Genomic DNA, 63,503 nt, shown 5'->3' on the forward strand with positions numbered 1-63,503 from the left:
ATATAGCTAATTAAGCAGCTATTTAAGTAGTTAAGTTGTAAAAACATATATTAGTATACGGTTTAATAAATCGGACAGGGTGGGGCAGCCTAGCCAATTCCTAGAAATAGAAATTTAATCTTAGAATAGGTCCTGGTAACGGCTTATAAACTAGGACGGATAACGTAAATAAAAAGGATAAATTAAGGCGTTATAAATTAGATAGAGTGGAACAGCCTAGCTAGTTTTAGTATAGAATTTAGGTTTTTAGAATAGAACTAATTCTATACTAAGTTTATAAAACTAGCAGGCTATATAAGTTAGATAGGCTATATAAATTAGTACTGCGTTAGTTTAAATTAATATAAGGGATAAGCTAAGCCTTATAAGGTAGTTAATAAAAAGAAGTCTAGGGCGTAGCCTATAATAATACCCCTTTTCTCCTAGTAAAAATTTTTAGATAATATAGTAGAATCGGACAGCTATTCCTTAACCCGTTAATTAAGGCGTAACGCTCGGGCCACTTTTTATAACTAATTAGATGCACCGCATCGGCCCCTAAGTATAAAAGCTATAGAAAGATAAAAAGACTTAAATTCGTGATTTCTATATATATATCTGCTTATAGAGCTAGGTAATAGTATTAAGCCGGGCTATATACTTACTCCAGCACGTGCCCTTTCTATAGAACGGAATATTGCATATAGAATAGCCCTAATTCGTTTTTAGCGGCCTTTTACGGCGTTTCTACCCCCTACTATCCTTTTACTTCTTCTATATTATATTAATAGATAGCTTAGTAAGAGCTTTTTAAGCGCTAAAATAAGGCTTTAAAGTTGCGCGGTGCTTAGCTAAGCAGCCGGCGTAGGTGGGTTGTTTTATAAATATTTTAATATACTAATACTTATTAACCGGTCTCTAAATAAAATCTATAGGCCCCTTCGCTTTCTATATAGAATTTTGCTAGCGATAGCGAATAGATATATATAGGAGCTTATTTTATAGGTCTTAATAGAATTATAGATAAGTATTTTAGCGTAATACGCGCTTGCCTAAGCCCGGCTCGGGCCTGTATAATAAGAGTATATAGCTATTACCTATAACTATATCTAATAGGAAACTTTATAGTAGCTTCTATATCTTTCTATAAATATAATTTATATTATAATAGCTGCGTATCTAGTCTACCACGTCTATGCCGTATATCTAGAGGTTATACTTATTAATTATTACTAGAATATTAAGCTACGCCTGCGCCTTTTTACTAAATATTTTTACCGTTTAATAATATCCTATAGCTGTTTTTATAGGTTATTTCCGTAGCTTAGTAATATAATCCTTCCTATTATATATAGTAAACAGGAACAAGACTATTATTATATCTTTCTAGGCGAATTCTATTACCTTATAACTCTTTAACAATTCGCTATATAGCGTGCCCTACGGAATTTGCCTATTATAGCTTAACTTAAGGTCTATAAGCGATAGAGAAAAGCTCTCCACAGGCTTAATCTTCTTCCTCTTTATCTAGCGTTGTAAAGCGCTAGATTATTCCTTAATAGTAATAATATTTATTTTAATTCCTTCTATTTCTTCTCTCTTTATTTTAGTTATACGCACAGTACTAGCTACTCCTATTCTAAGCTTACGGAGCCTCTTAAATAGCTTTATATTAGAAAAAAAATTATCTAGCTAAACTATATACTTATAAGGTGGATAAAGGGGTTAATTTATAATAAAATTACGTTGTATTAAAAGATTAAGCATAACGGCTTATATTTTAGTAAAGCCTTCTATAAGAAATAATTTATTAAGGTTAATAGGGCCTTTTTTATCTCCCTTAGCATGCTATAGCTAATCGAGAACATAGCCTTAATTCGCAAGAACCTATATTTTAAACCCCTCCGGCGTTAGTTTAGATAAAATATTAATAATTTCGCTAGCCCGTCCTATAAACCTTTATATTGTTTTATTAATAGTAAAGTAAGGGCCTAGGGTCTAGTATATACGGCTGCGTACTTATAGATATTTAAAGAGCTTATCTATACGCTTAAATATTAAATAGAATTTATTCTAGGGTATAGAAGAGCACTAAAAGTACTAATTAATCTGCTTAAACCGGGTCTTTAAAATATAGTCTTTTACTATATAGCTAGCACTATATAATCTAGAGCCCTAATAGTTCTTAACGCACTTTTCTATAGTAACTCCTATATAAATAAGTATTCTAAAATAGGTATAGAGCTTATGCCTTATAGTTGGCTTTTATAGCCGTAGCAGGTGCATATTAGTGGGCCGGTGCTGTTCTGTATACTTATTTATCTACTATACTATCTTTTCTATTATTTTATTAGTAAAAAATAGCTTAAAAATAGCTATAGAATTATACCGATTAAGACTAGAGGGTATAGAGGCTCTCTCTAGAGCATACTAACTATTAATACGGAGCGGAGAGAACTTAGGCAGCAGCGCCGGCTTTAGGGGGGGTGTTTTCGCTTATTTTATACGAGAATCCTTCTATTTAACATAGTTAATATTATTTAATATTCTAGGCATAATTGGGTATTAATTGCTGTCTTTTTAGGTAGGTTCTAGTTAATTATTATACCTAATAATGTTTATTTATATATCTAAGAATAATATTCGCTTAGTATTAGCCCGAGTGTTGCGCCTCGACGGGTTAAGGGATAGGCTAATATTTATGCTTATATTTCTTAATAGAAGTTTTCGGGTAGTATTCTATCTAGTAATTAAGCGTTTTTTATAAACTTTTCCTAATAATTAAAAGCCTCTGTATTCTCTATATTAACTGCATCTATATTATAAGGTAAGGCGAACCCTTTTTACTTAACTTTATATATTTTAGACTTACCCCGTCCTATTTTCTAATAGTATTCTTAGATAATATCCTTAATTTTATACTCTATTTTACCTTTAATTTTAATAGAAGAAGGTTGTAAATTATTTATTTCTTAGCTAGAAAGGGGGTTTTAAGCCGCAAGGCGGAGTTGGTTAATATAAAATATAGGTTCTATTCCGGGAGGTATATTAAGGTATATAGTATATAAGCCTACAACCTTTATAATAGTATACTTAATATTTATCTAGTTAAACTTTTTAGATAGTCTACTAAGTAATTAATACTTGCTAAGCTTAAGCTATACCTTATTACCGACCTGTAGTTATAGAGCGGGTATATAAGTTTTATTAGCTTACTTTTTTTATTTTTACTAGGCTGCAGCTATTACTGCTTAAGTAAGCTTAATTCCTTTTTTTAGTATATAAGCCAGGTTTTATCCTAATTACGCAGGTAGTAAGGGGACTTTAGGTAGTTCTAAATTAAGTTCCAGAACTTTAAGGTTGTATCTATAGCTTAGGAAAAGGGGGCTTATTCTAGTTAATAATATATTGCGCCTGTTAATAGCTAGTTCGGTAATAAGGTAAATATTAGCCTAGTTATCTTAGTTCTAATTGCAAAATATTCGGATAACTTATTTAATAGTGCTATTTATTCTCTCTATTACTCTATTTATTTAAGAATAGTAGCTAGTTAAAAGTTTTTTTATTATATTTAGGGTCTTATAGAAGGCTTTCTAAAGGCGGCTAATAAATTAAAGTTTTTAGTTAGAAGTAATAAATCTAGTAAACCTATATTAAGAGAAGAAGAAATAAATAAAGGCCTATACTATAGTTTTTATTTCTATATTAGGGAGAGGAACTAGGATAACTTCTTTTATTAGTTAATAAGTAATAACTATAAAAAATATATAACTAAGGCTTTTAGGTAATTTTATAATAAAATTAACTAAAATTTCTTTCTAGAGGCAATCTGGTATAGGTAGGGGCTTTAGAAGTCCTTATTTCCTATTTCTTTAGGGTTTAGTACGTTTGCAGAAGTTGCAATTCCTTCTATAAGTTTAAATTAATACTAATATTCCTAGCTAAAAGAAGTTTCTACTAAGTATTCTATAGAGAAAGTTTTTACCTAGATAGGCTATAAGTATAGAGGTATACGCTTCTGCTATTAGTTCTATATAGAGAGGTTTATAGTCTAGTACCTATTTCCTTTCTTTAAAGGTAATAATATTATTCTTATAGTTTTTTTATTTGCCGGGTAGTAGGCTATATTTAGATATAGACACTTTCTACTTACTTATAAAAGGGAACTTCCTTTTTCCTAGGTATATAGCTGTTATATTCTAATAATATTTCTTATTATTAAGCAAGGCTTCTTTCTATAGGGCTATAAGGTCGGGCGTGTATTATTCTTAGTTTATATAGCTATTATATAATTCTAAAGTAGAATCTAGAGTAGGATTAACCTCTAAGGTAGGCTGCTTTATAGATTTACTAGTAAGTATCTTAAGCTTACCCCCCTTTTCTATTACTATTTCTTTTTAAGTTTATTTATAATATAAAAACTAGGTTATAGTAGTAATATATATAGGTAGAGGTATTACAGGAAGTAATTAAAATATTTTTAATTTTAGCCGGTTATCTATATTATCTACAAGTATATCTTATTTTTATTAAAAAAGTGCGTCGGTACGTAGGTTGTTCTTACTAGCCCTAAATTAGAATATAAAGTTGTACTAGCTAAGGATAATAGACTATTTAATATACTGTTTAGAAAGCTTTTTCTATATTATAAAGTACTTAAGGTTCTTATAGTCTATAATAATAGTAAAGTTTTTAATAAACTAAAGCACTGCGTTTTATTATTTAAGGGCTTATATAACTGTAAGTAGTTCCTTATTATAAATATTATAATTAGACTTTGCTGGAGAGTTTTTATATAAAAAGTAAGTATAAGGGCGTAGTATACCGTTATTATTAAATTAAGAGAAAACGGCACCTGTGCTGTACCTAGATAAGTTGGCCTTAATAAGTGTTTTACAGTTTAGGTTAAAGTTAGCTAATATAGGTTTTTATATAAATAAGTTTTTTAATATATTAAAAGCTTACTATTTTTTATAGTTCTAATAGAAGCTAGTATCTTTCCTTATAAGATATATAAGGGGTGCAATAATATTAGAGTACTTATTAATAAATTATTAGTAGAAGTTAGAAAATTCTAAAAAGCTTTTTATACCTTTAACAGTCTTTAGAGCTTTCTATTCCTTAATAGCTTGTACTTTCTTAGGGTCTATACTAATGCCCTTTCTAGCCTTAATAATATAACTAAGGTACTTTATTTATTTAACTTTAAATTTGTATTTATTAATATCTAGTTAAAGGCCTCTAGCCTTTAGCTTATTAAGAACCTTCTATATATAGGCTTAATACTTAGCTTAAAAGCTATCTATATATATAAAAATATTATTAATATATATAGATATAAAGTTATCTAGATATTTATAGATCTGCTAGTTAATATACTATTAGAATATATTTAGTGCGTTTGCTAGTCTAAACAGTATTACTAGTTATTTATATAACCCGTACCGTGTTTAAAATACTATCTTCTTTTTATCCCCTTCTTTTACTTAGACCTTATAAAAGGCAGCAGAAACGTTAAGCTTTATAAACTATTTTACTTTACTAATATAAGCTAACGTTTTTTATATTAGGGGTAATAAATACCTATTTTTTAAAGTAATATAGTTAAGGGCTTAGTAATTAATATAGAACTGTAGTCCTCTACCGGGCTTTTTTATAAACAGCACTAGTGCACCTACTATAGAGTAACTAACTTAAATAAATCCTTTATTAAGGAGTTTAGTAAGTGTCTTCTAAAAAACTAAGAGTTTACTATAGAATATACTGTAGAGCGGGCCTAATAGTAATAGTTTTTCTTTACCCTTAGCTATAAGGTTAAGGTTAATTATATAGTTAATTCCCAGGCTATAGAAAGGGGGTAGTTATTTAGCTTTAGTAGGGCTAAATAGCTTTACTTTATAGCTTAACTATTGCGGAAGAACTATTTAGACCTTGCTATTATCTATTTTTTTCTTAGGCTGTAAGGCCTTTTTAATATCTGCTATTATAGCGGTAAATACTTATATAGCTTTACTTCTCTTTTAGTAATAGTATATAAATAAGGTGGCTCTAATTTATATATAATTATATTTCTTTATATTTCTTCCTTCTATACTTCTTACTCTTATTCCTAATAAGTATATAAATAAGGTCTTCTTCGCGGGTGCTATATATATATTATATTGGTTTATCTATAGTCTTCTAAAAATATAATTATAGCCTAATATATTTTTAGTAAGATAGAATACGGCTTATTATTAGTGTCTGTTAATATTAATATTAGTGCGTATAAACTGCGTTACTAATATTAGCTTACTTTTTATTCCTATAAGGGAATAGGGCTTAATTTTAATGCGTGTAAGGTTAAAAGAGTTAGCTATATTATAGCTTATTAACCTATAGGTAAGACAACCGGAATTAATTATAGATAATATAAAAGACGTTTTATTAATAAGTATATCTATAGTTATAGGTCTTATAATAGGTGCTACTTTTTTAAAGCTTAGTAATAGTTTATTCTCTTCCTTAGTATACTACTAATCACAACTTTATTTAGTAGTTACTTTTTTCCCTAGTTATCTAGGCTAATAAAGTCCTCTGGAGCTAATAGTATAGCTGCCGTTGTAGTAGGATAAATAGAATATTCCTAATTGCAATTATATTATATATAACCTGTAGCTCCGTAATAAATATAGAAATAATTAGTATAATATTATTAAAGTTCGGCAGGTGTTACCTAATAGGTATAAAGGGTATTATTACTAGGCTTAGCTACTTTAGCTGCTATTAGAGTCCAGTTTATAGTATTAGTGTTAAATACTAGCTAAAAAGAAGTTATTTACGGTGTAATATATAAGTAGTTAGTTTAGCTTTTTTTTATCTTCCGGACCCGATAGATATTATTTTCTACCTAGATTAGTTATTACTTATATACTTTCTACTTAGTATAGCGTTTAATTTCTATAAAGCCTTTTTAAAGGTCCGGGTTAATAGCTAGGTTAAAAAAGGCTATTTTTAAACTTTATATCTATATATTTCCTTTAGCTTCTAATAAAAGCTTTTTAAACTTACTTAGAAAGCTTCTAAAAGGCTTTTTATACTGCTTTATTTAACTAAAAAACTATAATACTTTCTTTTTTACTGCAGGATTTTAGAAGGCGTTCTTTATCTTAATAAAAAATATATTCTTACTAATAGGTTAGTTTTTAGCCCTTATAGCAGTTAGCTAAAAAAGTATATACTAGGCAGCTATACTTTCTAGTTAGCTAAATATATAGCTAATATAGTTAGTATTGCTTTCTAAAGCTATTATATTAACTTATAGCTTATTCTAGAGCTTAGTTTTAAATATATTATATTTAGTAGGTTTAAAGTAGTTATATAACTATATATTAGCACCGTAAGCCCGATAAGCAGCCTATATAAGGCGGTGCTATAAACCTGCTCCTATATTATAGTAAGCAGAGCAGATACTTAAGGCATAATAGAGCTAGTAATAGCGTTATAGCCGTTCGAAGGCCTTTAACTGGACGATAATAATAATAAACCGTATTACTAGAATAGAGGAACAACTATTAAAATAGGTATAAAAACTATCCGATATATATCTACTTATATAGGAAGCAAGCCGAATATAAAGCTAATACCTAGGCGTATAATAGGACACTTCTAGAGTAGTAATATAGAGTTTTTACCCTCCTTTCTATTAAAGCTCTTATTAACTAATAGTATCTATAGTGCCTATAGTATTACTAGAGTTATTAGCGGTTAATTAGAGGACCTTAAACAGCGTAGTACTTATAGCCTTTGCCTAGAGGACAGTATTTTTATAGCGGTTAAGTAAAGGACCTTAAATAGCGTAGTACTTACAGCTATTAACAACGTAATACCTATAGGCGCCTATTAGTATGCAAGGAAGCCTAAAGCTCTTAAAGGGAGATAGTTACAGCTAGTATAGTAGAGGTAATAGAGCCGTCCGCCGGACAGGCAAAGGGAGGAAGAATAACAGACCGGATAATTTCTAAGCAGATGCAATCCTAATAACGCGCTGTAAGGCAACAATGCCTAACCGACCTAGCTATAACACGCAGGGTAGATATAAGTACTAGGGCAGCAGCTGGATATACTTAAAAACGGGTATAGCAGGCAGATAGAAGAAGGAAAATAGATGCTCTATTTTAGTTAGTAGAAGGGAAATATTAAAGTATACTGCCTAGCTAGAGGTATATAAATAACAACTTCTATAAAACACGGTCGGCCTTATAAAAGGGAGACTCTATAAGGTATTATAAAGCAGCGTTAGCTATAAGGCGAGGTATATAATAGCAGCAACTATTAAAGGAAGGCGGCGTTCTATAGCCTCTATTTTAATACTATTTATATAGCCTAAGAAAACAGATACGTATATTAGTCTATAAATAGGCAAGAAGAAAAAAATAATATAGGCTTAAGAAGTAAACTAGTACAGGGGCGTAGAAAGAAAGCTTTGTCCACCTAAGTTCTTAAGGCCAGGTTAAAAGGTAAGCTTAGGCAAAAGTTTTCTAGCTAGGCTAGAAAGCGTATAAAAGGGGTTATACCCTTTTATTATAGTATAAACAGTATATAATATAATTTATACCCGTATAATTAAAGATATCCTTTTAGCGCTAATAGGAACAGCTCTAGATAAAGCCCCGGGTATTATAGGGATTACTAATAGGTTTCTTAAGAAGTGCGAAATATAGCTGGCGCCTATACTGGCTCGGTTTTTTATAAGGTGCCTATATAAAGGATACTATCCTTAGCCGTTTAAAAATTCTATTATAGTAGTGCTATATAAGCCCTAGAAAGCGTTCTATATAATAGCAAAGGCCTATAGGCCGATCGCTCTGCTAGAAATAATAGGTAAGCTATTTAAACGAATTATAGCTATACGGCTATCGAAAATTGCGGAAGAAAAGGATATACTTCTACCTAGTTAGATAGGGGTATAACTAGGATATTTAATATAGATAGCACTTAAGCTTCTTACTAAATAAATCCACGCTGTATAAAGAGGAAACCTATAGCTTATAGTATTACTTTTTAGCCTAGATATATTAGGGGCGTTTAACCGTATATTATATAAATATATAATATATAACCTATAAATTTAATAAGTACTAGAGTAGATAGTTAGGTTTATAAAGTCCTTTCTATAGAACTATACTATAAGGCTTACTATCGGAAACTTTATAGCGGAACCTATTATAGTTACTACAGGAATACTGCAGGGCTTCTCCCTATTACTAATACTTTTCCTTTTTTTTGCTAGTATACTTCTACTAATACTATAGCACAGTAATACAACGGCCTATAGGTTTATTAATAATATAAATATCCTTATATATAGCAACAGTATAGAAGAAAACTATAGCGCTATTAAACGGGCGCATAACTAGTATATAGAGTAGGTAAGAAAGTATAGAGCAGTTTTTGCGCTAGATAAATACCACCTAATATACTTTATAAAAGCCCGTAAGTCTATTAATATAAAAGCTATAGTTAATATATAGGGCTTTACTAAAGGCCCTATAATAGACCTAAAAATACTAGAAGTCTAGGTAGATTCTAAACTTAAATAGGGCCCGTATATTAATACTATAAAAAATAAAGCCACGGCCTAGATAGGGGCCTTTATAAGGCTTATAGCGTTAACCTAGGGTATAAGCTTCCGGAAGGCATGTATAATATACTTAGCAGTTATTAGGCCTGCTATTATATATAGATACATCTTCTAGTATACTATACTAGGTATAAAAAAGCAGATTAGTAAAATAAAAATTAAGCAGCTTAAAATAGCATAGAACTAGTGCCTTTATACTATTTTAGGGGCATATAAAATAATAAATATTAGGGTAATAAAGTATAAAATATTATGCCCTCTACTTTAGCTAAAGCTAGAAAAACTTATAGTAGCCTACGCCGACTGTATATATAAGAGGCCAGCCTATAAGTATATTAAAACCTAATATAGCTGTATAAAAAAAACGGTCTGTGCTAAATATAGGCCGAAAGGAACACTATAGTACAGCCTAAGCAGGCGCAATAAACTTTATAAGCTTACGGCAAAGGTATTATAGCTAGCCGTATAATATAAAGGCGAATCGGAAAAATCCTATAGGCGTATAAGGCGTAGTATAATCTAGGATAAATATAAAAAGAAGTAGAAGAAGGAATAGAAAGCCTACTATAAAGAACTACGCTAAAAACCTTTAATACTAGCACTTAATACTAAATAGAGTAAATAATAAAAGGCGCTATATAAAGAACTTATAAAAGTGGAAAGTATAATTATTATAAACCTATAAATAGAGTATATAGGGCTTAATAGTTACCTCTACTATATAAAAGTGCCCGGCCACCTAACACCGGTATACCCTTACAGGTATAGCCTCTAATCCCTAAAATATATTATAATAAGTTGCGGAAAATATATTAAAGGTAAGGGCGAGCTGTTCTAAAAGGCTAAGATAAGGACGTATAAATAGCTCTATAGAAGCTAGAAAGAAAAAAAGGCTGTAGCCTAATAGCTTTTCTAAAGAATAGACCTCCTACTATACTTTTTAGTAGCTAGAAAAATAGTAAAGGCGGAGATATAGGTATTTTACCTTCTATAACTTTATATAACTATATATACTACGTATACTATATATACTATATATACTATATATACTATATATACTATATATACTATATATACTATATATACTACGTATACTATATATACTATATATACTATATATACTATATATACTATATATATAACGCATACTACGCCGCCTATATTACGCATCTACCTAATAGCTATATCTACCTATATACTATAGCCCTTATATATATTATAGCCTATATAGTACTACTCTTATATATATTATTTAATTTAAGGACTAACGCCTTAATAAAGAGCACGCGTGCGAAATAACAGCACGCGTGCCCTTATACTAATCCTAAACCAGCTTACTACTCCGGAATTAACTTAACCTACGCCTAGGAGAATAACTGCAAAACCCGGATAGATTTAGGAAAACGTATTATAATAGCTTATTCTATAGTAGACTTAATAAATCTACTATATATCCCTAATAGCTATATAATAATAAAAAAAGCGCTTAGCGCTATATACTGCAGAGGACGGGGTTTTTATCCGAACGCTGTATAGCAGTAAACGGTTTTTTTTTATAAACTAGCCTAGATAGAACAGCTATATAAACCCTAATAGGAGCTACACCAGCGTAATAGAATTTAATAATAATAATATACTATTAAGCTACTTATCTAATTCCTATAGGCCATATATAGCAACCTAAATAAAAAACTTACGGCTCTAAGCAGGATATATTTATTAAAATAAGGAAAGCGGAGTTTTATATTATACTTCGCTAAATTTTAACACCTTGCGGCTAATATAGGTTTAAATAAAATTAGCCTAATAACTTAACTCCGGCATTCGCTCTCTAATAAACTCTATTAAGCTATAGTTAGCGTTGCTATCCCGGACAACTTAAATAGCTACGCTAACCTTATCTTAGCATATAATAATAATCTTTAATTCCTTCTAACTAACCGCTTTTCCTAATATTAAGCCCTAACTTAAAAGAACCTAGATATAATAGAAATTAACGCATATAATTATGCCCCGGTTAAATCTACTAAATAAAAAAAATGCCGCCGAAAGGGGCTCTGCTATAAGTACTATAAGTATAGCTATATCTCCTGTAACTGCTCTATACTACTGCTATAAGTCCGATTTTTTAGCCTAAATAGGCCTATAAGCCCTTATATATATATATAAGCTATAAGTTCTTCTTAATTTTTACCTGTCCGCTATTTATTTATATTTATAAACTTATCCTCTAGCTCTAATTATTTTAGAGGAAAATACTAGTCCCGCATAAAAAAGCTATTAAAAGCCTAGTCCTAGGCTTAAGTCGCCCTCTAGGACTATTTTAACCCCGGATTTCTATAAACCTATTTAAAGAACCTATAGCTAACTTCTAGAAATAATAGATTTTTACTCTATTCTTTCTATAGTAAAGTTCTATATAACTAAATACCCGAGCCCTAATTAATAGCGGAGCTATAGGTATTATTATTATTATTAGGTTCTATTAGGCCGATTTAGCTCCTATTAGGGTTTATACGGCAGTGCTATCTAGGTTTTATTTATAAGGGGAAACCGTTCGCTCTATAGTAGTTAGGTGAAAACTTTATTTTCTATAGTATATAACGCCTTACGTTTCTTTTATTTCTGCGTGGCTATAGGGAACGCGTAGCAGCTCTATAAGTATTACTATAGAGTAAGCTATTTTAATATATTTTCTAGAATCGATTTAGTGTCCGTAGGCCCTAGGTTCCAGGGTTATACAGTGTTAAGAAGGTTAGTAAGGTCCGGGGTCTGCGTTAGGGCGCGCGTGCCCTTACTATACGCGCGTGCCCTTTTTTCTTAAAAGCCGAGGTATTAAATTAAAGGATAATAGGAAATTAGAGGGGTTGCCCTGTTGCGGGCGTGCCTGTAGTTATATAATATACGTGCATATATATAGTTCTGTTCTTAGGGTATAGCTATATAAGTCGGCTGGCTGTATAGCCAGCTTTTCCGTTGCTATCTCTCTAGCTATAGAGAGGTAGGGTAGAAGGTCTGTCTAGTGTAGAAACTATTACGAAACGGCTTTATTTCCCTTATAGTCTTTATACAGCTGTATATATATTCTTATTCTAGCCTTAAAAAATATATTACCTCTACTATTACAGTATTATTTATAGTGTATTACTATATACTTTAGAGACTATAGTATATACCCGCAGGGGCACGCAGGTAAAGGGTAATTAGGCACCCTTATACGGTGCAGGTATATATTAAGCCCTATATATTCCGTTTATAAAAGCGTAATAATTAAGCTTTCTACTTTTATAAGCTTATAGTATTTAGTTACCTAATTCTTATTCTATTTTATATTAAGGGCCGGCGTAGAAGGGCCCTTTTATTTCTTTCTATAGGCCTTCTATTTATCCCTCCACCTTTCCTTATATACTTCCTATATTGCTCCTTATTTTAAAAGCTTATATAAGTTGTCTAACTACCCTTTATACCTTAGGGCTAGTGCTATAGCCTTAACCGTAAGCCTTTTTAGTATATTACGCCGGCTTAGCTTATATTTAGGCGTTTTTCTAGGCTTATAGTATCTTCTAATAGTATCTCTAATAGTGCGGTATATAGTTTTAATATACTCTCTAGCCTGGCCTGCGCGTGTATAGTCCGAGTATACTACTGTAAGTTCCTCTAGCTTAAGCCTTAGAAAAGGGTAAAAGGTTTTATATTTAAGCGTTTTAATATCTATTATCTTATACGCCCCTGCAATAGTATAGAAGAAGTAATTCTAGGCTATTTTAAGTTGTTTAATTTTCGCTTTACTAATTTATTCCTTTATACCTAGTATTAGAAACTAGGTAGTACACCTATATATAAGAACCGGCCTAATAACTGCTAAGTATATATACCGTGTTTTTTAGAAGCTTGCGCTCTATATTAATACTATTAGCTGTATAAGGGCTTCTATTTATACTATAGCCTTTTCCTTTATAATATATATATACGGGCCCTATTTAAGTTTAGAATCCACCTAAACTCTAAGTATATAAAGCTCTATAATTAGGCCCTCTATAAAGCCCTAGATATTTACTATAGCCTTTATATTTACTATATTTAAACGGCGCCTTATAAAGTATATAAGGTAATACTTATCCGGGGCAAATACTATACTATACTTCTTCGCCCACTCCATGCACTATATATGCGTACTTTTAATTACCCTGCAGTTTTCTTCCGTACTTCTACTAAATATAAGGATATTAGTATTATTTATAAACCTGTAGGCTATTATATTACCTTTTTATAGTACTAACAGGAGCGTGCTTATAAAAAATAAAAAGAAAATTAGTAAAAGTAAGAATTCTTATAGTATACCTATATTAACTAGAATAGTTTTAGCAATATATCTTCTAATAGAGAGTTTTATAGTTCGGTCCTATAGGAATAATACTATAAATTAGACTATCTATTCTAGTATATATTAGACCTGTAGGTTATATATTATTTTTTTATAAAATACTTTATTAAAGGCCCCTAAAATATCTAGGCTAAAAAAAAAGGTAATAAGGTAAAAGTTGCCCTTTTATATAGTTTATATTTATTCTATAAAAAGTTCTAGTGCTGTCTATATAGATTGTTTAGGCCTTGCGCCTATTTAGCTTAGTAGGAGCATGCCTTTCTCCTCTGCTATTTTAGATAGTTTTCGTGCTATAATACGTTTAAGCAGCTTACCTACTATTTCCAGCAGTATAATTAGCCTATACCACTTCGCTATATTATAAAATACTTTTTAAGGCTTATATAGTACTACGGTAATTAATTTTTTATACGGCTGTAGGTGGTGCCCTATATATATACACCTAGTAAAAAACCTAGCTAGCGTTAGTACTAGCTATATTTTATATTTTTTAAGAATTCTGTTAGTTATCTTTATAATACCCGGGGCCTTATCCGGGGCTATTTTTATTAGCGCGGAAAGGATATTTTCTACTATAATATTTTATAAGAACTTATATAGCTCTAGGTATTAGTATTCTTTAATATTAGAAAGGTCTACCTCTATAAAAGGTAGGAAAAACTATTCTATAAGTATTTAGGCCTTAGTTTTATTATCTATATAGAGCGTTGCGTTGTTAGGCCGTAAAAAAAAGGGGAATTAAGGCGGTGGCCGTAGTTTTTTTCTAATAGTTCTGCCCTATTTAGCTAGCTTCTATACGCTTTTCGGATCCGATATAATCTTATCTACTGCGTGGCGCTATACTTTTATACTTTTTTTGCGTATAGCCCTCTTCTTTCTATTATACTATACTCTGTACGAAATCTAGTCCTCTACTATTTTTAATAAGCGCTAGGTTCTATAGGTCCGCCTTATCTCCTATACTTTTTTAGTGCACTCTATTAACTATACAGGTAATACTTATTTTAACAGCTTTATAAGTAGTATAGTTTCGTCTATTATAGCTTATATATACTTATATAGGCGGTATATAAATATATTAAGATCTTTCTCCGTCTCCTGTAGGTTATTCTAAGTTTCTAGCTTATTTAGCCGTATTACTAGGTTCTTTTATACTTTTTTCTATACTATATCCTTCTACAGCCTACGCTGCAGGGGTTCGGCTGCCTTTAGTAGTAAGATATTAAACTCCGTATATATAGGCCGGTAATTAGAGTTGCAGTTCTATTCCTTTTATACTCTAGAGGAAATTATTCGTTCTATTAGCTACCCTATTATAAATATAAGGTTAATTATAGACTATAATATTCCTTTTACCTATATTTCTAGCCCTTTTTCTATAGCTAGGTCTATGCCTGCTTCGCGCGTAATATAGAGGAGCTCCTCTGCTTATTTCTTAATTTATATAACTTAAACTCCTTCCTATAGCGGATAGTATAGGTTTATGTCTCTAATAAGAATATATTCCGCTTTAGTATTATTTAGCAGTAGAGGTAGTTCCTATATAATACTATTAGGGTTCGGGTTATAGATATTATAAATATAGATCCTTTCTCCCTCTATATAAAGGAAAAAGGTGTTAAGATTTAGTAAGTAGTGTATAACTAACTACTTATTAATATCTAGTTATTTATTAATATATATACAGGCTTTTATATATTCCTCTCCTGCGTATAGTAAATAGTATAACTTTATTATATACGTTATATACACTATATGCCCCTGCCTCTACCCGCGTAGGTTTTTCTATAGTTTTTATATAGCTAGTACTATAGGTTGCAGGCTGGCGTTCTCCGCCTTTTTAAGGAACTTTTTCTAAGTTATTAAGTTCTTATAGATATTATACTATATAATAGTAAAGTTGTTTAATTGTTCTAATATTAGCTTATCTTAGTGTCCTCTTGTTATTTCTTAGCTTGCCCGTTGTCTACCTAGGTCCTTTACTTAGCGTGGATTTATTAGTTGGCTAGGTTGTTTTATAATAATAGTATTTAAACCTCTCCGCTTAATATTAGCTAATCGCCTCCGCTATATATAGTTTATATAGCTAGCTATAATAATACTTCCGGCAGCGTAGCTAATTAGTTAGGTCGCGTAAATTAGGCGGGCTATATTCTACTTCTAATTCTAAATACCTTATTAATAGCGGGCTAGTTCTTATCCGCTATAAGCACCTTCTTCGGCCGCCTAGGTTTAGGTCTCTTTAAGGGTGCAGGTATAGTAGAAGCCGTGGATGCTATAAAGTCTATAAAGAAGGGCTTCTCTACTTATATCTCGAACTTCTCTATATATTACACCCTTTTCTTTAGAGCTATTTTCCTTACGTACTATTATTTATTATATAACTGCGCTTGGAATATATATAGTTTATTGCGCTTTATAGTATATTAGTATAGTATTGTCTATTTTTTATTAAGGGCCCTTTACTAGGCCCCCTTTTAAATAGTGTATTTAGCACTATATAACAGGTGGTTTCTATTATAGTTTACGTATTTCTTAATAGTCTTATCCGGGCATACTTTTATATTATGCTCGCCTGTATATACTATATATTTAACATTCTTTTTACAGTACCTTATAATATGCCTATAGCCTTGGCAGTTAAAGTACTATATAGCTGCAAATCCTGCCTTATACCTTAAGGTATCGAGTATATAGCCTTCCTAAGTAATAGTATTATTAATAGTATTATTTACTATTACTTCTATTTATACGCCTATAATAGCTAAGCTTGCACGCTATACTAGGTTTACCTGCGCTGTAGTAATAGCTGCCTTATTCTTCTATATAATCTTATTAATTATAAGTTCTAGGTTATAGGTTACGTTGTTTTCTATTATATCTTTCTATAGACTTAGGTTGTTAAAATCTATCTCCTTAGGCACGCTGTGTACTTTAATAAGCACCGTAAGCGTGCGTATAGTAGCGGAGGAGCCTAGAATAAAAACCTAATCCTTTTTCTTTAGAAAGGCGTTTTTCGATAGCTTATCCGCGATAATTGCCTTAATATCACCACTTTATAGCTTTCTAATGCTACTAATCTTTATAGTTTCCGGCTTTTCCGCCGCTTATAGCTTTTTTATAATATAGTTATTCGTGTATATTATATTAGCCGCTTGCTAGGCATTGTTTTTAATATAGATATTGATTTTATAGAGGTTGTTTATTACATCCTATCTAATTCTCGCGTTCTGTCCAATTTATATAGCTTACCTAATTTATATTACTATCGGGGCCTTCGCTGCTGCAGCTATATATATTTTATTTCCTTAAGCTTTTAGCTCGCTAATACTCTTCCTTATATCCTTTATTTCCTTTATTAGTTCTTTCTATAGCGCGTTTTTCCGTTCGTCTATAGTTCTTTATATACGGTGGAGTTCTTCCTTAGTATCTATAAGTCCGAAGAATACGTTATTAATACACGCGACTATAGCCTAAAAGAAATCTATACTAATAGTATTAAGGGGCTAACTTTATAGGGCGCTTTATATATATTATACTTTATTAAGTGCGCTTATAACGCTTCTATACGTGTTAAGGGGCTTTTAGTTATATTATTATTATAGGTGTTATTATTATTATTGCGAGTGCAATCTAAAGTTAGAGGTTGCAGGAAAGATTTAACCTACTATAATACTACTACTACTACCCGGAGGGCTTTATAATTATATACGATTGCTCTAAGTGCCTTAAAAAGCCTATTAGAACTCCCTTTAGCTTCGATTTCTAACGGCTTATTAGGACGACTGCATTATATTTTATTACCTAAACTATATAGAACTAATCTATTTCTATATACTAGAAATTGGAAAATATAACCTAATACTAGGATAGCTATAGCTATATAAGCACCGCGTTAGAATTAATTGTAATAACTAATAGCTGCTCTTCCGCTCTTTCTATTGCCAGGCTTATTACCTGTATAAACCTGCAGATATATTCTAATATAATAATAATAAGGACTTTAGCTAGAAGGCTTATAGCAAAGCCCCTTACTTAATAACTAAATACTTCTGTTTTTAATAGTTAAGCCTGCGTATATAACACTAACATAACTACTAGCTTCCTAAGATAAACCGCTAGCTAAATAAACCTAAACCTAAACCTAAACCCGAATTAGAATTAGAACCTAATATAGAACCTAATATAGAGCTAGATATTTATCTGCTTAAGGTAGAGATATTAACCCGATTAGCCTAATAACCTAATTATAAAAATTTTGCTATTACTATTACTAATATTAATAAGGCCTTAGCTAAGAAGAAGTACACTAACCTAGTAATAAAGGTTCCTGTGGAATACTATCCGTTTTTAAAGAACTTCTTCTGCTAAAAGGCTAATAAGCTGCCTAATTACTATATATATAATTATAAAATTGTCCTAGAAAAAGGAAAGTAACCTAGGTTTAGCCTGCTATATAGTATATCCTAGAATAAACTAAAGGTGCTCTAAAAGTACCTTAATAATAACCTTGCAAAAGGGTTTATTCACGCTAGCTTATTGCCTATTACCTTTCCTATTATCTTTATTAGGAAACTAGGAGAAGGTTTATAATTCTGCGTTAACTACTAAGCACTAAACGCGGTAACTATTAAGAACTATTATCTAATTCCTTTAATCTAAGAGACTCTAGCCTAACTTAGCAAGGCTAAGTACTATACTAAGCTTAATATTATCTCGGCGTTTAATCGCTTATAGATTATAAAAGGAAATAAATAGCTAATAGCCTTCCGGACACGATATAGCCTATTTAAATACCTAGTTATACCCTTTAGACTAGCTAACGCCCCTAGTATATTCTAGCACTATATAAATAATATACTCCGCCTATACCTAGACGTATTCTGCACCGCGTATATTAATAATATTCTAATATATAGTAAAAGCTTTAAGGAACACCAGCACTATATAAGGCCAGTTCTTAAGGCCTTAGAAAATACAGGACTGCAACGTAATATTAATAAATATAAATTCTACTAGAGTAGTATTATATACCTAGGGTATATAATAACAACTAACGGAATTAGTATAGACCCGAATAAGATTAATAATATCTATAACTAGGAGACCTCTTATAATATAAAGAACGTACGGGCCTTTATAGGATTTGCCAACTTCTACTAATAATTTATTAATAATTTCTCTAGGTTAGCTGCACCCTTAATTGCCCTTATAAAGAAGGGCGTGTAATTCCAATTTAATAATACCTGCAAGGAAGCATTTAAACGCCTTAAAACAGCTTTTATAACTGCCCTAATCCTCTGCTACTTTAACCCGGATCTACTAATAACTTTTAAAGCTAACTTATCTAACTATATAAACGCCGGAATTCTATTATAGATAGATAAATATAGAGTTCTATAACCTGTAGCCTACTTCTTTAAGTAGCTAAACCTAGCTAAAAATAACTATAAGATTTATAATAAGGAACTCCTAGTAATTATCTAATATTTTAAATAATAGCGCCCTAAGCTAGAGGGTGCTGCACTTCTAATCTAGGTTTTTAGTAATTATAAAAACCTGCAGTACTTTACTACTATAAAATAGCTTAGCTACCGGTAAGCCTATTAGGTAGAGTACCTGTCCCGCTTTAACTTTATAATTATATATTAACCTAGCAAGTTTAGAAAAAAGCTAAACGCCTTAACCCGCTGTATATAAAATATACCCGCACAGAAAGAAGCCTAAGCAGCCCGAAACTAGACCTTATTACGCCCTAAATTATTCACCGAGTTAAACCTTATAGAAACTAATTGCATAATTTAAGAAATTATTAAAAAAAAGTACCTAAACAATAAATTTATATAAAAAGTCCTAGAGCTAATATAATCTAAAACCCGACGTTTAAAAAAGATTACCTTAAGCAAATATAAAGTCCGTAATAATAAACTATTTTACTATAATTGCCTTGCAATTTCTAACTATAATAAACTAAAGATTAAGCTCCTTTAGTATATATATAATTCACCTATAGGCAGCTATCTAGAGTACGGAAAAACTTTTAAAATCCTCTAGAGAGAATACTACTAGCCCCGGATATTTAAGATAATCCGCTAATATATAGCCTATTATTATACCTATTACTATATAAAGGCTTTAAAAGAAAAGTATAACAGCTTTCTAAAGCTACTACCGGTTCTACTGCGCTGCTAGTAAGATGTTTTAGTTAATTTTATTATAGATCTACCTAAATCTAAAAGCTGTACTAATATTATAGTTATAGTAAATTGTCTAAGTAAGTATTAATATATTATTCCTTATAAAACAATTACAGCTTAAGCTACTACTAACCTGTTCTACCGGCACGTTTAGGTGCACTATAGCCTTCCTAATATATACGTTTCTAACCGAGGATTATAGTTTATTTCCGCGTTTTAGGATAAACTATATAGACAACTACAAATTAAAGCCTAACTATTATTAGCCTTCTACCCCGAAATAGATAGCTAGACGGAGAAGGCAAATTCTATACTAGAATAAGTCCTCCGGGCCTATATAAATTACTAGTAAGATAACTAGGTAACCTAGCTGCTGTTAGCTTAATTTAAAGCAAATAATATAAAATCTAAATTAACTATAGTAACACTATTTATTGCTGTTATAGGATAGAACCCTTAAATAGGCTTTAAACCCTCTATAGGAATATAGCACCCTTCCTATTAAACGCTATAAGCCTGCAAGGCTAACTAGATAATTAATAAGATAACTAATATTAAACAATTTATTTATAAAGAGATAACTTAGGTATAAGCAATATAGGAAAAGTTTGCTAACCGTTAGTATACTAGTGTACTGTTCTACTGCGTTAGCGATAAAGTCTAGCTAGACGCCTAAAATATCCGTATAAAATAAAAGTCTAAAAAGCTTAACTAGAAGAACCTTAGAAAGTTTCTAATTATATAAGTAGTTTTACTATATACCTATTAATTGGGCCTGCCTAATATAATAAAGATCTACTCTATTTTCTATATCTCCCTTCTATAGCCTGCTGCCCCGTTTTTAGATTACTTTCCTAGCTAAGAAAACTCTTTTTCTAAACCTATTAAGGTTAATAGTAAACCGGAGTACTATATTAACTATATTAAAGACCTCTGCTTTAACTAACGCCGGAAGCAATATAAATACCTTATTAAATAGACTGGCTATAATAAGTTATCCTAGAAGCCTGCTTTAGAGCTTAAAGATATAACAGCTACCGCCGATTATTATCGCCGGCACCCTAATATACCTAAGCCACCTAATATATAATTATATAATTATAAGGGCCCTGCGTAGAAGGCTTCTGCTAACTACCCTAGGGCTATATAACACAACTTTAACGCCTAAAAAACTTAGGTTTAGAAAAGGGGTACTATTATAGTAACTACCTATAATACTTTACCTACTATAATTCGCCGATTATATATCTAGTCTAGCTCCTAGTCTAGATTATATCCTAGAACGTAGCCTAGATTATATAACCTAGTTTAGGTTATAGTCTAGGTTATATACTAAATTATATAGCGTTATTACCTAATCTTATATAGAGCTCGCGAGCTTATACTATATATATATTCTTCCGGCATATTTTCTTCGCCGGCGCTCTCGATTTCCTATTCCTTATATAACGTTTTAATTCCCTATATAGTAACGTATTTAGTATCTAATTAAAGCTTCCTTCTAAGCTTTTAAACTCCTGCTTATAGTACTATTATAATACTAAGTTCCTCTAGTATACTAGTACTGCAGCGTTGTTTTCTAGTTTACTAGCTATAATAGCAGCTAAAGTTTTTTAAAATACACCTGTAAAGTTCTTAGAGTAGTTTTTAAAGTAGGCTAGTATACTATTAATTTAAGGCTATAATATAGGTAGGTCTTTTTTAAACTTTTCTAGCTTAGAAAAGCCCTTAATATACGCTATAGAGTGGAAATTATTGCACTGCTATTTTAGCTTATCTAGGTAAGCTATTCTAGTTTTTCTAAATAGGTTAAATAGAGCAGTAGGAGCTATAAATAGTTCCTAAAATAGGATTAGAAAGGCTAAGGCACTATATCTAGGTGTAAACTAATAAAAAAAAGGAATAGAAAGGTTTTTTAGGTAGTTAACTAGTAACTATACGCGGACGTGTTATTAGTTAGCTTTTAGCTCCTAGATTTCCTTAGCTAAAGCTTAGTTTTTTACTTCTAGTTTATAGTAGGCAGATTCCTATTATTAAATATACTCTTTAGCTGCCTTTTTTAATTAGGTAGCTGCCTTTTCTACTACCTACTAGGCCTATTTAGTTTTAGATTCCCGGACTATAGTTACTATATTATTATACTTCTTCTATAAGGATTTATATTTAATTTTTTATTTCTTTACTTTTTTTTCTAGTACTTAGACTATAGTGCAGATGCTAGCCTATTAGCGCTAAAGGCGGCTAAAATTAGTATTAAGGTAGTTAAAATAAATAAGGTGCTTTTTAAAAAAATTTACTTCTAATAGGTTATTAATAAAAGTAAAGGCTAATAGTAAGATACTATTAAGAAGCTAAGCTATTTTAGTAGGGTATACTTAAGTAAAAGCAACTATTACGTTAAAATTGCCTAAACTATTCTTAAGTTTTTTTTCTACTCTAGGCTTTAGAACTAAATCCGGGTTTACTATTTTAGCTCCCTTAATAATATTTCTATATACTATTCTAGGCCTAGTTTTATATATAATAGTAACTACTTAGTTATATTAGAAGGTAATAGTTTTATTTTAGAGGTTTATATTAAGGTTATAGCTCTATATATAGGAGCTTATACTAGGAAACTTATAGAGTACTTAATTTTTAACTACTATAATAGTAATATTAGTAGTAAAATCCTCTTTTACTTCTATATTACCGGATAGTTCTTTATTATTAGATTTACCTATATCCTAGTCCCCTTTTTTTTATTAGTTATATTTAATATCCTAATATATAAAGGGCCTAGAAAGGGAAAAAAGCCTAGCTATAAAGTTAGTAATATTCTTAAAAAGTATAAAAGTAGAAAAAAGGTTAAAAGGTAATAGTAGATTAGACTTTAAAAACAGTATTACTAGCTGCTTACTAGCAGCTCCTAGGTACTATACTATAGAGCTAGATGCTTTAACAGCCTTACTAGATATACCTAAAAAAGTATAGCTAGAATTAGTAGGGTTAACGCCCTTTTTTAGGTCTATTATAGTAATAGCAACCTATTATAATAGGTAAAACAGTAAACTAGGTTTTTAGGTAGCTAGGATTACTAAATATAGTTCTTATAAAAATAGTAGATATTATAAAAGGTATTATAAAGTATAAAAACTTAATAGGTAAATAGTAATTAGAAAAGGTTATATTGCTATACTATAGAAGTTATAATATAAAGAAAAAAAAAAGGTTAAAAGTATAGCTACTAGAAGTAGGTTCCTAGCGCGTTTAGCGCTAGCTACTAGTGCGCCCTTCTAATTATTATATAACTATAGAGGTTCCCTTTAAAAGTTTCTGCCACGCTAAAAAATATAGCTTAAGCCTTAATACGCTACTAAACGCCACTAGCTCGGTATATAACTATATAGCTACTTAATAACCTTTTCTACTCCCTCTAAAACTTATATATTTAGTATAGCTCTACTAGTTTAATAAGTTTAGTTCGCTGCTACCCTAGTAGCTAAGCGCGTATAGCGCGGCGCGCTAGGTAGGCTATATAGCAGCTCCGTTTGTATAGCTAACGGGTTATTTTCTGCAGATATAAACCTAACTGTATAAGTATTCGTTTTCGAAATTTTGGCAGGGTTTTACTCTATTTTTAATGCCCTGCTAGTCTTAAAGATATTAGGGCCACCTAGGCGCTCTGCCTCTATACGTTCCTTATATTTCTTTTTCCTTAATACAGCCTTTAGTAATTGCTTAGCGTTCTTAGCATTTTTATTAGTGCCCTTATTATTATTAACATCTACCTAGTTATTATCGTCGTTGTCGTCGTTATTATTATTATCGTTGTCGTCGTCGTCGTCGTTGTTATTATTGTTGTTATTATTATTATTATTATTATTAATATCTGCCTAGTTATCTAGGCGCTTTAAATAGTAAGTCTTTTCTATAGCGCCCTTTCTATACTTATTACCGCCCTTAAGCCTAATTATTTCTTAGATATATTATAGAATCCGTTAAATCTAGGCCTAGCAGCGCTATTGCTCTATATTCTTCTAGCTCTGCCGCTACTGCTTATCTTTTTATACTCTAGACTTTGGCGCGCCCTTTTTTATAGTTATGCGCTTAAGGTAAGGCTAGGCAGGCTCTATTGCGTTAAGATCTAGGGAATTTACAACCTAGAAAAGTTATTAGACCTTAGCAGCGGCGTAGACAGTTGCTTAATAATAATATATATGCGCAGGAGCATAATATTCCTATATAATTATACCCTATTAATCGCGCGCGCAACGCTAGGTAAATAGAATAAGCTTCTTCTCTAAGATCTCCTTTTTATAGCAATACTAATTAACGCCTATTCTACTGCCTTTTATAAGCTTTCTAGTATCCTGTATAAACTGCTACTTCGGCTTTTTACCTAGGCGGTTGCGTGTTGCCCTAAGGCGTAATAGAGGATTTTCTAGCTTCTACTCTGCCTGTGTAATAGGCTTAATAGTTTTATTAAGCTTAGTAAGATCTTTATCTACTATAGCGCGTTTAGCCTTTATTTCTAGGTGCTAGATATAGTAAGGGCCCTTACGATTATAAAAGAAGCAGCCCTAGAATATTAACTCTAAGTATTCTTTCCAGTATTTTTATATTATTATACGCAAGAACTGTTTATTTAACTAATACTAGATATAATATCCTTTACAGCGCTGGCTAACTATAAAGGCTGTTTTATTGCTCTAAATAATATTTTTCTAGTTTTTAAAAGTCTAGTATTAATAGTTAAGGCACTACTATAATTATTCCTGCTTTATCTACTTCTATAGCCTAGGTTTCTATATAGGTTTTATCTTCCGCATATTAAGGTAGCGGCGAAGAATACGCTATATAGTTATAGCTAAGATTCCCACCTCTTCTATAAGCTAGTAAGTATTTAATTCCCTTCCAGCTCTGCTTTTAGTAACTAACTTCTCTATTTTTGCAATCTTCCTTACGGTTTATATAGTCGGCCGGCTAGAGTAAAGTGCATTTTGCACGTATATATTAAGAACTTTAAGTAATTATTAGGGGTTCTAGCCGCAATCTATAGCCCTCTTCTAAACGTCCTAAATTATACGCTCTAATATGCTAGTAATAGTAGTAATTTAGTTAAAAGGAATATTTATAGCCTTAAGCGTAAGGGCTTGCGCTTTTATAGCGTTGTTGTATATAGTATAGTAGTAGACGAGAATTAAGTAGAGTATAAAGGTAATAAAGGGGTTTCTTAGTATTAATATAGCGGATTTTTATTAGCGCTAGGCCCGTATAGAAAGGGGCTAGACGGTTTATAGCGTAGGCTAATATCTAGCGTGCGCTATAGCGTTTTTAGCGCGGCAGAAACTTTTAAAGGGAACCTCTATACGTAACGTTTTATAACTATAGGTAAATATTACTTATAAAATAAAGGAAAAGGCCGTCTAAGGCCTAATAGAATACGTAGCTAATTAAGCAGCTATTTAAGCGGTTAAGTTGTAAAAATATATATTAGTATACGGTTTAATAAATCGGATAGAGTAGAGCAGCCTAGCTAATTCCTAGAAATAGAGATTTAATCTTAGAATAGGTTTTAGTAACAGCTTATAAACTAGGATAGATAACGTAAATAGAAAGAATAAATTAAGGTGTTATAAATTAGATAGAGTGGAACGGCCTAGCTAGTTTTAGTATAGAATTTAGGTTTTTAGAATAGAACTAATTCTATACTAAGTTTATAAAACCGGCAGGCTATATAAATTAAATAGGCTATATAAATTAGCACTGCGTTAGTTCGAATTAATATAAGAAATAAGCTAAGCCTTATAAAGTAGTTAATAAAAAGAAGTCTAGGGCGTAGCCTATAATAAAAGTTAATAGTATTCTTAGTTCTATAAGTAATTAGCTGCTTAGTATTAAAAAAACTATTTAGTAGTAGAATAATAGATACTATACTTAGCTAGATTTTGCCCGGTTTACCCTAGATATTTTTATAGTTCCGCTAATATCTAATAACTATAAAAAACTATTTAGTAGAGTATTTATCCTACTTAATAAGCATTGCCGGCGCCTTAGAATAGATATTATTAAGGCTAATAAGTATCTATACTATTTATTTACACCTACTAAAAAGGTTTACTATAACCCTAAGCTTATATATACCTATAGCGCGCCTAGCGTATTAATATAATATATAACCCTTTATAAGTAGGCAGATATATAACTAGTAGCTTTACTAGCAGTAGAAAAGGCCTATTATATTAATAACAACCTATTAGCAGAACAGCAGCGCTGTAAGGCTACTAAGAAGGCAGTTATAGATAGCGCAATAAACCTAGATAAGGATAAGGATAAGGAAAACGGGCAGGCTGTATAACGGGCTGCACGACGCGCTGCACGTCACGTGCGGCTATAGTAAGTTCAACCTCAACACTAAAACTACCTCGCGCTAAACTACTATAGGTAATATGGAGCTCCTGGAGCTCCTGGAGCTCCACGAGCTTTCTGCTGGAGTGGAGTGGAGCTATTTCCAAATCCACTCCACTCCACTCCAACAAGATCACTGGGAATGGCTCGTAGCCTCTAGAGTGTAGTCGGCCGCGATGAGTAATTTGACCGTCGAGATGACGAAATCATGCACGGAACTCCAAGGGCTTTAGATGCCCATAATGATTTGAGCACCGCTGGGGAAGTTGACCCCGGAGAGCGTCGGCGTAACAAGAGTAGTGTTGAGGTCGTTTATGAAATCGATCACTGCGGAGTAGTCCACAATTACTCTTCACCTTGGGGTATGAAAGGAATAGGGCCAACTGACTTACAAGATGTAGATCCACGCAATGCCACCGTGATTCTCTTATAGAAGTGGAGTATCGAATGTACCCCTGAAGTCATTGAAGTTTTAGTCATTAAGCAGCTAAGCCGGGGCTACGTTTTATACCTGAGTATACGTTGTAGAATTGTCTATTTGCTGAACGATAGTTACATCGAAAGCTCCCTTCGAGCATCCTGCGTAAGCTGCAGCGGAAAGCTGAGCTGCACGATGAAGCTCGTTGAAGTCGTCGATTGAAGCTAGCGATTTCGTTAGACATGTCCATAGCTTTGAGCTTTGATCTTAGTGCGTGATGTACCTACCTGGAACGGACCGTTTCTCTAACCTCGCGGCGTATTTGACAGGGCTTGGCGTAGGTGCCGCCGAGATGAGAAGGCAAGTTCCAAGAGCCGCAATGATCTGATTGAATTGCATATCGATTTCGCCGTAAAGAGAAGCCTGACTTAGTTCAATTCGGAGCCTTTCGCCGTACGTTTATAGAATCGAAGACAGCGAGTCAGCAATTGAAAGTCTTCGTAGTCGGATTGATATTCCTGGAGGATATCGTCCCTTAAAGTACACACTCCAGTCAGAACATGCATGATAGCAATGTGGTCTTCTGATCTTGTCCCATCTTCCGAGGTTTACAAATTCAAAAGTAGAGTATACGGGGCCATTTACCCCAACATTCATATATCCTTTCCCCGCAAATTGGGCCCTGATGTGTTGTCATGGGTACACTCTGTGGGTAGAGACTATGGACGCCTGGGCGCTCAAAGTGGTCATACAAATGACACCGGGATGCAAGACATTAATGACAAGCCTCTGTCGGTATCCCGCCCATCCTCCGAGGTATGTTTGCCAAATAGTGGAGACAATAGCGACAGCTTCGGAATGGACAATTGACACAGAATTAGTGGAGGCGGTTCGATGATTGATTCTCTTTTAACATTGATGGATGGGGTCGGAGTGCATCTATTACTCAGCCTGTCACCTGTGTAGTGTACTAAGGCTGTTTGCAGGCTTATACTAGTATTCGGAAGCTTTGAGAGAGCTTCTTTGTCTCTTTGGGTTCCAATTGACTCTTCAATACGGCTCCTCATCTACGGCGTCGTCGAGAGCTCGGTACATCGAGCTACATGTGATGAAACTTTGATCCTTGGTTCGTGTGTTAAAATTCGGGTATTTGATGTAACCCACTATCCTTTCAAGGAATTATCTCACCCCACTCCACACTGAACGGAAGTTCTTGCTCCGTCCTCATGGTTATGTAATTCGAGGTCAAAAGAAGCATCTCGCTAGCTCGCGTCGGAGATGTATGTAGATTGCTGCTGATAAATGGAGAGCTGGAAGTACACGGTTCTAATGCTAGCTTGCCGCGGGCCGTTCTCGATGCTACTCAGATCACAATCCCTAACAACGACGAGGCAAGAGCACGCATCCTCGCGTTCATTCGGTGTCTGCGTGGTCGACGGCCTATAAGGTCGACAGCATGGGAGTGGTGAAGCACGGAAATCGAGCACGTGACCCTTCAAAGTGGATGAAACTCCTCGCAAACTTGAACTGAGCGACTTCAAATACTGGCTATGGAAGACGGAGATGCGAAAACACGCAGACAGGCGAGCGCATCTTCGGATCCAATTTCCCCTGGATTGATTGATCTCCCAGGCGAGAACGACTTTTACCTGGGCTTGCATGAGAGCGGCAATACGTTACCGACCGCGATGCCTGTAGGGTTTCTTGGATGAGATACAGGGTTTCGGCACACTCCTTCGTTTAGAGCTGAATATCGAGGATGCTGACGGTGGAGAGCACGCGCTCTACTTTTAACCTCTTCGCTCTAGAGAGTGTGGCCTGCTGCTGGAGGAATATTGGGAGATAGAAAGAAACGTTAAGATCTCTATGCTGTAAGTCGAATCAGAGGATTCATTTGGCTGGAAGCTTTTCAGATAGAAATCTCCCACTCGTTCGTCTGCTTTGAGGGCCGTGATACGATGTCGAGCGACTTCAGAAGTGCGTAAGTTTCTCGGTGTCATAACGGTGAAATTCGCATGTTGCGAACCGGACCTGACCTCAAGATCTAAGACGGTTTTATTTCGCGAGCTGTTCAAGAAGACTACTTACTCCCTCGCTCTGGTGAGCGCAATACGCGGCTGAAGGATCTAGATGCGCGGAAAGTTTTAGACGTCAGGACGCATGAGTCCACACTGAGCTCCACATCGCGAAAAGGCCCTGAATCGAATTGGCACGACTTACGCAGGTGCCAAAAAGGCTACATATACAATCGCTGATTCATTTGCTTAGTCTAATGCACCCAGCACCCCGTTTTCTTGCCGGACAAGGACACCGAGACGCCCGAACACCGTTAACCGGATGCAATTCAGACACCGACCCCCATCCATCCGTCCATTCATCCATTATGCACTTCGGTATCATACCATCGCCGTGCCAAGCGCCTAATCGCTTGCAAAGAACCTACTAATACATAGACTGAATGGTATCGGGCTACCCAACACCACTACCGCCATCCCACAGCACTAGGTTTTTATCATGTCCGGGAAAGGACAAGAGAATCTCAGACTTTTCTCTTCCTAATCCGATGCACGTCCTGTCCCTTCCTAGGGCGCTTCTTCTCCTTGGGCACATACTCCCACGGGACGTCGATCCACTCGCTCAAGACGCGGGCGTACATGAAATCGTCCACGCGTCCAATGCGGACCTTCTTTCCGGCCACCTCGACGACCTCCGTGCCGTCCTCCACAGTGCCCACTGCATCCGTGATGGTGTCGTCGCCCATAGCAGCGACAGGGACACCAGTGAAATCAGCCTCGTCACCAACTTCCTCCTCGACCATCTCTTTCTGCGCGACCTTCGCCGCCACCGCGTCTTCTTTGTCTTCGACGCTGAGAATGACATCGCCGAGACCAGCTTCATCGCCCAGCACCCGCTCCATCGCCCGCGACGCCTCGTCGACTGGTGCGTCTGCGAGTTCATCAAACGCATCGCGCCAAGTGACGCGATTAAAGTAGTCGGTCGTAAAATCGCCCTTCTGGATGATGACATCGTCAAGCAGGCGCTTCTGATTCGACTTGCGCAGAATGTTCGCTTCAATCGTGTACTCGCTGACGAACTTGTAGATATGCACGTCGCGAGTCTGGCCAATACGATGGCAGCGGTCCTGGCACTGCTTGTCCATAGCCGGATTCCAATCGAGGTCGTAGAAAATGACGGTGTCAGCGCCTGTGAGGTTGATGCCTAGGCCGCCAGAGCGGGACGAGAGGATAAAGCAGAGGATGCGCGGGTCCGAGTTGAAGCGGTCGGTGAGGATTTGACGCTGCTCGACCTTGGTGGCCCCGTCGAGACGCAGGTAGCGGTGGCCGTGAATGTTGAGGAACTGCTCGAGAATGTCAAGAACCTTTGTCATCTGGGTGAAGATCAGGGCACGGTGACCGCCGGCTTGGAGGTCACGGAGAAGAGTGGCCAGGCGCTGGAGTTTGCCACAGTCGTATTGAAGGAGCCGCTTGTCTGGGAACGCGATGGAGAGACGGATGCGGGATTCATGGAAGGGGTCGTCGGTAGCCTGGGCGATAGGAGAGGCGCGGACGATCTCAGTGCCCGGCACAGAGAGAGTGAGAGGTGCCAAATCAGTAGCAACAACTGCGGGCGTCACACAACCGAACTTCTGGATGATCGGAGCAAGTGAAGAGGCTCGTTCTTCCAGAGTGGGGACGAGGTCGAGAATTTTGGTAGAGGTGTTGAGATACCACTCCGCGGCGTCGATGGATCGTCGAGGCTTTCGCGTACCTAGCTTGTCCTGAAGGCCCAGATTAACGCGATCAAAAAGACCTTTGCCATACACGGGCAGGAATTGCGTTCGTTGACGTGTAAGACGAAGGCAGTCCTTGAGATGGTCAAGGTTAGACACGCTCTCCTTTTCAGCCATGTAGGTCAGCACGGAGTTGACGGAAGAGCCGTCGAGCCGAGCATTAGAGCTAGTTCGTCGAGTTTGCTGTTCAATGAGATCCTCTAAGGGTCGAACTGCGCGAATCTTCTGAGTTCGTATTGCATGAAGTCTTGAAGTGTCCTCCCGACGAACGAAGGACAGATTCAGGAAGTCCAGATCTACCTTCTCGTCCTCAGCCTCGCTCAAGAGGCGCTTCCGAACGAGTAGATCTTTGATCTCGAAGTCAGCAACCACTGACTTCCGCATAGCGAACGATGTGACGATCTGGCGAGTCTCAAACAGGTCGGGATGGTTGCACACCTTACGAAGAGACATCAGACAGTTGATGATAGACATGTAGTTGCCAGTTGCGAGAGTTGCCTTGGTATCGGCTCGGCCCAAAAACCCGTCATATAGCTGTCGTTGTCGTTTTGACAACCGACAGTAGACGACGTGTTCATACTTGCCAGGCATCTGCTTTTCTACATCCGCCTTCAGTCTCCGTAAAAGATACGGCCGAAGGACTTCATGAAGTTGACGAACAATCTTTTGCCCTTCAGCATCCAAGACTTGCTTCCCTTGTTCCAGAATCTGATTGGCAGGCTTCTTCAGGGCGTTGGTGAAATCTTGAAGGTCGGCGATTTGTTGGTTTTCGCCAAGCCCAGCTGGCATAAGGAAGTACAGCAGAGACCAAAGCTCGTCGATATTGTTCTGGAGAGGTGTTCCGGTCAGCAGGAGTCGATTTTTTGTCCGAAACCCTAGCAGGGTCTGCCATCGTCGAGTCTTGAAATTTTTGATGTTGTGAGCTTCGTCCAGGATGAGATACTCCCATTGCCGCATCTTAAATGCCTGTTCATCCTGTATAATCAACTGATACGACGTTATGATAACGTTGTAGAGATCTTGATTTCTCCATCCTTTACGCATGTTTTGTCGCTCTTTGATATCGCCATAGTAAGTCAAGATCTTGAATCCCGGACACCACTTCTTAAACTCCATTTCCCAATTCAGCATCACACTAGTAGGCACGACTATCAGATGAGGACCCCAGTTCTGTCTCTTGACAGCAAGATGTGCAAGAAGAGAAATTGTCTGAATCGTCTTCCCAAGACCCATCTCGTCTGCAAGGATGCCATTGCCGGAGTCGTTGTGAAGTTTTGCGAGCCAATCCAGACCGGCGTGTTGGTAGTCTCGAAGTGTGCCTCTCAGTAGAACAGTCGGTATCTCTACTCTGGAGTCTGTCGAAGCTGCTCGAGAAATGTCTGTAGACACTTGATTTTGTTGAGGAGTATCGACGTCCATCTCTTCCACGGCATCATCCGTTTCCGGGTGCACGCCATTTGTCTTCTCGAGAACTTCGGGAGGTGCGACATCATTGCGTTCCTCCAATGGTGAGTGCACATGATCAGAATCTGCATGGTGGCCGTTCTGAACTGGAGATTGTGATGCCTCTCCCCCTGACGTGTGAGCTGTATCATGGTATCTCTTTACACCATTCGAAATATTGGCATGGTCTTGACGCTCGAAGCAGTCTTCGTCCTCACCCACTCCATTGGTAGTAGGCGCCTCCACTGTTTCAGCCTGAAGGGCGGCCTGGTTGGCATTCTTGATCCTCGCAATCTCGGCGGAGGAAAGGAACCCTAGGAGGGGATTGGCGTCCTCTTCAGATCCGTCAAACTCGTCGAATTCGTCCTCGTAGCCGGTCACTTCAGATCCACTCTCGTCGTCAGATGTGCCTTCATCCGATGTGCCTTCGTCTGATGACTCCAACAGGGCGTCGCCAACCTCCTCCAATACAACGTTGGAATAGTCGATTTGGTTGTTTTCGTCCTCGCAATTGATGGAGTAGTTGCCATTGGTGATTATAGGTGTTCCAGGGCTAGTCGGCCCGTCAAGATCTTCGAATTCTCTCAGAGGAATTTTGTCCTCAACGAGGTCCATTTCTGACGCGTCATCAGCATCTTGCGTGTCGTCGTCATCCTGCTCGATCCTAGACGCGTGATCATCCACGTCGGTTCCAGATTCAACCTCCTCGTCCCTGTTCTCATCCTCCACTTCCTGGTCATCGTCAGAAGGCAGATCTGGAAGCTGCTTGTACTTGGCATGCAACTCCTCAGTAGTTAGATCTCGATCATCGTCCCGGCCATCATCTTCCTCGTCGTCCCCAGAGTCAGACAGGATGTGGTCTCCTTCGTCGGTTGACTCTACGCGGGTATCACCGTCTTCGGTCTCATCTTCCTCGCTGGGCGCTACAGAACCAGCATTATCGAGTCGAGCTTTGCCAAGGACCGCTTTTGCCTGCTCGACCATGTTCTCCATGACCTCTTTGCCCTGTCGGTCCTGCTCCTCTTGCCATCGCGCAAATCGAACTTGGTCAACCTCAGCCTTAGCCATCTTCCAGGAGTGTTCCAGGTCGGCGACCAATTGTTTGGCTCGGATCTTGTTGGCCTTCAGCTCCTCTCGGTGAAGTTCCTCGGTGGACACCTTCTTATACTTCTTATTCCATTTCTCCACGGCCTCCTGTGCTAATCGCTTCGCCAGCCGCTTGTGATTCTCCTTCTCTCTCTTCAGCAGCTTCCCAAAGTGTAGAGCGTGCGCGACCACGTATTCGTAGTGACCGTAGACTTGTGGCGGTTCCTTGGCGGGTTCGGATAGCCACACCTTGGACCGTTCTCGGCTCAGGACTCCATGCTCGGCAGCTTCCACGATACGCAAACGTACATCTACTTCACGTTGGATTTGTTTCTCGGTGCGGGGGTACAAGTACTGTGTAGATGTGCCTATGTCCTCGTCGGCTAGTGGGTCGTCGTGCTCGAGGAACTCGGCTAACGAGGCAAACTTGGGCTGTGGCGTGTGTCCGGGGTGCCGCATGATGGGGTCAGGGCGTCGTAGCTTCAGCTTGAGTCGGGGTGTCGGACCTGAGGGAGGAGGCATGTCATCCTGGGAGTCGTCGTGGAAGCCGTTGGGGGTCGCGAGCTCGGAGGCGTTGCTTTCGCGGTGAGGTCGCGGCTTCTTCTTGACTTCGGGTGTAGCTGGAAGAGGGTTCTTGCGAGGCCGGCCGGGTCCACGCTTGATGGGCACGTCTCCGTTGGCAAGTGAAGGTGTGTTGTGGGCGCCGGAGGCCTTGCGCGGGCGGTGAGAGGGGCTCTGAGGGGTGGCCTTGAGGGAGGCGGAGGAGGGCGTCTTTCGCAGGGAACCGTAGGGCTTGCTGTTCTTGGACGGCAGCGGAGTCGAAGCGACGCGGTGGCCATTCTGCCTGCCCGCGCTGTCATTCACGGGCTTCGTTGCGGCGGCGCGTGTCGGTCGCTTTGCACGCTCAGGCGCGGCCTCGGGAGTGAGGGGATTGAATCGGGTCGACTTGCGCTTGCCGTCGACGATGACCGTGGTCGGCCCATCCAAAACAGACGACTTCCAGGGCGGCGACACGGCGCGCGAGATGGAGCGCGGCCGCGCTGTGAGGTCGTCCAGCTTGCGCTTCTTGGCCGGCCTCTGCTCCGCAACACCCCCATCGTCACCAGTGTCCGACGTCGCCGCCGCTTCGCCAGACTTGCCATGGCCATTTATATGTGTCTCGGGGGTGTCGGCGGCGGGCTCGTCGGTGGAGGGTGGCGCGTTGCGGTCGCCATGGACGTGGTCGGAGGGGGTGTTGTCGTGTTGGACAGGCAGCGTTCCGCCGCTCATCGCCAGAGAGTCGCGAGGGCGATGCAGGAGACAACAGACCACTACTCGCCAACGCAGCCGTTCATGCACGGGGTCGAATGTAGTATCGGTGGGCAGAGGGATGGCGGAAGTTTGCAGTGGAGAAGTCTGGCATCACTCGGAGGCTGTGGCGGGGAGTTACGGGCGATTCGGCGGCGTGGGCTTGTTATGTTGGAGGAATCGAAAAAGACGTCGATGCGCCGCGCCAAAAGGGCTGCTGGCTGCTTGGCGCCATGACACCGCACCTCAAAGAACGCTACAGAATGTGATTGCAATGGGGCTCATTCACCATCTCATAAGTCTGCAGCAGCTGCGACGAGTTTGTCGAACTGCCTCCATATTCACATCACGTTCGCGCTGCCTTCTGAGGCCATGCAGGGGTCGTTGAACAATAAGTGGCCATCTGTTCTGCCTGGGCCGAGGAGCTGTCAGCCTCGTCCAAGTGTCGTTTTACAGTTTTGATAACGCACCAGAGCATCTCAAGCGGTGCTAAGCAAGTGTAAACAAGCCCAGACAGAGTGTCTGTCTAGCAAGAGCCACAGATTCGCGGACTGCCACTTTTTGTTCGAACCCTGGGGCATGCATCGCGGCATCCTGGCATTCGGCTTTGGTGGTCAGCAGGGGTCACGTGCACGAGGCTAATCACGACGACCTCACGCACGACCTCATCCATCTCTGCGCACCACCACCGACGGCATTCCCACCGCCAACGTACGTCTCCCGCCTCAATCGCACACCAATTGCGCCCGCCGCAGCCAGCTAAACACCTCCAGATGCTCTCCCGCCGCATCGCCGCGGCACGTCCGCTGACCCGGGTGATCCCCACCACCCGCCCATCCCTCACTCAGATCCGCAACATCACCCAGGCCGACATCGACGACCCCAATATGGTCTGCCGACTCCACAGCCCATAGTCGGCCACTCACTAACGTCTCCCAGAACGGCGGCTACGAACAGCCTCCGCCCATCAAGCGCCAACTCCGCGATCCCTACGGCGACTGGTGGGACAAGCAGGAGCGCCGCAACTACAACGAGCCAGTGCACGAGGACAACGACATTCTGGGCGTCTTCTCGCCGGAAGAATACCGCCACTTTGGAGCAGGTTGGGGCGGTGTGCTGATGGGGACATTTGTGCTGAGTGTGGTGGGCTTGGGCTTGACGGTGAAGCTGTTCTATCCCGATAAGAAGGCGGTGCCGCGGACGTTCCCGGATGGACTAGAGGTTGAGCTAGGAGGGCCCAGTGTGCTGCTTGTGAGTGTGGAATGATGGTGTGGTGTCAGGAAAGACAGTGCTAATCATACACAGGCCAAGAAACCAGGCGAAGATACTTACCCATAGGAGACTACGCTGGATGAACTGTATATTAAAGATTGGAGCAGAATACCTAGGAGCACAATCAAAGACTCAATGTCATCTCTCGGTTGTTTAATACATTGCAATTGGACGAGGAGCTCGTGACTTCTGTGGGCCTTTCTACCAGCCGCAACCCTTTCATGCCAGCCCATACCTACGGAAACCTCAGCTCATAGATCTCACACGTAAGTACGGCTCGTAAACATCTTTGTCGACTGTAAACTTGCTCAAAATATGTTTAGGCTGATAAAGCGTTGCTATTAATATGAATTGCCTCGTTATTAACCGCTCCGCAAGCAGACAATTGACGTCCGACTCCACCTACCACCACATTCACACCCATCATATACACAAACAATTCAATGCATAGAACGGAGGGCACATGTAGGCAGGTCAAATGGCGGTGTCGAGAAGCGGGGACGAATGCGTAGGGATAACAAGCAGGACAGGGTGAACAGTTCTCTCCAAAGCCCAAGCAAGGGAAAAGCAGAACAGATCCGACACCTCAGTCGCATCACTCTGCATAGCATTCTAGATCATGGGTGCCAGGTAGCGGCGTGCCTTCATCGAGATCGTATTGCTAGTGCCAAACTGGATCTAGCTTGACAGAAAAGCCTAGCGCAAGTGGCACCACCTCTTTGATTCTTTACCTAGGCGTAGCTAGGCTCTTCCATGGCCGCTCTTGTCGACATTCGTACTCCATGCCTTGCAAGCTAATCTCAATGAAAGTGGACCGGATCTGCTGGGCATATTATATTTCCAAGCATCCTCGTCAGTTTTGTGAGCATTCATCCCTCATCAAGTCCCCAGACAGTCAGGTCATGAATACTCGGCCACTCCCCTTCTTGGTGTGTCACCAAGTCGTTGTAAAGACCCTTTGTTCTATACATGTCAAGATCAAAGCCGAGCTGATCAGGTGCAACCTCCTCAAGCTTCATCGCCACAAGCTGCCAAGCTCTGCCGTGTCCATGAACGCCAATGTTATCAACTCTTTGCTTGCAAGGCGCGCAGTACCCACAGGGCTTGGAAGTGAGCTGGTCCAAAAAGCAGTGCAAAGCTTCATGCAGCAAGGTAGCCAAGACCTCCCACCCTTCCTTTCCCCAGTGTCGAGTTGAGCTGATGAGAATTGTCGAAGCTTGTCCCGTGTCCTCGGTTAATGCGTGGTCGAACCCTTGGAGTCTATTGCTCTTCGAAAGACGATTTCCGTATACGATTCTGATATTCTTCAAAGCCCCGAAGAAATACAGGTCATTGAAAACCGCGAGCGCTTTCTGAAGCTCCTTGATGGGGACGGAGTCCTTTAGATTCCGTCGAGCGAGTCTTGCCACCAGGTCTCCGTCTTTTACGAGCGCTTCCCAACGCGGTATGGCATCTCTTTGGCGCTTGTACGCCTGAAGGCCTTTGCGGTCGATGTATTGCATCGTCTGATCGGCCAAGTGCATCGCGTCGTATGATCTTACCGATAGGAAAGGGACCGGCGCCTTGCTCGCTGGAGAGGTTTCGCTGTGGATCTCCCTGCACTTCGGAGAGAACAAGCACGGGGTATCAAGGTCATATGCCTCCGGCTTACATGCTGGGCATGTGCAGACTCTGTTGAGGGACTTCACTTTCCTATTGAGTTCTTCTCGGAAGTCATCGGCGACCCATTCCTTCCTAGGCATCCCGGAAGGACGCAGGTGGTCGAAGGGGTAACACACTTTGTGGGAGCGGGTGTAGTGGTGGCGGTGGCGCTGTTGGTGTTGGACGTTGACGGTGCAAGAGGCTTTCAATGAGGCACTGCGCAGACTGTGGAGGTGGTGTGTGTAAAGAAACTAGGAGCCTAATCTTGGTACGAGGGAGTGGCCCTAGTATAAGACCTGATGGTGAATTCAACGTCTTTGGATTCCACAGCGAATCACTCACTGCTGCCTTAAACCCCTGCACTGTCCATTTCCTAGTTCACTCGTTCGCCATGGTCAGAAGTTTTTCGACATCCTTCCGACAAGGAGTCACTTTCAATCACATCTTTTTTCTCTTGCTATTTTCAGTCACATTCTGGTTTGCTAATATAACTTCTGACGTTTTTTTCATCTTCAACACAAATTCTAGTTCCCTATAGATTGGTCCTCAGACTTGATGAGGTTCGTTGCCGAATGATCTGAGCATTTTCTTAACCTCATTTTCTGTCGTGTGAGCCTCATTTTCATGACGGAGGCGGTATCTGCCGTGTACATTTCCATGTAGTCTTGCTGATTTCTGGAGAGCATTACGCGAAACCCCAGACAGTCAAGTCGTGGAGGCTAGGCCACTGTCCTTCTTCGCGCTCCAAATCCCCTAGGAAGCTCGTTGTTCTAGCCATTCTCAGCGGAAATCCGAGTTGGCCAGACACGACTTCTTCAAGCTTTTTGGCAACGAGTTGAAAGGCTCTTCCGTGTCCAGGCTCGATATTCTCGACCCTCGTCTTGCAGAAGTCGCATTGCTTATCACGACAGCCAGGGGCGGTGGACTGGTCGAAGAAGCAGTGTAGTGCCTCATGCAGTAGAGTGCTTAGTATCTCCGAAATAGGCATACCAGAGGCTGAATAAGTGCGATAGTGTAGAGTCGAATGCAGTTCCAGTTTTGAATGCAGCCCGGCTCTTCCCTTGAAAGTCTGCGCGTGGCCCAGGAGGTCTCCCCAATGCTTTCTCCAAAACCTGGTTCCGTAAAAGATCCTGACCTTCTTCAAAGCCCCGAAGAAGTACAGGTCATTGAATATTTCCAACACTTTATGCAGTTGCTTGGTTGAGACATTGTTCCTCATGTCCTTCTTGGCGAGTCGAGCCAGCAATCTTCCATCCTTCGCGAGCGCTTGCCAGCGCTCGAGGGCGTCCCTCTGGAGCTTGTATGCATGAGCCCCTTGAGCTTGTCGATTAATATACGCAATGACATGGTTGACCAGGTACATGTCTTCGTATGATTGTATAGACAGCGAAGGAACGCGTTCATTGCTCTCTGCATCCTCGCCACTGCTTATTTCTCGGTGCTTTTTGCACTGCGTCGCGGGACTGAAGACTTCAGGGTTACATTTTGGGCAATTGCAGGGTCGATGAAGAGATCGCACGGCCTTCCTGAATTCTTGAAGATTCTGGGGAATTGGCGGTTTACCTTCTTTGGGCATATCGCTTTCCTTGGGCATATTGCTTTCCTTAGGCATATTGGCAACCTCGGGCATCTCGGTTTCCTCAAGCATATTGAGTAGAAGCGATGGCTTAGGAGTTAAAGATGTGTCCGGAGGAAGTGCGTGGTGGTGGTGGTGCACAATGCATGAGGCCCTGTCTGGGGCTGTGGTGGACATATATATCAAGAGATTAACGATACATTTATAGGGTACTGTGGCGACGGTGAATGTTTTTAGAGAGGAACAGCAAGAGAAAGTAAATTTAACGCTAGACCTCAAGCTCGATCAACTCACCACGTCCATATTCAGATCCATACATGTTTTCATGTATGTCAAATCTGCCACTTCTTAATCCTCTTCGCAACATGCTTAACAACCTGGACGAGACATATCTGGCCATTTTGGCCAGCATCATCCCTTTCTAGGCCAGAATATGGAGGCCATCTCAGCCATTGGAAGGGATCACAGTTTCATACCCTCCATATATGTGCAACACGACGAAATAAGCCAACCAGTCGGCAAGCGATTAGATGTACACAAACTCTTGATAAGCAATTCGCAGATCAACTATTCCTTTCCGCTCACTTTACTTTTTTTTTTTCCCCTCACGTATCCACTTTTAAGGTAGGGTGGGCTGCTATCCGAAAATCTGTGAGTTAAAAAGGCCAGAGGCAAGACCAATGGGGCGCATTTCCCTCCGCTAACTGTCTAAACCGCAGTCAGGCGGCGAGCGAGTGCAGCTGTACCAATAACGAGGCACCTCGTGCCATTAGAAGCTCCAAAGCCGAAGTTGCCACAATGATACGAGACCAGACTTCCTAAAAACCGACAGTACTAAGAATCCATAAGCTCTAGCTTGCGCAATCTTTCGTTTGCCTAGATAGGCATTTAACGAACCCTGTCCTTGCGTTTTCAAATTGAACAATGGCTGAAGTCGAGCGAAAGCGGGCCCTCGACATAAAACTCGGGGGACGACGTCGGATCTTCCGAGATCAAGTCAGCCTCACCCCGAACGCTAGTCTCCCTTGAAGACTCAGCTTTGGGACTCTTGGCGCGCCTCGTGCTCGTGAGTAGTGTAGCTATTTCTGTCACTGACATGTCACGTGGGCTTACGTACGCGCTCACTCGCGGCTTCTTGCCCAGAAAGGAGCATTGTATAACGAGGTCCGCAGTCACGATATAGGGGAAGTTCATGTTCGCGTCTTTGGAATATACGAAATGGCGAAGTGCGTACAATAAATGTGTTGAATATGGGGTTGGTAAAGAATCACGCTACTTCCTTGTTTCGAGTCCTTCGCTTGCGGCTTGTCCCCCTTCACTTCACAGGACACTTGCTTTATCGAAGATTATACTGAATATCGCTCTTTCAACTGTTACGCGAGCGTACTTCTTTGCGCCTCCGCTACTACATCAAACATCACAATCATGATCTTAGGAGCTATTACTGAGAAAGCGTTCACTCACCTTGAGGGCGAAGGAGAAGAGGGGTCGCCTGAACCTCCACCGTTAGTCGAAGTTCTATTACTTTACTCCCTTTATCGTCATCTTGGCTCACTGTCTACTAGTATCATCATCTTGACCTCCAAGTAGTAGCCACGAGGTCCCATCTTCTCGTAGCCGTGCCCAACTGCCAGAGGCATGTGAGGAACTTCACGATTTCGTCAGTCAGGGAGCGGTAGAATCATCCAAAACTCAGCGGAAGCGAAGAGATCTATTCGGTCGTTCAATTTGCAGGCCCCGATACGGTTCAATACTAGAAGGAAGCGGGTGTGGGTCTGCTTGGAACCGGGCATACCTGACAGATAGAAGAATACACCGGAAGACTTCTTGAACACAGAAAGCCTATATCTTAACACGCTTCTGAACTTACGAAGTTTTATAGTATATTTCTGAGGGTGGATTGGGATGATCTCGATTACTATGTATGTACAGCTTCACATCCACCATAGGCCATAAGAAACGTGGTCCGCATCTGCTCCATTGCGCAGTCTATCATGCACAGCTATGTTCTAGAGCGTCGACAGCTACTAATAGGTCTTCTCACATACGGTAGATAAACAAATCATCCAGGTGCACCTAGTGGACCCAAGACGGGGGTTCAAATCACCTCGAAGCCATCCACTACTCCCCTGATCCAGGGCGCACCGCCAACATTCCCAAAGGGCCTAAGACCTTTCTCATGAGCGACATATCAGCCAACACTACCGCCGAGCTTGGGTCTGTCTGCGCAAGCCATTCCGGATCTGTTGGCTCCCCTCGCCCAAATCCCCTCGTCACCTTCATCGCAATCTCATCTCGTCCTATAAGATGATTCCGCCACCGATACATAATGCAAGTCGTCGAGCAACCGTTAGCCTTACAACTAGTCGCAACACCACAATGCCGACATCCTAGTCTATTCGCTGTGGAATGGCTAAACCCATTTATAAACCGGCAATCCATGTGCCAATAATTCGTGAACTGAAAGTCGGTCAAACGCAAGTGGGGACAGACATACAGCTCCCCTTTCAGCCGATCGAAAGCTCCCTGCAACCTCTCTAGTGTTATTGGATCCGACCGCATTATGGTGCAGATGCGGACATTGTAGTCTGAGTTCAACTTCCAGATCGCGGTGCTGGACTTGCGGCCCTTGTCGCAGCAGATCCGCGGGTGGTCATTGTCCCAACGATGATCTACGTGCTTGCAATCGATGCTTTGGTTGAACTTCAGTTTTTGAAGATCGTGGAGGCCGAGATTGATGTGTTTGCAGAGCTTGATGGAGCCGGAGATGCCCTGGCAGACGCGTTAGGATGGTGACTTTAAGAGCTCCGCGGCGGTGAACATGTAAAGCGGATGTATGAGCTTACAGAAACTGCAGGCTTTATTCCTCAGTCCGACGCGGCTTTCGTTCGTGGAGTTGCAGTATTTCCTGTAGGCGTCGCGGCGGACCATGTGTCGTATTTCGCGGTATTCATCTGCTTGGATGGCCTTGGGTTGCATGACTATCTCATGTAGCTTTAGACATGCTCCTCGAAGGCTGAGCAGGGACGATGCTGGTAGATAACCGGTAACCGTGAGGATGAGTTTCGGAGGCAATTGGTAGAAACGGCTTTGACTAGCATTGTGAATGGCTGCAATCATAGCGCATTTAGCGTGGTGCTTTTCTCTCTTCCGTCGAGTGTGCTCAAGAATGTTCAAGTTCTTGAGCTTTCCAACGAGGTCGTACTTTGATGACTTCGATACATAGGATCTGTCTGGAATTGGGCTAGTGGTCGCCATGATGCGTTGAAGTGATTCAAGTGACTATCTTTGGACGCGGAGCATGGTAATGCCCGAAGTGCGCAGACGGACCAGCGAGGCAAAGTAATCTGGGGTCAATGGTGGTGCCGTGGGTAGTTCGTTTGCGTCTGGGAAATCTGTTAGTGCCAACTTACTCTATATATTTCCTTCTCTCCGCTTTTCTCTTCCTACCAACCCCCCTCCATTTAGCCTAGCTTCGGCTCGTAATAACTTTGCTCCACCAATTAGGTTGTAAGCGATAGTAGTGCTAAATAACGGTCTTAATTCACTAATACAATACCGGACCTCTCTACCGGGCAAGCAGGCCTAACGGCGACGCAGGGCTCTATTTCCTTAGTCCCCGACAGTTAGCCAGCCCTTAAGGATGGCCCTCTGTCTACTCCTAAGGAGGAGGCTGTTTATAGTAAAGGAGCCGGTGCAGCAGGAGGAACTTCGGGTGTAAGACCTTGGTATAATGGTGTATACGGCGTTCCCTTTAATTAGCAATAAAGAGGTGGCCATCTAGGAACTTTCCGCTTCTAGACTAGCTAGAGTAAATAGAGTAAATAGTCTATTGTTGCATGTGTATACATCCTTTCCGATTTGTGTAGCCTTTCCAATTTACATAAGCGAGTGAATCTAATTAGTGGAACAAAGTTCTTACCAGCCGGAGCTAGGCTAAATGCAGGGAGGGGGGGGTGATGCAGAGAGAAAGGGGGGGTGGTAATTAAGCTCGTCCTTTGCTGATATGGAAAGTGAATCTTTTTTGTATATGAACCCAAGTCCCAATGCGAAATGGCAAGATTGAGAGCCCGCGAGGTCCAGCCATCTAATCAGATGGTGAAAAAAGTGATCAAACCCATAAACAAAAGCTCTATAGGCCAGACGGAATCCTTTTTTGATTATGTTTGTGGACGTTGTCTGGGATAGAGTGACAGTAATCACGTGTGCTATGACTAACTAGTTGGCATTAGGCCCCTTATTTAAACCTCAATACTTTCACACAACATTGGAAGAATCATCTGCAAAGAAGACACCATCCCAACCTAACAAGAATGATGGCCATAGTTGTACCGCTTAGAGCTAGCTCATCCCACTAAATCCGTTAAATCCGTTTCTGCAACTCGCACTTCCAAAACTCCGCACTCCTGGAACGCGAATAAGCCTAATGGGCTGCAGCACCAAACATGCCCTTCCAATTCATCGATAGCAATGCTTCAGCCGACCGTGCCACGAGAAGACGGATTCGTAGTCATGCGGCTATGGGGAAGAACGTCGGCAGAAAGATCGTGCGGCCGTCGAGAATCAAGGCTTTTGAACGGAGACCCGAGACTTCCAAAGCTGTTATTCATATCCCAAAGATCCCAGAGGATACACAAGACTCAGAATACATTAAAGACATAGTTCCTGGAACCCCAAAGCTTATTGGCGATTGGCTGTCCGTTCTCTCCTTTCCAGAACAGCGTCATAGGTCCAAGCATCTTGTCGAAAGAGCCTTTTCCTTTATCAGCGAGCCCCGTCGCGTTCCCGAGTTGAGTGATGCCATTGATTCCACAGGGGCTTCTACCTCGATGTGGGTCCAGTTCATGTTCCTCGACGAAGCCTGTGTGTACTACCTTCTCGCCTATCCATATCGTATCTTTTCAGCTCTCTATTGACATTAGTCCAGACTTCCATTGTGTCATAGCAGTATCAACTACGGCCCTCAACAACTTGGTCATAAAGCAAGAAGACTCCACTGAGACAATGCGCCACCTGTCGCGCATGTTCCGTATAGTCAACGAAAGGCTATCAGGAAGCGACACCGTCTCCGATACTACCATTGCGGTAGTATTATTGCTCACTCAATACGAACGTATTCAGAACCAGTACTATCAGGGCCTCGTTCATTTAGAAGGACTTCATCGGATGGCCGAGCTGCGAGGTGGTATCTGCAAGCTCACAAGGGACGCTCCTACTTTGGCCAAAAAGATAATTAGGTAAGATGTCCCATCTACGCGAAGTACGGTTCGCTCTCTGACGTAACACTGATACCTTTGAAAAGCGCCGAACTCGAGTACGCTCTCTTTCTGGGCACTACGACACGTTTCAGCATTGAGGACATCATGCCCACAAGCACAGCCCTGGTCGGACTTGCCAGCAGCCTTGAAGGCCATGACACTCGAAGACACGCTAGCGTTCTCGATTTTTGGTTCTTCAAACATCTGAGTGCTGAATTACAAAAACTCCTAGCAGCTATGACAGATCTTGCCGGACTTCTCAACGACGCAAGTGCAGGAAGACGACCGACACTGAATGCCCAGAAATTTCATGATACTGTCATATTACTCGGATATCGCCTCGTTCAAATAAGCCCTCTAGGAGGGCCGCGCCCCTCGAATCGTCTGGACAATGCTGTCCATTTGGGACTAGCGTTATTTCTCATGACACTTTTACGGCGACTTGACCGCAGGATCGTGGAGATTCCTCTTCTCTCGCAATTAGCTCGCTCAGCTGCTGAAGAGAACTTTGACGACGGGCGAGAGAGCCAAGAATTGCTACTTTGGGTGTTGTCCATCGGAGGAGCTTCAGTCTTCACATACACTGACGATGCATGGCTAGCCCCGAAATTGCTAGAGACGACACATGCTCTAAGCCTTCATACTTGGGAAGATGTACGTCGAACGGTTGTTAAATTTCCATGGATCAATGCCCTCCACGACAACCCAAGCCAATCTCTCTACGAGAGGGTTTCATGAGGAATAGATGTCTTCCTAGTCGCTGCTACAGTATTGATACGGCTTTGGCTACTTAATACCTCGAAGAATTCAGAGGCTACTTAGAAAACGAAGTTACAAGCAAGATGGCACTATTCCTGCAGGATCCTCTTCACACACCCCGGCTCGGTGGCCTCCAGCTCACTGGCAATGAGTTCCCAGGTATGCTTCTGCGTAGCGATCCCTTCTTCATCGGTCACCCAGCTGGGCACCTTTTCCCTTGATTCATCACCATGTCAGCATAAGCTTCGGCAAATTCACGAATAAAAGCGAGGGTATCTACTCACTGAGCAATCTTGGCATTACTGAGGAAACACCCATGGCTTTCTAGCCCCGCAACGGCTCCATGCAAGAGCGTCCGGCTGCCATCCTCGGCAGTTCGCCCTGACTTCGCATGCATAGCGGCGAGGGTCTCGCGGAACGAAGCCGGTGCGTTCCGGCCGAGATCGGTTTTGCAGAGACCGGGGCAAACGAGATTCATGACAACCCCTGTGCGGGATAGAGGGAGTAGACTCGCGAGCTCACGGATCGCGTTAACCTCTAGGAGCTTCGATAGGGGATATCTACGTGGCTTAGTGTCAGCTTAAAATGAAGCGATCTGGCATTTCCATTCAGAGAGTCTTCATACGTTGACATAATAGCGGCGTCTTCAAACGCGTCTATCTTCGCCAATGGATCATCCCTGATATTCTCCCATACCCCCTTGACGTCAAAGGCAACTCTGCTCGAGACGACAACAAGATGGGGCAGGATACCAAACTTCTTCGCATTCTCCTTCAATTTCGGCAGCAGAAGCACGCCAAGCAGCAGTGTACTAAGCACGTTGACTGTAATGGCCTGCAAATGCCCCTCAGCTATTACTCGCTGCGCTCCAGCGACAGCAGCGTTCTCAATCAGCGCATCGATACGGTCGAGCTCTGCAATCGCTTTCTTCGCGAAAGCCTTGACGGAATCGTAGCTAGAGAGGTCGAGCGCCCATACTTCGGCGACGTTGGTGATTCCGGTTGCGGCCTCGATCTTCGCTTTGGCTTCTTCACCTGCGGCGAGGTTGCGGACGCCCAGAATGACTTTTGCAGAACCAAGGGCTACGAGATGCTTAGCCGCTTCGAAACCGAGACCGGTGTTGGCACCTGTGACAATGTAGGTGCCGCCTGAGCACTTCTCGGTGGTGGCGTAGAGGGGAAGGTTGAGGGGTTGGGTAGCGACTTCGGCAGCCATGGTTTGAATAGGTGGATGCTGGTGTGAGGGGGCTTATTAGGTTCAGAGATAAAGAAAGCCCTAGGGAGTACCGGCAGAGTATGATGCAAGTATGAGAATGCTTGCTTATAGGCTTTCATGAAGACGTGGCCGACGCCTTTATATATATTTTAGAGGTGCTTTAGACAACTAGGGACAACTAGCGTCGGTAGGAGGATGGACTTACTACCAACCGGTTTTTAGCAAAATCCGACGGCGATTGATAACAAAGTCCGGAAGATGGTCTTTGCTCGCTCTTGTCGAGGCGTCATGAAGGGCATTCAGCTATGTGAAAATAGGGTGAGGGGTATGAACCAGCGAATGAGAGACTAGAGTACTAATGCAGCCTAGCGCTGGAGCCCACATAGCTACGCTAGCCAATCGGAGAGTATTGCTCTAGAAGGGAATAGCTCAAGCTGTAGACAGCCAGGCTGTATTGAAATGAACATGAAATGGTAGGTAAAGACCCTGGGAGGCGGCCTGGATTACTATCAAGCTTGCCGTAACATTCGGGTTTGAACTTTTCAAGTATGCCAGAGACCTCAAGCAGGGCTAGGCAAGTGTACACTAACAAGCCTAGAGAAAGCGTGGCGTAGAGTAAGAAGTTTAGAGCAGAGTATTTCATTCGTGGATTGCCATTATGTGTTCAACGGAGCCTGACAGTATCGTCTTAAGAATGCGAAATACGGGACGAGGTTAACTCCACAAATCTCACGATGATGACTATCGAGAGACCATGAAATAATCTTTAGAGAATCCTCGTGTAGATTGCTTGACAAGCGAAACGGACGATGCAGAGGGGGCCTTTCAATTAAGAAGCTATCCCTTGATTCCCGACGTATTTGGAGACGATATTTGCAATCGCCATAATCTTGGCAGAGTGGGGATCAATCAATCAATCAACTTTGACGTCTCCAAGTTGATTGATTGCTTCGTTGAACAGGCTGTGATTGATTTGATTTGATTTGATTAATTTCTGAGATGCTCAAGTTGAGTTGATGAGATTGATACTTTTTGACCCCCAAGTTGAATTGATTGGTTTGATTGATAGATTGATTGATAAGTTGATTACTACTTAGGAGGTTTGATGCCAATTCGACGCCAGGAGCGTATAGATTGCAGAGCACTAAGTAACTCAGGCTTCATATTAAGGCGTCGTACGCCCAGGAGATCGCCAAGTTCGCTGAAAATTCTCTCACAATCAGCTGAGGAGGCTGGGATGGAGTAGATATCAAGGGCTAGCTGGCCTAGAATAGGATAGCGATCTCTTGTGATAACCCAGTACTGAATAGGGTCCTTCGCTAGTGGGTTGTCCTGTTTCAGAGTTGGCTCGCGCTTCCACCTCTCGTACTCGTCGTCAACAGTTTCCTCCATCTCCTGCTTGCCCTCCTCCATAGAGTTCCTAAGGAAGTCTGCTCGGTCGTTTATAGGGCTTGTTCGACGGCGTTTTGCAGGCCTCACATCAGGAGACGAGGTAGGAGATGCTTCGCCAGCAGCCTTTGCAGCCACCTTATCCTTATATACCTGCCACAGCAGCCGGAAGGAGCTATAGCCATTTGAAAGCCAGTTCTTGTACGGATGTGGCCTATCGCGCTTTATATTGTAATCCTTCGGCACCTTCCATAGCCCCTTAAGCGCGTGTTTATATGCTGGATGAAGTATTATACTCAGGTTAAATTGATGTGAACTCTGATTTCTATAGACGTCTAGCTAGTTGTATATATACTAGGGGAGGGAAGGGGGCCACCCCCAGGGTGGCGCGCTAGTAAGTTCAGATGAGCCCTGCACAGCTGAGGCTTCAGCTCGGTTCTCTACAGCTGAGATTTCAGCTGGGTTCTCTACAGCTGATGTTCGGAGAGTAGCTTTCTGGCATATGAGTTGTTGATCCTAGGTTGTAGTGCTGCAACCTGAGTATTATAGCTGCAAAATAGATAAAGGTGTCTTCTATCTTCCCGTAGTAATCCGCGAGTTTCTTATAGGCGGCGTTAATATTAATAACTAAGTGATCTTCAGGTGCATCTGGATCCTTGTAGTTAATAGCCTTAAGCCTCTCCTTCTGCTCCTTAAGGGCCGAGAGTAGCTATTTAAATATAATAAGAACTTCCCAAATAGCTCCGTGGCTACCAGCTGAACCTCTGCCCTGTAGCCACGTTATTGCATTCTTAAACAGCTTAAGCAGCTGCTTATACTCTGTAATTGTTGCCTAATTACCTGTGTTTAGCCCTTGCTCCTTAATAAAGCACCGCGGTTTCTCCTTCTTTATATCCTTGCGCCGAGATGCTGCTTTAATATTGTATTCCTCGAGCTTTATATATATATACGCGTCGAGAGGGCCTTAGAGCTTACAGGCGCGCTTAAAGCAATTGTAGTAAGAGTTCCACCAAGTTCTAATAGGCTTAATAAGCTTCTTTAGTTTATAAGATTTATTGCGGCGCTTTAAGTCCTCTGCCTGCAGTTTAATAAACAGCTCTCGGGCTTATAGAGAGGCGCTAATAGATAATATAACGTTGAATAGCACCCCGATAGGCCCGGCTTTCCTCTACTCTACTATTAGCAGTTCTTCTTCCTATATTACTGTTAGCGCAATATAGAATAGCAATAAGATTAGAAACGTGATTTTACCCGTATATTCACGTTCATGCTCTTAAATGCCTTCTTATCCTTACCCTATATAATTGCTTAGGCAGCTAAGTTAAGAATATAGCAGGTACAGCGTAACCGACGCTGGGAGATGCTGAACTCGAATTCATCGGCCATCGCTATTAAAGCAGTGTTGTTGTTTATGGCGTTGTTAAGTATAAAGTAGCTAAGGCGCTTAGCATTAATTTTAAACAATTGTAACGTTGAGCTAACTATCTCCGCGATGTTCTTGCCTGAGTGCTGGCCTAGAAGAACAGGCAGGCCTAATAAGTAGTCCTCTAGCCGGCCATTCTTGTTTAGATAATATACATATATCCCAGTAAGCGCACGCTTATTGCCAACTGAAGTCCAATTATCGAATAATATATAGATAAGGCTAGTTGCCTGCTGGAGGTGTTTAATCACGGCGGGTATATAGGAATTGTACTCGGCTATAATGGATTCTCGGAGTGTACAATAGGTCTTCCATAGGCTTAATTTGGCAATAGGTCTAGCAGCAGCAATTATGCTGCGGAAGGCAGGCTTCTCAATAACGCGTAAAGCCTGATTATTATCAGCAACCCAGTGTTGAACAGCGCGTAGAAACTTCGCCCGATTGAAGCTGTCCGCCAGCTTGTTAGCCACGTCCTGTGGAACATTAATGCCCTGGAACTGCATTGTCGCCAACACTGACGTCTGGTTTGGAGTAGAGAAGTTGATCTGGCCATCTTTATCAACCCCGTGGCCACGCTGTTGCCGCCCTAGGTGAGCCATAGCTGACGAAGTAGCCTTCTCAACGTTGAACTCGCCGCTAGGTATTCTGTGTATGTGGCAGTACTTGCAGAGCCAGAACTTCTGGCGCTGCTTTCGATGGTAAACAGGCCAACCGTACGCGTAAATCCAGCTTGCTTTTGACGGTCGTAAGGTTTCGTAAGGCCTTCTCTGCAGATGCGGTACCCGTAGCCAATTGAGGTTCTCATATAGGTTGTCGTTGTCAACGTCGTCGTCGTTCGTGGCAGGTGTTTCGACGTGTTCATTCGTGTTGACTTCGGCGCGCATAGAATTAACCTTACGGGGAGGTTTCTTTCGATTTGCGCGTGCGATAACTTCCTGCTGTACGTTCTGAAGGTTCTGATTCATTGCTGGGTGCGATATTGTACAGAGGTGGTATGGTGTTGGACGCGTTGATGTGAGTTAGGATGAAAATCAGGGTTAGGAGACTGCTTAGTAAGCACTTCTGCTAGGTGGGCTCTCTATAGGATACTCTATCTACGCTCCGCAAATAGGAATCAATCAAACCAATCAAATCAATCAATTTGATGCCTTGAAGTTGATTTGATTGATAAAATCCACCTCTTCGGATTGATTGATTGATTTGGTTGAACCAAATCAAATCAATCAATCTATCAACTTAAGTTGATTGTTCCCCACTCTGAATCTTGGACACCCGCCTGTTACCTATCTTTCCAAAGCTCGGCATCTCGATAGCCCTACCGATCCCAACGTCCAAACCCGCCCTACCAACTACCCTCCTCAGATCGTCGATCTCAAATAACAACTTCCATTCACAAACGTAACACCACCATCACAAGTCGCCTTCTGAATGGTCGTTCCAATGCACGCCGAGTTTCCATCATCCGTCGACCACGGCCACTGCCAGTGGAAGTTCATATCAATGCCCGAGGCCAGCCTAGTGAGATAGTCGTTGCGAGTGCTCCAATCGTCTGTGATGACTGCAACGTTGGGAGGATTCCGTCCACATTCGCCAACCATGTTAGCGACGACACCGCGGCACCAGTCTGCGCCGGTGCCTTGATCGGTCGGTTCAATGCGCACAACGTAGTTAAGGAAGTTGCCGTCCGTGATTGATGTCGCGAGTTAAAGAGTCAGGAGAAAAAGATGGAGGTGGAAGAGGGGGAGAATGTACGCACCAAAGTCGTAGTAGCAGTCGATGAGGGCCCATTGGAAGTTGGAAAAATGGCAGGTATCATCACGTTTCGAGCTTTGGCTGGGAGATGATTCTGATATAGCTGTGGTGCCACTGAGAAGTGCGAGGAGTGTGCCGACGAGGGCGAAGTACTTTAATGTGGACATTCTGATGAAGAGGAGACTGAAAGAGGAGAAATGGTCGCCAAAAGTCAAATGACCAAGAGGATAGAGTGCCTGCGAGGAACCACGACTAAATGAAAGAGGAGATCCAAGGCCAGGAGGTAGTATCAGAAGACTGTTGGTTCGTGATGCTGTTATATATTCTATCCCAAGCCATTTCACGAAGACGATACCTTGGGCACGACAGAGGCATTGACCCTTTAGCGACATCAAATTACTACTCTAGCGAGGGCACCAATCGCGATGAATGCTGTCTCAGGCTTGCACTGTGCAAAAGTGCGGTCTCACGACGGATTGGGCTGAATGTGTGCTCCCCCAACAAAATCATACGGCAGGAAGATTGACAAAGTTGCCCACGGGTCCAAAAAGATTGTATTGATGACATTTTCTCGAAGCCCTGCGGCTCTTCTTTTAGCTGCTAGCGCATATTGTGTTCGAAGACTGCTCTGCTGTGATTGGATTGCTCGCTTACTCGCTTGAAAATATAGTAGGGCACAGGCACTTTGATCCGTCACGATCAACTACACGTCTAATTCGAGATCCACGATGTCAGCATGTAGTGCCTGAGTCCTATTTCCTGCCCGATATAAACTCTCCTGCAAGCTCGTACTGGCGATCCTCCATCTGAAACGGCGGTATGCTCAGCTCAGCTTCATCCTAGCTCGGCCAGTTCCAAAGTACATGGACGTGGAACTCAGGGCAAGGAGGAAGTCCGCTTAGGATGGATGGGGAGATATCGTATACGAGGTGCCGCAGGTGACTAGGTGCAGTTGTTTAGCCCGAAAACCCCTATATATCCCGGTTCCCATGGTGGTTAAAATCATCATCAGAGATTACAGTAACACTCCACTAGCATCTGCGTTTATTCTTTTTGCTCCCCTTCCAGTTCTGCTTTCGTCGTCGTTTATAACAACTTCACCATCTCGCTCTTCTCGATTGCTCCTTGGCTTTGTCTCAATATCGACGCTCTCGAAACCATGAAACTCACAAATTTCATTGCAAGTTTCTTCCATAGTCTTTGAATACTGTCTACCGTTAACCCACTCTAGGCTCCCTTGCTCTTCGCTACTTGTGTCATTGCGATCCCCATGCTCGACGCCAAGCCTTCAGATGTCGAGAAGCGTGACAGCGATTACCGGAGTCACTGTCTACATCTCGCGCAATGGCCACGGTAACGAAGCTAGTTTCCGTATCTTTGGAGGCATCCGCATCCTTACTCAGTTCCGCGACTGGTTTACATCGTCCGGAATTGGACCACACGTGACCAAGGCCTTCTATTCAAACTTGAAGCCTGTAATTAGGGGGGCTGCGCGAGCCATCGATGCCGGAACGCTCGTTACTGGCTTCCAGGGTCTATACAAGGACACGAACCAGCTACTTTACGGCGTAGTCGGGACCTAATTCACCGCGTCAACTTTTACAGGCACCGAAACGGTGCTGATTCGTGTTACAGGTGTCCTTGCCACCGGCCCCAGCCTACGACGATATGGCGGCTTGGTGGGCCGTGGTGAACCCTATCAAAACGGCCATCAGCATCTACGTCGCGGAAAATGTGCACACGAACGTCGTATTCGTCATTGTCGATGATGCATTTATAGCCGGAGGTGGAGCGGTTACAAGCACTAAAAGGTCCATCTCGACTCGTGTCCCGGCGGAATTCATGAGGAGGCAAGCACCCGACGTGTGCGGCGGGTACGATCTCGTCAGTTTATTTTCAAATGACGTCGTGTATGATGATAGCTCGCCGGTTCATTTGGCATAAGTCAATTAAGCTCCTACTGTTTAGAAGGTAGGACATTGGAAGGAGGAAGGAGGAGCGATAGAGAGATACAATGATGCGGCGGAGCCTGAGCGACTTTATATTCTATCTTTCATTTCTTCTTGCGCTGAGTTTTCGAATGACTCCGAAGCAACTCGTCGCGATCCGGAGCCTGTTTGCTGATAGATGATTGATGAGACATCGTAAAAGAGAAGGACAAAGACCCTCGCTTCGTGAATTACGAAGTACGGATGTGAAACACACCTACAACATGGCATCCCTCTCTTTCTTGAATCTCATTGGAGTCGAATCCTTCCCGACCACTTGGCAGACAGTTCTTATCGAGTTCTTCCAGCGTATTTCAACCCATGAAGGAACGTAAAAAACCGGGCATGCTCACTGTGTCCCTTTTCTTCATGTAGATGCAACATCGACACCCTGATGCTGTGGGAACGCTTCCTGGTGCTAATGATAGGTACTGATGGCTGACGAATGCTGATACGTTGATATCTCGAAAGGAGTTCTCAAGACAGTTGAGGTAGAAATGGGCGTTAAGTTTCCAAGGTGAGGGTCCGGTCCGTCATTTCCTCCGCGCTAAAAATAGCCTTACCTTCTTCAACGTCCGAGGTCCCCTAACACTCGCTCGGTAAGAAAAATAGCCTGTTTTCACTACAACATTCGACCTAATCCTCAATGAGATATTGTTGAGTTTCCTCTTCACATTCTCTGGATGCGTCGGTCCTTCAAATTTCTATCTAACTTTTCTCTCCTTACGATTTTGTTGAAGGCATCCGATTCTTTAGTAAGACGTGATGGCAAATCAGATGGCGATATCTTTAGATGTGATGCACCCTTAGAACCCGAAAGCGCACCGCCTTGTTTAACGAGTTACCTAGAGCTTACAACAGAGCCTGAGGCTACGGTGGTGTGGTTTCAGCGTTCTGGGTGTCCTCAACGCAAAGATACTACCTTTGTAGGATGTAACTAGGAGATCAGACGCAACAATGGGCTCTGTGCCCGGGAGAAAACGCCAAGAGCTCGTATTGGCGCCTGCTTCCTCGAGATAGTATCACATGCAGCCCTCGCCCTCGTGCCCGGCTGCTTCACCTCCGCCAGTCACGTCCGATAGCGCCAACGAAGTTGTGATCGCTGATATCAGCAACTGTGGCCCAGCAACATCTTGTACAGGTACACTGCCTCGTCATCGGTGTACAGACTTCTGCCACGTCTTACTTCAACGCACCGATGGAGTGCTGGAGCAGCGGGCCACTTGTACTTGGCGACATTTCGCAAGATTTGCCTTCGGCTCGAGCTTCCGATCCTTGTTCTGTCATCCCGATTTCCGAGTACAGTAAGATGAGTAAGCCAGCAATGGCTCCGGAGCTGCCCCTCCGTGCTCAGGGTCGTCGCCAATAGCCTTCCCCACGGTACGCCTGGCTACACCCGAGATCGCTTCTTTTTCAGCTCGCGATAATGCATCTTCCGACCTTTCGGAGTAGCGCCGAGTTGGGCTTGCGACTCTCGGTAACCTTAACTCTTTGGGATAAGCTTGGGCTCATCTTCGCCTCGAAAATGCTGCTCTGGGGCAATCGCCACGATCGACTGCATAGCGACCTCCACTAACTCACAGTTATTGTAGGACCTCCGCTGGAAAATGGCCATCCTTCGCTATGGATTGATTCCGATTCGGTCGTCTCGCATAATCACCGCGAACTGTTAAGCCGCACCAACTCCCCATGCCCCGACTTTTCTTGTGTCTAAAAATGCTTCATGATCAGGTAAAGAGAGCTATTTTGAGAGACGACTGTCCGAACCACCCACCCCGCTCGCCATTGGGGCCATTGTAACGGCACCCAGTAGTCGGCACTGAGCTTCCGTCTTGGCTGCTCAGGTACCGGCTGTGGCTGAAGGGACCCCGGCCTTTGGCATTCACGTGATCATGAAAAACTTCAGTCTCTACAGGCGTTTGGGGTCGTTATTTTGCTCTCAGGTTGCTCTTCTGCTTTTGTTGGACGTATGCGCAGCGCAACTCGATCCTATTTACAATCACTGCGAACGATGGCAGCACTCCTGTTTGTGAACACTCTATCTCTTGGGTTTGACATCACCTGATCATCTTAGCAACAATACGGAATGACACACTCTATATTGATGGAGGAATCGAAACTTTCCGGCTGGATAATACTAATTACACCAATGGTCTGTAGCTTGTTTTAACACCATTACAAATACGCTAACATTAGCAGGCACTGATGTTGGAAATACTATTGGTGTTAGTAAGTAACAACCTCTTAGCTGTATCCAGCCCATACTGACGCGAACTAGACCTGTACACGATTACAGTCCTGCTCAACGAAACTTGGAATTGGTGGACAAACATCACAGAAGCGAAGCTGAACAAAACAGAAAATCCAGCCTCCGGTACGCAAGGTCCTAGTACACATACCAGAGTCCTCCGTTGTCATTGTTCCTGGAACCGTGTTGAGACACGACTCATACCGTGTTTGAACACCCACTCAAATTGCGTTTGAGCACCCAATTCAGCCGCTTTGAACTCGGTAGTGGTGTCTTAAACATGACCTGAGTGGCATTCAAGGACAGCCAGCACCAGAGGACCTAGTGTCTGTCTTCAACGCCCTTTCTTTATGAAAACCCGCTAACATTTGTATTGTTACCTAAAGGCTCTACTCCCCAAACAGGTCTCATCCGTGGCGCTTCCTACCAAGGCCCACCTGACGACTCGCGCATATGGACGTTCGGCGGAACTTCCTTCGAGGGCAACACTTCATTTCCAGGCTGGCATACGATGCAAAGCTCCGCAACGCCACTGTGGTCCTTCGATACTAACACCAAGGAATGGTCGCCGTTCTCTGCGGGTCCCCTCGTCGAAGAGCCAAACTATGGTCTCTCTGCAGAAGCACCAGACCAAGGCTTAGCCTTCTACTTGAATGGACAGATCGATAACGGTACCAGATTTACGACAAATGATCTCGGTAACAACACTCTTAATCTTCCTGGAATGGTCGTTATAAATCTGGCCAATCAAACTTTTGCGAACATCTCGACTCCAGGACTCAATGAAAGCACATACCCTCGAGCGGGTGGAAGTATGGGATACGTACCAGGTCTTGGCCGAAGCGGTATATTGGTTGCCTTAGGAGGCGCATACCGCAATCAATCTGGCCCAGGGCCATTCAAGGCGCAAACTCTTGTACGTTAGCAGAAATCATCCTTGATATGCTCTAACACAGCTAGGCTACATATGATACTGTCGATGTCTTTGATATTGCATCGTACCTCGAGACCCCGGCCACCAACGGGACCTGGTATACCCAGGCCACGACGGGTAGCATTCCGCCACCCCGAATTGATTCCTGCGTCGTGCTCGCTTCTGCCCCAGATAACTCATCCCATAACATGTACGTGGTCTGTTGTTTACGTACCGTATTACGTCACTTATTTCTTCGTTCGCTATTTCACAACGTTTACTTCTTTATTTCTCACCACCTTACTTCAACATACCGACATATTGACATCTCACACCTTACTCCCTTTTCCGCTGCGTCGTAGTCCACGGCATCTTCTGACCCTTCCAGATATCTATATGGCGGCCGCGACCCCACCTCATCCAACATGACCCTCTACGACGACATATACGCCCTCTCCCTCCCCTCCTTCACCTGGACCCTCATCTACACCGGCTCCTCCCCGCGCTGGGGCCATACCTGCCACATCGTTGGCCCCGGCAAGCGCCAACTCCTGACTGTCGGTGGTTCACTCAACAAGACCACTGACCATTGCGACTGGGAAGTCCGCGGCGTTGCCATCTATGACCTCTCCGCCGCCCTATGGGGCACTGTCTTTATCGAAGACGCACCAGCCTACAATGTCACCCCTGCCATCGTAAAGGTAATCGGTGGTGATTCCATAGGGGCTGCCACACTGAAAGCGCCAGAGAAGGGATATGGGAACACAGCGTTAGCAGCTGTGATGAACGCAACGCGTACGACATTGGGCCCGACGGCAACCGCTACGCCTGCGATAAATCGTAAGAAATCACACACTGGTACTATTGTTGGCGCGGTCATCGGGTCGATTGCTGGACTCGCCGCCATCCTTGTCGCCGCGTATTTCATCTATCGCAAGCGCCTTCCTAAACCCCCAAGCCGTCCCCCAACGCCTATGGCCGAAGCTCCGACGACAGGTGAGCGGCTCGAAGCCGTGGGCGACGACAAGCACCCCCTCGAAGCGCCTGGGGTGGAACTGCCGTGGGAGCTGGAGGCGAAGGGGGAGCCGCAAGAGCTATCACCGACGTCGCTAGCGGAGGTTCATGGAGAGGATTGGAGAGATGGTAGGGCTGAGCTTGAAGCACAGCAGAGGGTAGAGATGGAGGAGCAGCATGGGGTGAGTGAAGCTGATAGAGATGGGCCTGTTGTTGGGAAGGCAGGAGAAAGGGCCGAGTTGAGCGGGACAGCTGTTCCGTCGGGGGGAAGGCTGGGGGTGCCTGTTATTAAGGCAGATGATATGGCGTAGTCTTAGATGTTTGTATCGGGAAAGGGATTGAAAAAGATAGTAACGAAAGGGGCGCGCTTCGGCACCAGGTAATTAGGTAAAATCCCTCTCTTGGCTTCGTTTGTTGTAGAAGAGGTCTGAACATAATAAAGCTTATACGGTTTATTATTTGAATAACGTGTTCAAGGATAGAATAAGAAGCTCTTACCATAGCACACATAGTCACTGAGAGAGGCACTCGATCACGTGATCGAATCAAAAGTGGTCAGGTACTTCGGAATCAATATTTTGAAGCTGATACTATTTATAACATCACTAATTTAAAGGGTATAATATATAATATTAATTTTTGGTTTTAAGACTTAATTAAAAACATTTAAAGATTGGACTTCTAAGGAAAGCTGCTACATTTTTCCAGCATCTAATATGCAGGCTGTAGCTCGCATCCTTCTATTACCTCTAACAGCGCTTTTCGCGTGGAAAGACACCGTAAAACCACGTGCCCGCCCCACTACCCTAAAGCCAAGCCTTGGCATTAAGGATGCGTGCCAAAAAATTTGGAATACGTGGGGCAGTACGTAAGTGGATAATATTTCTATAAATAATAGGACTTATACGACTATATACTCTAACAGTGCTTTATAGACCCTCTTTAGTACTCTAAGAACTAAAAGGCGTGGAAAATAAGTTTTAGAAATAGGGATATAAAATATTCTAGTATTAGGGACGTCTTAGTATTAGGAATGCGAGCCGGAAAATATAGAATACGTAAGGTTGTAAGCGTAATACTAAGCCTTAGTATTAGGCTATAAATAGCAGGACTAGTGCTACTATACACTTTAGTAGTACTTTTTACACCTTTTTAAGTACTTTAAGAACTAAATAGCGTTAAAATTAGGACGAGCTTATTTATTACCCCCCCTTTCTCTAATTATTACCCCCTTTTTTTCTATTTATTACCCCCTTTTAATTAGGCCTAGCTCCGGCCCGTATAAATATTGTTCCACTAATTAAACTTACTTACTTACCTACTTATACTTAATACGGAATTTATATTACCTATATACTTAGTTATAATATATTAATACTACTTCTTCTATATTAATAGCCTTATTACTATAGTCCTCTAACCCTCTTTTTAGAGCTGCTACGCCTCCGTAAAAAAGGGTATAAAGTCTATTAATACTTAGGCTAAGTAGGAAGAATACGCGCTTATTAAATATAATAAAAAAATAGACAAGCGCACGCCCTTTTAGGTGCGGAAAGTACTTATTTAATATAATTATGCGGGCACCTATATATTAGCTAGCAGGAAGAGGAACACCTGTATAAAGAAGTCTAATTACCTTATAAAAGAAGCCCTTATAAAAGACCTATAAGTAGGTAATTAGTTCTTTAAAGTTAAGGTTTCTATTTATAATTATAAGCTGTTTAACCCGGAGAATAGTACTCTAGCTATATATTAAGATAGTATAGATAAGGCTATAGTTTAAATAATATAAAATTAGCTTAATAGAGGCACGCTTATAGGTGCTATTTTTAATAACCTTATTACTAAGGGTAAGGATATAATAATACAGGACCTATATAATAAAAAGTAGAAGTAAAAGAAAATAAAGCTTAATAGCTTTACTTTAACTTAGGCAATACTTAGGGTGCTTAAAAAACACGGCAGTAATAACCCGGACGCTTATTACTACTATAAATATAAGCTAGATAAAGTAAACTATATTAAGTATCTATACTTTATATATTCTAAAAGTATTTAGATATTTTAGAGAAATCCTAATATTATACTTTTTAATTATACCTATAAAACTAATCGCTTTAAAATACCGCTGCTATACCTTAATAGCGTTAATAATTAAGGCAGGAACTATAAACTAGGCTACTATTTCCTTCCCGGAGAAAAAAAAAAGGACTATATCTTTATAATACGGGAGCTTTACCTAATATACTAGCGCCTAGGCGTTTTACTAGGCGTTTTTATTACGGATAAAAAGCTAGCTGTTTTAACCCGCAATATAAACCACCCGAGCGCAGAAGCACTTGCGGAAATAAGTAGATAAATTAAACTAATTATACAGGACTAGGTTACGGAACTAAAAAGGTTATATATCGGATATATAGGGATCCTAGATTCCCCTATAGACTGCTAGTAAATAGAAATAATCTAAGAATAGGATATTATAAAAAAGGAGCTATATAATAGCTTAAGGGGCTTAAAGCCGCGAGCTAGGAGAGCGCTTAAAAGGCTTAAGGCTATAAGCTAAATAAGTAGAAAGGTTTTTTAGGACAGAGCTTTTATATATAAAAACGCTTCTTTATATAAATAGGAACTTTATATTTAACTTAAGACTTTAATACTACCTATTAAAAGTAATAACCCCGTTTTATACCTAAGATTAATCTTACCTTACCTTTTAAAGACTATTACACCCTAATAATAACTTAACCTATATCCTGCCTTAGTGCGCGGTACTTAGGAAATATAGAAGAAATAACCTATTATACTTTAAATACTGCTATATTAAAGGAGTTATATATAGATAATTAATTAAAATAGCCCTACTAACCTTTTTAGGCAGTATAACTGCTAGACTAACTTTAACTATAACTAAGGTAGTAATATATATACAGGCCTTGCTTACACGTTTATAAGTACTAGAAAAAGCTAGCAATACTAAAAATAAAAAGATTACAGTTCTATAGGAAAATTTCTAGGTTATTTAAAGAGAGCTTACTACTAGCAGAGCAGTTAATATAAAAGGCTATAAAATAAATAAACCTGAAAAGTTTACTAGTAATAGAGGAACTTTACAAGCATTTATAATATAGATAAGGCTATACCTGCGTATAAACTAGAATAACCTTGTATTTAAATCTAATAAAGTCTATATAGCAGCAACCTTTTTAAAAAAAGAAGCGTTTAACTAGTTTAACCTATTACTTATAGACTGGCTTAGCAACGCCGATATAGATAAGCGAAAACTAGAAATAAATATTATATTTAGCAACTATAAGAACTTTAAGGCCGCGCTCCGGATAACCTTCGGAGATACTAATAAAGAATAGACGGCGGAATAATAGATTGCTATTCTAAAGTAGAAGAGCTTAGCCGGCTGCTATACTTTAGAATTTATATAAATCGCGTTTAAGCTATTATAGGGAGATAAAGCTCTAAAAGCACAGTACTATAGAGGTCTTAAAGAAAATATTAAAAATAAAATTATATAAGGCGAAAGGCCTTTAATACTTTATAAACTTAAAGAAATAGCTATATAAATTAATAGTTAATAGTATAAACAATAACTAGAACGGGCAGATAAGAAGGGACTTTATTTCTACGCCCAGCTAGCCAGGCTAAAACCTAAGATAATTAACCGCGACTATAGAAATTATATAGAAATTAATTTTATAAAACAATATAATAACTAGAAAGGTAAACCTATTACTAATAAAAAAAGGTAAGAAAAAAAGCGTAGCGGCGCATACCTATTATACGGAGAATAAGGATATTTCGCGAATAAATACTCTAAAAACACCCGAATAGCAGCAGTTATAGTAAAGCCGAATATAAACCGCCACAATTCTATATTATAGACCGCGTGCTATAACAACAACTACTTTACCTATTAGTTAGATAAATAGGTAATAGGGTACTATTTAATATAAAGAATAAAAGGCTGTACTATTACTATAATAAAAAACAAAGAGTATAATAATAATTCTATAGGCGACTACTACGCAGATATAGAAATTAAGAGTATAGAGATTAACTACCTATTAGAAACGGATAAAGCGTTCTAGATAATTAAACCTTAATTAGAACCCCGAACTAATATACCCGAGCTATAAAAATAATAGTAAACCTAAAGTATAGAATACAGAGGCCTAGGTTATTAAGGTTATAGCCACGTATAAATAAAGCGCAAAAGAAATTCTTACACGCCTTAATAAGGGCTAAAAAGCGTAAAAGGCTAAAAACGCTATAGCGGGCGCAGAGCTAAGAGAATTAGCTAGTTATAAGTTCCTAAAAGCAATAGAAAAAGTTACCGAATAACTTATTAAGGAAAAAGGAGCGAAGATAGCTACTAGGGTAATAATAATAATAATAATAATAACCGCTAACGTAGGAACACGCGCAAGGTTAGATATACTAGAAGGTAAAAGTACTAATATTTAGTAAGAACTAGATAATAAATTGCCTGTTAAGGATAGTAAGAAGTACTATAATAGTAATAAAAATTATAAACTAAGTAAGTAGACTAGTAATAGAGAACTTAGTATTAAACTAGAATAAAAGCTACTAAAACTATATAGAACTAAAGTAGAAACCGAAATCTACGGGGTATTACACCCTATTAGCGAAATAGGCGTTTATAGTAGGGAAAATAAATAGTTAGATAAAAACCACCTACTTTATAGATAGATATCCTAGGTATTATATATTAAAAATAAATATAGTAAGCACTCTGCTAATAAAAAGTACCGCAGATAGTACCTATACTAAACTAGATATTATATTATTACGTAACTAGTATTAGCTAAAAAAATAGAATACTATATTATAGGTAAAAAGAATAAACTTATAGAAGTAGCTACTATATTTCTAGACCCTTAGTACCTAATAAACTATAGGAAAGGTAAAAACTAGCAGATATACTACTAGAACTTATATCTAGTATATTATAAAATAAAATATATAAACTATTAGCTATAAAAACCGCTAAAAAATAAAAAGGCGCTTATATAATAGAATAGCTAAAGTAGCTAAGGAAAAGGTCCTATAGAGCAGCTATAGACAAAAAAACGCGAACCGCAACTATTACTACTTTAGTAGGAAAAGCCTATATTATAGAAAAAAAAAAAAGCCCGGTAATATAGCCTAACTCTATTCCTATTTAGAACTATAGATATATAATTCTATTAGTTAAAATTAGTAGGAACCTAGTAAAAGCACTGCTAAATAGTAGCGCGCAAGGAAATTTTATATTCTATAACTTTATTAGGAAAAACCGGATTTTTTAGTAATAGAAAAACAGACCCTATAGATTATATACAGTAAATAGTACACCTATATAATATAGTAGCGGGCAGGTAACTATAGAAACTTAGCTAACGTATTCTATAAGCGAGCCGTCCACCTAAGCAAGCCGTCCACTTTATTATAAAAACCTGCCTTAAACGTTAATTACTCTACAACGCTAATAGATATTAACTATATATAACTTATAGCCTAATCTGCAGCAACCTCTGCATCGTTTTTACACGTATAAATATTATGCCCTAACTTACCGCAGCGCCTATAGCGCCGCACGATTCTATTAAAGCCTGCTCTACCTTACTGCTTTTTGCTTTAAGCGTTCTTCTTAAGCTGTTAAGCAGCTATTTAAAAGCCTACTTCTATTATTAGAGTTCCTTCCCTTTAAATACGCTTTTTTTTGCGCGCCTTGCACTTTATAGCGGCTTTATTTACCTTTTAAAGGCTAGTAACAGTATCGCGCAGTAGCGCAGCTTAATATATTATACTTTTAGCACCTTTAGAAAGGCTATTAAGCGAGTTAAGAATAGCTATAGGTAAGCTATTTTAATATATTTAAATGCGCTTATAAATTAAAGCTAATTAAAAGCCTAGCTTAAGAGCGTTGCTTAGTGTTTTTAATTCCTATAGAGCCTCTATAGCGGCAGGCGGAGGCAATAGTATATAGAGCCTAATATTAAGCTTTAATAGTACTGCTTCTAGATTAAGTAGTATAAGGCCTGCGCTTTAAAAGCCTGCGTAAATATTGCTTTTTATAATTAAGCTATAGAAAGCTGCTTTAAATACTAGCAGGAACTCTAGCTTAGTAATATAGTTAATATAACGTAATCCACAAGTTAGTAGCCCGCACAAGCTAGTGGCCCACCCAACTCAACACGCGACGCGTCGTCCAACAACCACCCCAATGGCAGCACCACAACAACAAGAAGCCATCTTTCAAGAAGGCAGAGTTATTCTAGGCGTTCAAGCCTACAAGACCGGCCAAATTACATCCTTCCGAGGCGTTGAGAAACTATACGATGTGCCCAGAAAGACGGTTACGCGTCGCGCCCGTGGTATTCCTCCACAACGCGGTGCTATCTCCAAAAATCGCCGTCTTACACCTGTACAAGAAGAGGTTCTTGT

General features: G+C 40.7%; 12 protein-coding genes across 12 annotated transcripts; 5 read left to right on the forward strand and 7 right to left on the reverse strand.

Annotated features, from left to right (window-relative positions):
* Nucleotides 1-26,801: 26,801 nt before the first annotated feature.
* Nucleotides 26,802-27,389, reverse strand: BDZ99DRAFT_473554 (uncharacterized protein; the record flags this gene model as incomplete). Its single annotated transcript, XM_033721839.1, has 4 exons — nucleotides 26,802-26,899; nucleotides 26,961-27,027; nucleotides 27,084-27,214; nucleotides 27,278-27,389. 4 exons carry the CDS (start codon nucleotides 27,387-27,389, stop codon nucleotides 26,802-26,804), a joined length of 408 nt encoding a protein of 135 aa, XP_033579741.1.
* A 1,649-nt stretch (nucleotides 27,390-29,038) lies between these two features.
* BDZ99DRAFT_460153 (uncharacterized protein) lies at nucleotides 29,039-32,248 on the reverse strand. The gene has a single exon (XM_033719328.1). The coding sequence runs from the start codon at nucleotides 32,197-32,199 to the stop codon at nucleotides 29,530-29,532; it is 2,670 nt and encodes an 889-aa protein (XP_033579742.1). The 5' UTR covers nucleotides 32,200-32,248; the 3' UTR covers nucleotides 29,039-29,529.
* Nucleotides 32,249-35,369: 3,121 nt separating this feature from the next.
* BDZ99DRAFT_473556 (NADH:ubiquinone oxidoreductase kd subunit) lies at nucleotides 35,370-35,934 on the forward strand (the record flags this gene model as incomplete). The annotated part of the gene is made up of 3 exons (XM_033721840.1): nucleotides 35,370-35,486; nucleotides 35,536-35,847; nucleotides 35,902-35,934. The coding sequence occupies 3 exons, from the start codon at nucleotides 35,370-35,372 to the stop codon at nucleotides 35,932-35,934; spliced, it is 462 nt and encodes a 153-aa protein (XP_033579743.1).
* An 803-nt stretch (nucleotides 35,935-36,737) lies between these two features.
* BDZ99DRAFT_517096 (uncharacterized protein) lies at nucleotides 36,738-37,610 on the reverse strand (the record flags this gene model as incomplete). Its single annotated transcript, XM_033725134.1, has 1 exon — nucleotides 36,738-37,610. The coding sequence occupies one exon, from the start codon at nucleotides 37,608-37,610 to the stop codon at nucleotides 36,738-36,740; it is 873 nt and encodes a 290-aa protein (XP_033579744.1).
* Nucleotides 37,611-37,902: 292 nt separating this feature from the next.
* BDZ99DRAFT_555574 (uncharacterized protein) lies at nucleotides 37,903-39,404 on the reverse strand (the record flags this gene model as incomplete). Its single annotated transcript, XM_033727155.1, has 2 exons — nucleotides 37,903-39,249; nucleotides 39,380-39,404. The coding sequence occupies 2 exons, from the start codon at nucleotides 39,402-39,404 to the stop codon at nucleotides 38,195-38,197; spliced, it is 1,080 nt and encodes a 359-aa protein (XP_033579745.1). The 3' UTR covers nucleotides 37,903-38,194.
* Nucleotides 39,405-41,206: 1,802 nt separating this feature from the next.
* On the reverse strand, nucleotides 41,207-42,343 carry BDZ99DRAFT_473559 (uncharacterized protein; the record flags this gene model as incomplete). The annotated part of the gene is made up of 3 exons (XM_033721841.1): nucleotides 41,207-41,447; nucleotides 41,583-41,757; nucleotides 41,932-42,343. 3 exons carry the CDS (start codon nucleotides 42,341-42,343, stop codon nucleotides 41,207-41,209), a joined length of 828 nt encoding a protein of 275 aa, XP_033579746.1.
* A 1,187-nt stretch (nucleotides 42,344-43,530) lies between these two features.
* BDZ99DRAFT_555576 (uncharacterized protein) lies at nucleotides 43,531-45,360 on the forward strand (the record flags this gene model as incomplete). The annotated part of the gene is made up of 3 exons (XM_033727156.1): nucleotides 43,531-43,827; nucleotides 43,991-44,322; nucleotides 44,388-45,360. 3 exons carry the CDS (start codon nucleotides 43,531-43,533, stop codon nucleotides 45,079-45,081), a joined length of 1,323 nt encoding a protein of 440 aa, XP_033579747.1. The 3' UTR covers nucleotides 45,082-45,360.
* On the reverse strand, nucleotides 44,801-46,317 carry BDZ99DRAFT_495964 (putative short-chain dehydrogenase/reductase family protein; the record flags this gene model as incomplete). The annotated part of the gene is made up of 3 exons (XM_033723410.1): nucleotides 44,801-45,318; nucleotides 45,387-45,662; nucleotides 45,728-46,317. The coding sequence occupies 3 exons, from the start codon at nucleotides 46,315-46,317 to the stop codon at nucleotides 45,192-45,194; spliced, it is 993 nt and encodes a 330-aa protein (XP_033579748.1). The 3' UTR covers nucleotides 44,801-45,191.
* Nucleotides 46,318-50,487: 4,170 nt separating this feature from the next.
* BDZ99DRAFT_517102 (uncharacterized protein) lies at nucleotides 50,488-51,048 on the reverse strand (the record flags this gene model as incomplete). Its single annotated transcript, XM_033725135.1, has 2 exons — nucleotides 50,488-50,765; nucleotides 50,886-51,048. The coding sequence occupies 2 exons, from the start codon at nucleotides 51,046-51,048 to the stop codon at nucleotides 50,488-50,490; spliced, it is 441 nt and encodes a 146-aa protein (XP_033579749.1).
* Nucleotides 51,049-51,861: 813 nt separating this feature from the next.
* On the forward strand, nucleotides 51,862-52,825 carry BDZ99DRAFT_495965 (uncharacterized protein; the record flags this gene model as incomplete). Its single annotated transcript, XM_033723411.1, has 2 exons — nucleotides 51,862-52,452; nucleotides 52,517-52,825. The coding sequence occupies exons 1-2, from the start codon at nucleotides 52,174-52,176 to the stop codon at nucleotides 52,823-52,825; spliced, it is 588 nt and encodes a 195-aa protein (XP_033579750.1). The 5' UTR covers nucleotides 51,862-52,173.
* Nucleotides 52,826-53,469: 644 nt separating this feature from the next.
* BDZ99DRAFT_242250 (uncharacterized protein) lies at nucleotides 53,470-53,937 on the forward strand. Its single transcript, XM_033713605.1, has one exon. It carries the CDS (start codon nucleotides 53,553-53,555, stop codon nucleotides 53,808-53,810), a length of 258 nt encoding a protein of 85 aa, XP_033579751.1. The 5' UTR covers nucleotides 53,470-53,552; the 3' UTR covers nucleotides 53,811-53,937.
* A 648-nt stretch (nucleotides 53,938-54,585) lies between these two features.
* BDZ99DRAFT_495966 (uncharacterized protein) lies at nucleotides 54,586-57,612 on the forward strand (the record flags this gene model as incomplete). Its single annotated transcript, XM_033723412.1, has 8 exons — nucleotides 54,586-54,600; nucleotides 54,785-54,836; nucleotides 54,944-55,021; nucleotides 55,069-55,098; nucleotides 55,166-55,243; nucleotides 55,522-56,033; nucleotides 56,078-56,241; nucleotides 56,419-57,612. The coding sequence occupies 8 exons, from the start codon at nucleotides 54,586-54,588 to the stop codon at nucleotides 57,353-57,355; spliced, it is 1,866 nt and encodes a 621-aa protein (XP_033579752.1). The 3' UTR covers nucleotides 57,356-57,612.
* Between the last annotated feature and the right edge of the window lie 5,891 nt (nucleotides 57,613-63,503).

This window comes from Mytilinidion resinicola, assembly GCF_010093595.1.
Source record: "Mytilinidion resinicola strain CBS 304.34 unplaced genomic scaffold BDZ99scaffold_5, whole genome shotgun sequence".
NCBI classification, from domain to species: Eukaryota; Fungi; Ascomycota; class Dothideomycetes; order Mytilinidiales; family Mytilinidiaceae; genus Mytilinidion; species Mytilinidion resinicola.

Coding starts and splice junctions, on each gene's coding strand:
- BDZ99DRAFT_242250 (XM_033713605.1), top strand. CDS start 53,553: ATGCGTCGGTCCTTCAAATTTCTATCTAACTTTTCTCTCCTTACGATT.
- BDZ99DRAFT_460153 (XM_033719328.1), bottom strand. CDS start 32,199: ATGGACGTCGATACTCCTCAACAAAATCAAGTGTCTACAGACATTTCT.